Genomic DNA, 59,659 nt, shown 5'->3' with positions numbered 1-59,659 from the left:
CGCATGCTGGAGGCAGTCGGCCAAACCCTCGCCACGCTGTTCTCGGTTCCGTCAGCAGTCCTGCCATGGCGCAGGTGTGGGGAGCTTTTATCAGCAGAGCAGCACCAGATGGAGCGGCTCCAGCGGGCATCTTGACTGTGGATCTAAATGGATGCTTTCGCTCAGAAAACCTTTTAAACGTTGTCGTTGTCTGTTGGTGGTTTCAGAGACTTGGACTGAATGGTACTAAACCAGCTGAGAAACTACTTACATCGTTGGTGTACTGCTTTGTTTCCATCTTCTGGGAAGTCGCCGGATTTTCTGTACCAAGTCACTTATATATTTCTTTTGGTGCGCTTAAGTTTGCTAAAGTTGTCTTTTTTTGGTCTCATTTCAAGTCAAAATGTTGCGCTATTTAGAAAACAAAGAAAAAAAAAACTAGGACTGGAAAAAAATAATTCTCAGATATACATATTTTTCGGTATTTCTGATATATATATTTGATATATAATATAATTACACGGTTGTTGGAAAAAGGTCACTGTGTCAACGCTAAGTTAAAAAATGTTTATTAAGTCAGAAAGTGAGTTTTAAGTTTTGTTTTTTCTAAAGTGGGACCTGCTCAAAACCATGCTGATGCAGTCAACGGGACACAACCCGGCTGCTCAGTCCTTCCACACCAGCTAAAAAACACCTGAAGAGTGCTCAGTTGGCAGAAAAACTGACTCATAAGAGGACAAGAGTTTATTATTTTGAATATGTAGGATAGTTCAATGAATGCTTATTCGTGTTATTACTATGTTATTAAGATGGAAAGTCAAGTTCTGTTGATACACAGTCAAAACAATGTTAACTGACATCATTGGAAAAAAGGCAAAATCACTCACTCATGGCCCCTTTTTTAACAGTTTTACAGCTGTAAAATCAAAATAAACTCTGGTGATTTGCTTATAGTTAAAGTAGCAATAGTGATTAAAATTCAAAATACTTTGTTTTTAAGAACGTTTTCACAATCTCACATCAAATATTGTTGCTCCAACCAAATAACTGCTCTGAAGTTAGTCCCTGAACAACAGAGGAGTCTGTAGGGGTTAGAGCTGCCTTTGGACCAGAGCGGGACACTGTAGAAGACAAAGCCTCACGAAAGGTCAAAGGGGTATTGTTCAACAAACAGGGGGTCACATGACAAAAAAATACCATCTGAGTCTTTTGTGGGGGTGTCAGAGAGAAAGCAAGCAACGAGTGAAGCCTTTGTACGTTTGAAAGTCCTTGTACTTTTTAGTCACAACACCACCCACCGGTGCATGAACACAGACTGATCTCCGGAGTCTGAGTCACCGAGGGGACTCGGATTCTTATCTCCGCTCTCCCACTGCTCTCTTCCCTCCACCACGGACTAGCAGCTCTGTTTGAACAAACCTGGAAGCATCAGGCGTTTCCATCGTGTTTCAACATCTGAGATAGCAGCTGTACCACTGACCCTGACACCGATTACTGAAATTTGCAAAGCAGCACCTGCTCCACATGAAACTCACACCCAGAACCGCAGCCGCTGCCCGGTGACCTCTGACGTCTCCGGGGAGCAAAAGTGAAACGATCAGACAAATAAGCAGTGTCATGCTTTCGCTCGCACATGTGTGAAGGAGCGATGTCTTCAGGTGGAGTCGGGACTGCTGCTCACAACTCAAACTGCAAGAGGCATCACATGAGGTCAACAGTGTTCCGCTCATGCTCCGAAGAGGAGTTCCTGCCATAAACATTCCCAACTCCCTCCAGTCATTACAAATAAATAGTCCTCCGCACAATAGCTAAAGCTCAATGCCATGAGCAGGACACTGTTGTAGTAGTGACGGGCTGGTGAGGCTTCATGAAACAGCACCCTCAGTGTCAGAGCTCAGAAGGTGGCGCTCTCAGTTAAAAAAAAAAAAAAAGAAAACTTTCAAATGAGTTTCAATGAAAAGGTTGTTGGAAGCTAAATATTTTAGATCATGGAGCGCCATCTAGTGGGCTCTGAAAGTGAGGACAGTGTTTCATGAAGCCTCATCAGCCCATCCTTATTTAAAGTTTCAAAAAGTCACTCGCAGAGGGATTGTTTTGTGCGACAAGCACCAGCAAGTCAACCAATCAGGGCCCAGATTTCACGGTGATGTATACAGAGATGGAACATTTCTCATCATTGCAGCTGCTCGCATTCATGACTCACCAAGATGATGGCGCCTCAGAAGGAGCCAATGGGCTCAGTGATCCCTCTATTCCTCTCTGATCCGCCATGTTGACTTTCAACTCACTAGACACCCCTGCAGCCTCCGTCCTCCCGAGCCCCATATACTGACCGCCCTGTTGAATGCAACTGTAGATGCAGTGAATTGTTTTTGTTTTTGGAACCAGAAGCCAACAACCACTAGGTCATACATAGCAAACAAGCGACTAAATCGCCTTTGGTGCGACGTACCTTCAGACATTGGTGATGCTAGCCGTTCTAAAACACATAGCATGCAAAACCAAGTTCAGTAACGCCGCTAGAAACAATGTCAGGACTTCTGTTATCACAGCAAACTATATTAGGTGTTTTTCTTTCTTATTTGTGTTAAATCTAGTGTGTATATAGGTAGATCGCTGTGTGAGAGTGAGATGCTGTCGTACGTGTTGCCAGGCTGCTACGGTGACATTGAAAAAAAAAAAAAAAAAGCATCTGCTGGTCGTGGTCGTAAGTACGGGTGGACGTAAGTCGAGCAGGTCGTACTTGTAATATATATAAACATTCCCAGATTTTTTTTGCTTCGGATTTCAAACGAAAATCCAGAACTCGAACGCCCCCGAAAAAAGCTGGAAAAACCACGTACGCGGACCGATCAGCGGACCCACGACGTGCTTTGTTATTGTGTATAACGCAGCCTCTGTATGCAGACGTGTCCCGTTAGCTACATCTACTGACTGTTTTTTCTTCATATTGAGGTGTAAAACCTTTCCTGTCTCCACACTGGACCGTGGTAGAGTGTCACAGGGGAGCTGCTCGCTCTCCACACCTCCGAGGCTGGAGCTCACTCCAGGGTTTGATGTCCTGTTGTGGGCTGGAGCTGGGACAGGGATGAGGCGAGTCTGGGACAGAGCGTGACTTGGTTTATGACTTTGTCACAGCCAAACTGCACAGAAGCGCACATTCAGAGCTGGACACGCACCGGGCACCTCTTCACTTCTGGAGAGACGTCACTCACTCAGCAACCCCTCCCACATGCAGCGGCCACACACATAGAGGAACAGCGCACCTGCAGCAGACACTCTACATTCACTCCTACAAAAGACTATTTTAATGCTTGGAACGCATTATTTCTTTTTCCATTCATTGTAATGGGAAAAATCGATTCAGATTTTGAACAAATCGCTTCTCGAACAGGCGTCTGGAACGGATTGTGGTCGAGACCACTGTATATATATATATATATATCGCACATGTACTGCATGAAATATCCAGTGCAGTCACAGACGCAGAAGCTGTGTATATATTTGGCTGCATGGCTCATTGCCAGCAGCCTGTGCCTTGGCGTTCAGATTTGGGATCTTTGGAATAGCAGTGGTAGGTCGGCATGTTGCTATAAATGAACCCAGATCCACACTCTGACCCTTGAGTTTGAGTCAGTGTTCCTGCTTAGATCATCACGCGACTTCGGGCCCAGTGCCTCGTGCTCCTGAGGGTTTGTGCTGCAGTATGACGAACAAGTGGCCCTTACAGATCTCTCTTATTCTAAAATTAAAGCTCTGGAACACAAATAGATGCTCATAAAGATTTGTCTGTTTATTACTGAAGCTTGATCGTTTAATCCGTTTGATGGAAATTTGTCGGAGCATACTCTGGCATGGTCTCAAATCTCCAAGCCCTTACATGTGACTGAATTACTGAAAAAAAAGCTCCACTATTCAGCAGCTCACACTCAAGACTGGGGCAGGGTTAGATGTGTCAGGTCAAGGGGAGGTTTGGAGACAGTGACTGCGGTTACATGCGGAGTGTTGCCCGACTAAGGCAGTAGCTCGGTTGAGCTCATGCGTCATGTTCTTCTGGTTTGCACGCAGTGGAAATACAACAAATTACTGAGTAATGCACCTTTGTGACGAGGGGTGGCGCTGTGAGCTCTTCAGTTCTTCCGCTTCCTACGACCATCGAGGAAGAGTAGTGGAAGTTGACCGACTGATGAACTAGTTTCACTTCAGAGGTTTGGGGAATAAACTCTCAGGTTTCTGAATAAATTGACGTATTTTTAAATATAATAATATAAAGTGACTTTGCTCACCGACCTCGGCTAACTTAGCAACCATGCTAACGGTTGCTAACATGGTGGTAATGTCGTCTCCTTAAACCAACAAATCTTATGAAGAAAAATCTGCAGATCATCGTCGTCGCGAGTTCCAAAACACAGCTGACACCGCAGACATCAGCTAAGACCAAGGAACACACGTACGGCATCAGGTTATTCAACGTCATTACAGTGTTATTAGTCTCTCCAGTAGTAGTAGAAGACTAAGCTGTTTACATGCATTTTAAAAGTCTGAACTTAGCCGGACTAATGGTTTTCTGAGCCGTAACGTTAGGGGGGTCACAGGACAAGACACAAGTCCAAATCACCCCAGATTTGGACTTGTGTGGAGGAGAGAGAGGGAACATGTTGGATGAGCAATGTTGGAAAAGAAGTTACATAAGAAAAGAGCCCTTTTATTTAACACCTGTTTTTCTTCATTCTTAAATTTCCAAGAAAAAAGTGACTCTCATTTCAATCAATTCCACCAAAATGTGTCTTGGAACTTGGAACAGTCCCCTCATGTTGTTTAGAGCAGTGATTCTGAACTAAGGGGCCTGAAAATAAAGAAAAAGAATCAGCTTTACACCTGTGGGCCACGAGGGTCACAGAGCACTCAGTTTTATACACCACCCACTATTTTATTTTGCTGGCAGCAGTGTATCATTTGACTGACAAAAGGAGAAAAAGTAGCTTCGAAAACAATTGTAAAATGTCAAACAGGTTCAATATTTCCTGCGTGGGAAGAGCCGACCACTCCCGACTTGAGATGCGCAACGGAATGTAGTTCATCTAGACACCAGCAGAGAGAGAGAAAGAAGGAGGCAGAGGAGGGAGTTTTTACACCTTGATGAATTGATGATAAAAAAAGCTGTTTTTTACTCATCTTACTTCGATGCGTTCCTTCAGTTGTTCAGTTGTAGCAACAGCCAACTTAAGTTCCGTGACCATCTGATGTGTTTAGTCATTTTATAATGATGGTGTGTCTCTTGGAATTGTTCACAACCATTGTGTCCATGCTACGTGTTCTGCTTTCCTCTTGTTGGGATGTTTTTTGTGTTTGTTTTTCTGGCTTGGAGGATGAGCGTCTGGATCGTAGAACTGTGTTGTGTAACCCCACAGAAGTTTGCAAAGATGTCTGTCTTCTGGACTGAAGGTTACAAGTTTGTTCCTCCACATTTGTCGCACAAACATGATTCACTGCAAGCTTCCGCTTCTAACTTTGCTGAGTAAATGAATGTGCCAACACACACACACACACAGGGCCCTGATGCCCCTCATGGCCCGACAGCTGTGTTATGTCGGCCGGCGCTAACAATACAACAATTCTGGAAAAATACTGATAGAAGTGAGGCGGGAGAAGGACAATAGAGGCTTGACAGAGCCGAGCACTCACACATGGGCTTTACAACCATCCACACTTGCACATCAATCTCAACAATACGCCGCTGCCATCCGTGTCTGAATAAGAGGATCACTTTTTTGGCCGGTGAAACCAGTTGTTGTCAGAGATGCCCGCGAAGACGTGCTGAGGAGCTACTTGATCTGGTGCTGTAATAATATGTGATGCATCCATCTGGCCAACACATTGATGGAGGGAGTGGCAGTGAATATTTGCTGCAGTTGAGAAGTCAGAAAAGATGCACTTATAACAGTATTGTTGCATGACAGTTATGACGACTCTTTCATTTCTGAGGAGGAAGTCAATGGAAGTTTGTTTTCACACCTGATTTGTCAGTGCGTGGATCATTTCACTGGCAAAATATTTGGGCTGTTCTCATCCTGTTGGCTTTAACCTTCGGTGCTGTCTCTCTCTCGCTTGCTTGGTTCGCAAGTGCGTTGCATCGATGTCGCCGTCTGCGATGAAACCTACAGTGACAGAGCAAGATCGCATTTCAGATCGAGAGGCCTGATCTCCCCAAGAGATTCGGGAGTCAGGTTTTATGAGCATTTTGAAGAAAGCTGTTTCTAGATGGCGCCAGAGTGAGGAGGCTTTCTTTGGGGCGATGACTGTTGCCTGTTGTTTCCGTCATGCTGTTACTTGTTATCCAGATCCTACGGAAGTGAAGAAGGTGGCAGGCATCTTCCTTTCCAATTTCCTCTTCTGTTAGCTCCTATCAATATCATACAATGATACATCATGAGACAATCCTGTGGTCTGGGGGGGGAATTTGTCCCCATAATCTATTCCAAAAAACATTGGGGGCAACAGACATAAACTTTAGACGTGTTCAAAAATCTTTGTGTGTGGGGAGAGACGATTGCTCCCAACTGTGACATGGAACAGCGACACGACAGAGAAACAAGGAAGCTAATGGGTTTGATTTGATGATGACAAAAACATTTTAAAACCTGGAGCCCATCCGCCGCCATGTTCACCTGGTCTAGACTTTTTTATTCCACAAGCTACAGCTGTCGTTTTTTTTTTAGTTTGTATTGCGATTGCCCCCTAGAGCGCCGCTTAAGGTTTTGTACCTCTGGGCCGCGAGAGGCTCAGTTGTAATACAGTTGCAACATATGGTGGCAGTAGTGAGTCACTGAATTGACTTGACAACTGCAAATCTGTGATAGTTACCAACTATGGAGACGTTCTTGGAAAAAAAAAAAAGAGAAAGAAAGTGATGGCGCCCCCAACAGTAAACACTGTTCACCTGTTGGAGCAGTTACAACATTTTATGGCGATACTTTCGTTTAGACATTACTGGGAAATGTGGGCCCCGAGATGAAAAAGGTGAAGGACCCCATGCCAAAAACATTGTGGGTTCCCAGCAGTTGATTGTGTTCCTGTTCTTCATGGTTAACCATTGCAGTTGAAATGGATTGAGAAACTCATGAGTCGCACAAGTGGGAAAAGCTGTGCTGTGGATGGATCAAAGTTCATGTGTCGTGGCGGTGTGCTTTAGGTTGAGGGGTGTGTGTGTAAGCACCACATGAGCTTTCCTCAGCTCTCAGATAGTTTTCCAGGAATAATGCAGCAGCATTATATATTTCCCGGGCTGCGAGTCTCAGTGGGGCGCTGCAGCACGCCGTCTTGTTCTGAAGGCGATAAATATTTTACAGCTGTTGCCACGGCTTCTTTGCCACCCTATCTTTGGAGGGTTTTTCACTCCCCTTCATGTGTTCACTGCAGCTCAGGCTTTTATGGTTAATTCTGGTTCGAGGCTTCACCGGCGCCCAAGCAATAGATCCATGAGTAATGAGTCGACCGCATCTGTTTCTACTGAGGATGGTTGAACATGCAGCCGGTGGATCAGAACTGCTGTGCCAAGTCTCGATCTGAGCTCCGGGAGATTCATTTGACCCTTAATTCGAACTGCCTTGGTCATGAAAAAGTGAAACCGAAAAATGGTCACAGTTAAACAAGACACTCTGACACCAAACCAGAAAACCCAAACCAGATCTAACCAGGATCAACGTAACGTCGAAGGAAAACATGACACTTTCTAAAGATGTTTGTGCGAGTTTGTTTTTTCCACAAAGCTTACGGATACGGCCCGGATGGAGCAGTACCACCATGGGGGGGTGTTGCTGTTACTACCTGATACGTAGCTCTAATGAGACACGAAGAAGACATAACAATGGAGGAGATTCTCCGACCTCCAGCTGCGATAAAACGTCCTCACTGACCACCGCCTCCTACAACGCTGCCTCTGTTTTCCTCTTTTGAGCGAGAGGTACATATCAATGCTTCTTCCACAGTCGCCATCTTTGTTTTGGAGTTTGTGGTTGTCATACACTTTTGACCCTAGGCTGCTCCCCCTGGTGGCTATAATGGAGAACAGCATTACCAACGTAAATAACTTATGGAAAGTATGTGATCAGCGATGGTAACATGGTTCGAAACGGACGGGTACAATTTCGTACATAACTTAGTAACACGTCTTATATCGCAACCTTTTTCAGTAACAAATGCGTTACTATTTCAAACAAGGTAATCAAATTCAAGTTACTTATCTAAGTCACAGTGCGTTACTATTGTTGCCAGTGTCTGCTTTAGATGACAGTACTGACCCTGCAGGGTCTACCAACCCGCAGAAATCACCGGTTAAAGTGAGCGGAATAACTTTGATTATATTTTTCTTTGGTGCAGGAACAAATTTTCTCTCAACAGTCAGAAATAAAATGATGCTCTGGCGCGACGGAGCGTAAAGGCGAGTCACAGCAGCCACTTAGGTGTAACTACTGCCTCCAAGAGGAGACGTGACGCACTGAGACTTAATAAACTTTTGCCTTGTAGTTAAAACAAGCAAAAAAAGTAAAATTATAATAAATATAATGGGATGGGAATACATTTTATTATATAAATGGCAATATATCACTGTTTTGTTTTTCATACAGTGTGATTTTCACACCAATGGCTTAGAGCGTGTCAAAGCAAAACATTGACTGTACATTCATATGACTGAGACTGTGCTAAAAAAAATGACCCCAAACATTAAAAAACACTGGAGCGTAGCACTCCAACCTCAAAACTGACAAAAACAATGAGAGTTGTAGCCGGCTGCCAAATGTAACTTGACAAGTAACTTGTAATCTAACTTAGTTACTTTGAAATTCAAGTAATCATCAAAGTAACTAAGTTACTTTTTGAGGGAGTACTTTTTCAAAGTAACTGTGGCAACACTGAAAGGGAGCCTGTCTCACAACACTGTGGCTTTTGAACCAAAATATCCAGTGGTGAAACAGGAGACATCAATGTCCTAATGGAATTCAGGTTTTACATAGTTGTGTTAGGCGTATTAGAACGAACACTTTCATGGGTATATTGACTCTCATTTTTGATTTAGTGCGGTGTGTGTGTACGCATGGTGGAGCCCTGGAAACTTCACAGACGTTCTTGTCAGACTGTGTTTTACAACATTTCAAGACTGGAATGATCTTAATGATTTAGTTCAAAACTGTAATTATACTAGTCATATTCAGATGCCAGTGAGCAAGCATGTAAAATCTACTGAACTGCCTCAGAGAAAACACGAATCAAATAATAGTTCCTTTGTTTTCAAGTTACTTCTGGTACTCACCCACTCTCATGTTTAAAGTCGCTCAAATAGTTTATTCCCAACTATTCATATGATTATTGGACACTTTCACGACCACTGTCAATGTGGAAAGTATATTAAGTATGCCAATTGATACTTTAAATATTTGCCTTCAAAATGATGTTGATATTGAAATGGATTCTAATACAAGTACATTCGTTACTTTAATCATCTTCCTGGTATTGAATCATTTTGATACTTGAACACCAGTCATGTCAGGTCAAGGTGTTACGGCAGGGGTAACTGGGCTTGGCTCTTGCCTCCACTGCTGTGACAATATCAGTAGTAGCCCTGTGGGGGGAAGTAGCCCACGAACATGAGGAGAAACCTTGATAGCGATCTTCAATGGGGAGGGTGCTTGTGTGTCACCCTTTTAAAATGACTCAGTCAGTCAGGTACTGTGCATTTTGGGGGGTGTTTTTGCCAGAGCTTTAAAATGCCCATGTTACTCTGCGTGCAAATAGCAGAATGACCAATACCTGACCTGTTTAAAAGATGGTGTTCCTGCTCCTGTTCATGCTTGATTCAGGGGGAGTCACCACTAAAGATGTGCTGGTGAGGCTTCATGAAACAGTGTCCTCATTTTCAGAGCCCATGTCTGTCATGTTAAAACTATTCAGCCTTGAACAACTATTTCAGTGAAAGTTCCCATCATTTTTAAACTCACCTTTTGAGCTCTGAAAATGAGTGTTTCGTGAAGCCTCACGAGCCCATCACTAGTCAAATGCACAGCTAGGTCTCCGCTACGCTATAGACTTGAATCCAGTCTCTAGAGCAGGCGTGTTAAACAGCAGCTGCGGATATCTGAAACCGGAGGCACTGTTTCATGAAGCCTCACCTGCCTATCACTCGTGTATTTGCCGTTTGGTCATTTTGTTGGACTGAATTCACTGAATGAAACATTATCCAGACCCCTTTTCATAAAGACTTCATTACCACTGTGTGTCTCTATGGAGTGATGGCAGCCTGCCAGGTGAATGTTGTAAAGCGTGACACAGGGATAAACAGAAGGTATTATACTGCATTGTTTTGCATCATGTTCAGAGTATCTTAACTTATCTTAGGTGACCTTTGGAGTGTGTGTGAAGGGAGGGAATGAAAAAAAAAACATGAGAAAGTGAACAGCTCATGCAAACTGAGCGCTGGGGAAGTGTGCAAGCTGCACAAACATCAGAGGCCACTTCCCCCAGGACTTTTAAATATAGGAAGGGTCGAACAGGTGATGGTGCTGCACCGACTGATCAACCTGTGGCTGAAACAGAGAAAACCTCAGAATGTTTTGATGTGCTCTGCCACGCACCAGTGAGCTGTTTCCCAGAAAGCCTTGGGGGTGATCCTTGCCGCACGCAAACCAGCTGCTACTGTTCGCGTTGTGTCAGACATCAACTCAAAGATTGGAGAACAAATGTGTGTACGGCAAAGATTTACACACTTCAGTCACTTGAGCTTCCATGGCCAAGTCCAAAATATTCTGCGAAGCCAGAACAGCACGTGTTTGGCCATCGGTGCAGAGGAGCCCCACAAGCTGCCTCGTGGTGTGGAAGCACTTTCTGAGCTTGGCAGCGATACGCACCACTGTCGGGCTTTATTTTCTCCTCAGGTCAGCCATATTTGTTCTGGTGTCTGATCTGCATCCAGAGGAATCAGGTTCACTGGATGTTCTTTTCAAATGAGGAGATTAGAAGATATTGAATTTGTTCATGTGACATCACCACCCACAAAAAAAAAAATCTCAGTGTCACAGATAGTGGGTGGGTGAGTGAATGGACCTGAGTGGATGGACAGGTGGTTCGGTGAATGGATGGATGGACGGACGGACGGGTGGATGGATTGATGGACGGACGGGTGGTTGGATGGATGGGCGGACAGACGGACGGACGGATGGATTGGTGGGTGGGTGAATGGGTAGGTGGGTTTGTGTATGGATGGGTGGATGGATGGATGGATGGGAGGGTGGGTTGATGGATGGCTTGGTGGTTTTTGGCTGGGTGTATGGATGGACGGATGGATGGATGGACACACGGACACACAGATGGACAGACGGATGGATGGATGGACGGACAGGTGGATGGATGGACGGATGGATGGATGGGTAGGTGTATGGATGGGTGGATGGGTAGGTGTATGGATGGGTGGATGGATGGATGGATGGATGGATGGATGGATGGGTGGATGGATGGATGGATGGATAGGTGTATGGATGGGTGGATGGATGGATGGGTGGTGTGTGGATGGGTGGATGGGTAGGTGTATGGATGGGTGGATGGATGGATGGATGGATGGGTGGATGGGTGGATGGATGGGAGGGTGGGTTGATGGATGGCTTGGTGGTTTTTGGCTGGGTGTATGGATGGACGGATGGATGGATGGATGGACACACGGACACACAGATGGACAGACGGATGGATGGATGGACGGACAGGTGGATGGATGGACGGATGGATGGATGGGTAGGTGTATGGATGGGTGGATGGGTAGGTGTATGGATGGATGGATGGATGGATGGATGGATGGATGGGTGGATGGATGGATGGGTGGGTGGATGGATGGATGGATGGATGGATGGATGGATGGATGGATGGGTGGGTGGATGGATGGATGGGTGGGTGGATGGATGGATGGATGGATGGATGGGTGGGTGGATGGGTGGGTGGATGGACGGACGGATGGGCAGGTGGATGGATGGATGGATCAATGGATGGATGGACAGACGGATGATGGATCATGTTTGGGTCACGTTTGACCAGGAATTCCTCCAGAACTGGGAATCAACCTCATCCCAATCTCAAGTGGCTAAAAGCACAACGTCTTCTGGAAAAGGTGTCTGGAAAATGACCCTCTCTTTCTCGTACCTTGTCTCCGCTGCCTCCTTCCTGACCCAGTCCGATGGGTCATGTCCCAATGTTCAGGGCAACAGGTGACAACAGGTCTGAATCCATCAGTGAACCTTGACCTCTGACCTCTGACTCACATCTGTCTGGGTTGCAACAGTAAAGCAAACTGCCCACGAGCAAACAGGCTGCTTGCATCTGTACGTGTTGAGGTTATATTTGCGTTCACAGTTCGCCAGAACTCTTCTGGCGTCTGTTGATCGTGGCTTATGCAAAGATAAAGCATCTACCGACTGCCGTCATGTGACTCAGACCACCATTTTGTTTTGAAATCACAATGTGACACACCCCACTTCTTGCCACCAGGACGCCTCTGGCACACACCAGGGCCGAAGCATTAACATGGCCTCTTCAGTCTTCAGCCCCACCAGATGCTGAAGCAGCCAATATGGAGGGCAGTGGGAGAAACACACGGAGAGTTGCTGCTTCCAAATGAAGAACATGGGAACAGAGAAAAGTTTGTCACCGCTTGACTCATAACTCTGGAGTCAACATTCCCATGGACAGGATTATTTTTAGACCTTTCCTTGTGTTGACATTTCCCTTCTGACCTCACACGTGACCAGGACCTCCAGCTGACATGATGATGTGGTCAGTAGCAGCACAATTGATGATTGATGAAGTATTAAATATAAGCTTTTATTTTGACTCATGTTTGGGATAATTCGAAATCTGGAGTTCTGTAGGAGGTCTGTAAATGTAAATCATTACTCACAAATATGACGAGTTTAAAAATGCATCTAAACAAGAGGTGACAAAAAAACCGACAAGTATTTTCCTAAGGAAAAGTAGATTTTGTTGACCTTGGATCTATGATCTCGGCTGAGATATAGGACACCACATATCGCTTCTGATACGACTAGTGATGGGTAGATGATGTTTCATGAAACAGTATTGCAGGGTTCATGAAACAGTGTCCGGATTTTCAGAGGCCACTAGATGGCGCTGTTGATTTAGAAATGATGTGAGGTTTCATCGACTTAGTATTAAACTGACTGGTGAGGCTTCATGAAACTGTCCTCATTTTCTACTCTAAAACCTTTAGCTACTTCAATGAAGCCTCACATCATTTTCAAACATCATGGGCCCCACATGGAGTCCATGCTGTCCTGTAGTGAAGTATCCACTGCTGTGTTATGCATATGAGTGACAGCTTCAGTGAACCGCATCATGATGGGCTGGTGAGGCTTCATGAAACAGTGTTGCTATCCCAACTCACTAGATGGCACTCTCTGCTCTAAACTATTTGATCTGAAACAGCTATTTCAATGAAACGTCACATCATTTTTAAACAGAGAGCGCCACCTCCTGAGCTGAAAATGAGGACACTGTTTCATGAAGCCTCACCAGCACATCACTAGACAGATACATCACTTAAAACAGTTTATTGTGGCATTACTTGTGTCACATGTTAAGTACAAGTGACACAAGTATTACTGCTTTTGTCTACTATAGTCCAATGAATTGACATCACAGTTGTCTTTCGCCTTTAAAGTGACCGTACTTTTACTGCAGAGCACTTTGGGCTGTGGAGACGTTCTCTCTGTAAATGTAATGATCATGTCATAACCTTCGTGGGTTGTGTCACATAAGTTATCTATTGTTTTGGCTCTAGTTTTCACAGCAGGTTTGGAAAGTCAGGTTCAGCATCTCCTCAAACGAAGTCAGCCTCCACTCTGATGCAGGAAACATGGCAGCAGGGGGCAGAAGTTACCACACACTCCACCAGGGGGTCTCATTACGGCTCCTGCATGCAGTTTATGGACCAGTGGTGATCTTGACTCAACATATGGCTGAAACAAAGAGCAGCATTGTCACACACCTCTGTTGTTGGCGCAACAGAAACGTTTTCTCTGCGCTGACGCTGCGTTTCATAGAGCCACTGCGTCGCCTCCACGTGGATTATTGCACATTTGACAGTGATCTTCATTTCACACTCACATCATGTATCATTCAAACTGAGCCGGTCCAAAGCCTTCAACAGCCATCGACCTCTCTGACCTCGACTTGTGCCTCTGCTAGTGCTCGCCCACACATCGAGCGAGCGCGAGAGAGAGAGAGGGGGGACTATGTTGGGATTGTTGGACCGCAGCCTGATCAGCTCATGTGTCGCTGCAGTATGTGTGGACACTGAAACATTTCTCGGCTTAGCAGAGAGAAAACAGAGAGGAGACCAACTCCTGTCTGTCACGAGTTTCATGGGAGGAATGTTGCCTCCAGATGCATCTTTACACCAGATGTTTGGGTGTTTGATGGAGCGGAGAAGTGGACTTTTGAATTCTCAGTAAAAAGAAGCACCATTTTTATGTCTCAGTGCAGAATAAAAAACTCTGAAGTCGACTTAAATTCAGTTGAAACTCAAGGCCTGGGGGCCAAATCTGGCCGTTCAAGTCATTTTATGTGGCCCTTTATATGAAGCCTAAATTAAATTTAGTACCAATTTAAAGCAGAACTTTGTGAGCCACAGTCAAGGAACGTCAGATGCCTAATGCTAAAATTGACCTAAGAAATTGACTCAATTTGCATGATGTTGAAACTATTTCCAGATAAAGGCACTTAGACTGTAATTAGCATCGTGGCCTCGAGCATGGTTGAGTCACTCTGGAGACTCTGGAGTCACATTTGTATTGTAGCTACCATTTAGCTACAACAAAGTTAAAAAATGATATGGGGTTTCATTGAAATAGCTGGAGCCCTAGTGGGCTCCGACAATGAGGACGCTGTCATGATGCCTCACAAGCACAAATAAACAAGAGGTTCAGACCCCTTTTGTAAAGGTTGCATCAGCAAAGCACCACGTATGACATTAATGTGTATATATTTAAAAAAAAAGAAAAAAAACTGACACCTTTACAGAGACAAAACCAAGATAACAATGACTATTTTCGAATGATATTGACAGAGATCCTTTCTTCAGTATCATATTCTTTCATAACTTTAGAATGTTTGCGGAAAAAGTCGAAGTTCTGACTGAAAAGGCAACAAAAAAATGTGAATAAAAAAGGTGTAAATTAAATTCCATAATAGAAACAAAAACAAAACAGCTAAAAAAAAAGTGAAAAAAACACAAATTAAATTAAATATGCACAACTCAGACAAGAAACCCCTTAAAATAGGTTATCTTTCTGTTCAGCATTTATTCTTCTCTATGCTTTATAAAAGAACATTAATATTTACATGTAAAAACTTCTGCAGTGAAGTGACTCAAACACTGTCATGATGTCGATGTTCCTCCAGAGGCAGGAAAACAGCCACATGTTTGAGTGGCACAGCAGTTATTTGATCACCGTGCAGTGCAGATTAATCATTACCCTGGTCTTCCTGCTCTGTCAGCTCGGAGTCGCAAACATTTCTCTCTGGAACTGACCAGATTTTCAACACTACCAGTTGTTGTTGATCGAATAGCTACGTGAAATACATGTCCGAGCATAGCTCTTCGTGTTAGGGGGTTTACAACAGTTACAATAACTTACAAGTTGGTGAGGCTTCATGAAACATTTGCTCAGAAGGTGGATATGAATTGCTCAGAATAGCTATATCAATAGCTATAGCTAGATCAAATAGTTTAGAGCAGAGAGTGCCATCTAGTGGTCTGTGAAAATGAGGACACTGTTTCATGATGCCTCATAAGCCCATCACAAATGTCGAGTACATCTGTTTAGAACTTATGAACTCATTAACATGCCGTGTACAGAGAGCTGACTTACCTGTACTTTAGGAAATATTGCCATACTATATAGAACTATTTTGTTACATAACAGCTTTCAAATAGTTATGGGCTGGTGAGGCATCATGAAACAGTGTCCTCATTTTCAAAGGCCTCGAGATGACGCTCTCTGTTCATAAATCTTTGGCTTCAAACAACTACTTCAATGAAGCCTCACTTCATTTTTAAATTGAAAGCGCCACTTACTGAGCTCTGAAAACGAGGAGACTGTTTCATGAAGCCTCACCAGCCCACCACTACTTTGGAGGTAAGACACATGCTTCAGGTCACGTAAACTCAGGGTGGAGCGAATGAAGCAGCGACACAGAAGTGTAGAGAATGATTTTAATCATTGTAGAAATAAAAAAAAGGACAAAACCCCAGTACTTTCATCGACGTGTACACTTCCTTTACCATCATGCACGGCTGTACAAATGACATATAGATATTAAAAAAAACATTCTGAGAGTGAATCATAGTGAGACAAAACAAACAGAAGGAAACGGTTCTGGCTCATGTTTCCTGTAGCATCGATTGAGTCATCACATGACGTTGAATCTTAACCAGTGAGTGTGAAGCTTCGCTGACGTGCCTGGAATGTTTCAGTAAAGAAAATACCCCCCCTCAAACTGTGAAGAAATCACCTGACCTATGCTCAAAGTAGCACATGTCTTCCTCAGAAAGTGCAGTTTCTCAGGATTAAAACCAGAATGAGTGTGAAAGAGTGATGTGTGTCCTCTTGGTGTCAGAACGTGAGCACTTTCTTTTGACAGGAGCCACAGGCTTTGACCGGCTGAGGTCTTGGCTCAGTTTGTGACAGAGTGGAAAGTCCAAGTGTTAAAACGAAAAATGGACAGGTGAAGGTGAAGTCCACTGATCAGCTCATTCACTAGCTTAAACGGAACAATCAAGAGAGGCTTTTGATTCGTCACAGCACCGGAGCTTTTTGGAAGTCAAGTGGAAACGCTGCTGTTGGAGCTGAGCTGATGTAAGGCAGATGGCTTCATCCCAAATCCTCCGGCATATGGGACGGATCAGACTTGACAAGACGGAAACATAGGAACGTGATGTTTGGTCTCATCGGTTTTTGTGCTGATTTGTGAACGAGCCGCTGAGCAGTGCTGAGATGGTTCAGGACTCGCTCGCTTCTCGCCGTCGGTGATCAGTTTGTCCTTTTGGCAAAAAAAGCTCAGGTGTTTTTTGGTGTGAAATTAGGTGCAGTGGTCCACACAGGCTCTGGTTCACAGACCGGAGGACTGGGAGGCACGATAGGGTCCGTTCACCTGGGAAACAGGAAGATACTGTTATGCAGCTATGTAATATACAAGTAACATCCGACTTACGACCTGCTCGACTTACAGCCACCTGTACTTACGACCATGGCATGCTGATGCTTATTTTTATTTTTTATTCAATATCTGGCACGTAGCAGCCAGGCAACACGTACAACAGTCACGGCAGCACAGTATCCCAGCATCTCACTCTCACACAGTGATCTACCACTACAGTAGCCCCTATAACCCTGGCCTCGGCCATTTGGAATGGCATTCCACTTATATCCAACCTGACTTACGACCGGTTGGTCGGAACCGATCCCGGTCGTAAGTCGGATGTTACTTGTAGTGAGTTCAAAGTTCATCCTTCATGACAAATCTCTTGTAAGCAAAATGAACATCGGCTCTAATAAAAAAGATTAAATTGTTGCTGTGCATTGTGGGACCTTTTCGTGTTAAAGAGACAAAAAAAAAATCAAATATTCCGAATACATGTAACAAAAAAAAAAAAGCCTTGTGAATACAGATTTGTGCACCTCTCCTATGTCAAATCCATGTGCTTTTCCAGCCCAGTTGATCAGACACAGTATTTGAGATCAGGACTGATGTCTCAACATGAAAACCATTCGCAAGTGAAAGATAATTCTAATAAAGTCGTATCATGAAACAGTACTGCAGGGTTGATGAAATAGTGTCCTAATTTACACAGGTCACTAGATGGCGCTTACAAATGATGTGAGGTTTTACTGAGTTAGTTGTGCAAGTCCAAACATTTCACAGCAGACAGTGCCATCTGGTGGCCTCTGCAAATCAGGACACTGTGTCGTGAGACCTCACCAACCCTTCAGTAGTGTGTCATGAAACCTCGCCATCACCAGACGACACATTCTTCATGCCAACATCCTTCATCGGGTTGATGTAGATCAGGCAGCCAGTGCCGTAACCATGACAACCCCATCCAGTGGTGAGGAAGTGCTGGGAGCCGGGCGGGAGGTTGATAAAACGCAAAGAACAAATGAGTGGCGTTCACGTCTCTGGAGAGCGAATCAAAGAGATCAGGCGAGGCGCTCATTCTTCCCCGCACTTTCATGGAAAACGGTGGTTATTAGAGCGAGAGGCGGCGGCTCATTGTGTCTGCAATCATGTAGAGGCATGTTGGAGAGGCAGTTCCATCGGTTTCATCTTAAATCAGAGACCATCTTTGTTCAATGAACCAGAGAACTGCTGTCATGTGCGAGTCCCAGGAACATCTTCAGAGCAAGGCATCATCATTTCCAGGACACGTGCTGAGATAGTATAACAAATGCTTTCATGTTCAGCGGCGCAGAAGATCATGACAATGATCGTCTCCAGAACTGCCACTTGAGAAGATATAAAGTCTCCACCTCACACTGTCCCAGCGGAGCAGCAGGAGGAATAACTGGGCAGCTGTGGAGTGTGCACTCACCCGGGAATCGTACTCCAGAACGAAGGGGGGGATGTCGATTTGCTCCGGTCTGATGCAGGTGAAGAGCTGTTGGAGGTTGTCCAGGTAGCGCACCTTGTCTTTCATGCCTGACACACTGAAGGTGGTGAAGAACCAAGTGGAGACCTGGGCCGGGTAAATGATGTGTAGCACAATGTGTAGATAAGTTTGTGTGATTTGTGTGACTCTTCAACAATGAAATCCATGACAAACTCTCACCTTGGAGCGAAATGTTGGATGTACATAGTAGAAAGCCTTGATATTGCTCTTAAACCTGTAAGGAAAAGAAGATGTTAATGGTAACAAAAGTCACAGACAGAACTCTGAAAAGTGAGTGGAAGAGAGTCCATCTCTCGTGCTCGACCGTCCGTTGGGCTGAAACCTGCTACGTCTACACAGTGTTTCTCCGGGGGACTGTGCCCGACCAAGCCCCTTGGTTAGACGCCAGGCACAAGCCCCTCACCGTTGCCTAGCTCCAGGTTGGGTCTGAGGTGACCAGATGGGTCTTTGTCTGGCCCCACACCTGGCATGGCCGCCCATACCAAGGTCTGGACACCATGGCGACAAAGCTCCCAGGATCATTGAGAAAAAAGCAGCTACAGTTAATGAGAGCCAGGTAGTCCAGCACAGCCTTCCTCTAGATCTGGGTTCGAGAGCAGCCTCTGAAAATATTCGAATCTTAAATACTATGGCGACTATTGTCTAGATATTCAGGCACAAACTCTCCTGTCATTTGCAGCAACTAGACACGCCGTGGTGAACAATGTGATAGATAGACAGATCTCTCATCGCTTCGAGACCCTGAACACAACCAACATAAATCCAAATGGCACATTTGAATTATGAAATTAGCTCAGGTTTAGGGGCAGTTTTCTTGACTTGACAAGTTTTATTCTCCACTTTTCATGATCGCGCTGCTTCATTTATTAGTGTTAGATATAACACGTGTTCGGCTGGATGCGTGACTTGAGTTCAGCCGTGAAAGTCTCTCAAACTCTTGCTGCCCCTTGAAAAAGGTGCCCACAGGGAAGGTGAGAATTCATGAAACAATGAGCTCTAGGCTAAGAAAAAATGAAGGGAGGTTTCACTGAAGTACCGTAATTTTCGGACTATAAAAGCCACTACTTTTTTCTCGCGGTCTGAAGCATCTGCTGAGACTGGCTGTGGGCGAAAACAGCCCATTTTGAGCGCTTTAACAAGAATAAAAGATGTGAGGAGCTCATGATTCAAGTTTGCTTCATAAGTCAGTCTTGATGCCGAAGCCCATTTTCAAAACTAGTTTTGAAAAGCTCCTTTAAGCCAGATGCACCACTGACCTTTCTAAGGAGCAGATAGCACCACCGCATCCACGGCTTATAGGCCGCTGTGCGGCTTGTGTATGAACAATATCTGTGTTCCTTCTTAAATTTAGTGGGCATGGCTAATATTCCGGTGCACTCTGTAGTCTGGAGATTACAGTAGTTGTATGAACCCAAAGATTTCAGAGCAGAGAGTGCCATCTTGTGAGGACACTGTTTCATGATGCTTCAGTATTGAAAAGGCGAGCGGACAATCTCACCAGTTGAGAAAGGTCAACATTAATGCAGACAAATGCTCGTGTTGAAGAAGACAATGGAGATTTAATGAATTTAAAGAACACTGCAACTATCCCCTTCTGTCTTGAGTCTGTTATTAAAAAAATATTAAAATAAATTAAGCATGAATTAGATTAGATTAGATTAAATTAGACTGAGCCTTTATTAGCCTCCCAGTGGATAATAAGATTTCAATAAGAAATACTGATCATCCACACAAGCAAATAGATTAAAAAAAAAAAAAAAAAGAACCTCTGAACCAATGACAGCTTCATCTGCATAAACACAAAATAACCATAAGAGCCTTGAGGCGAACTTTTGTCACAAATCTATAAAAAAATTGATTAAAAAAAAATGTAAAAATGGCATGTACGCACCAAAACAAGAGGAATTATTAGTTAATAATGACAGGTAATGTGTTTCCTATTCAAAACCTGCCACTCCGACTTGGCAAACAAACAATGGAAGCCCGCTGGGCGATAATACTTTGTATTCTGTGGTATGATCCGTCATAACAGGGGGTCTCAGCGAGGCATCACATCGATTCATTCTCAAGTAATCTGAAGCAGCCAGGAGACGGAGAAGGGAATCAACCAGGGATGCTTGAGGAGCGCTGCAGCCCCACGCTACTCTACAGGGAACAAAATAATGATCCCACAAACTAATCTCCACACCAAAGCTGACGAACGCAGACTTTTTTTTTATGTCCTTGAATACATAGGCAGCATTTCACTTCATTCAAAAGCTACTATACATTGTATGTCAAAGCTTTGACTCACTATATAGACTCGGTGTTTGACATCCACGACACGTGAACTGCACTAAGAGTTGGCATCAAACGACGACGGCAAATATAGATTTATGAGTGATAACCGAAAAGGAATTTAATATTGATTCAGGCTAATGTTTGTGTGGAAAAACAGGCTGCATGCTGCTCTACATGAACCTCCTCAGACTGAGACCATTCATTTCACAGCGAGGGCAGAAATGTACAGACATTAATTCTAAATGTTTTCCTCCTCGCAACACAATGTATTAATGGCACATGACAAAATGGGTTCCCAGCTTATGATATTAGCATCTATTATTGCCATCATCATTTATGTTGAAGCCGACATTAAGAGTAACCTTCCGAAAACACCCAGTTCAGACTGTTCATAGAAATAAAAGCTGTTTTTGGAATGACTATCTGGCATAAATACAAACTACTAAATTTAAGTATTTTAAAAGCACTTTAATTTACAATTTTTACAGAATTCTACTTCATTTAAATGTTCCCATATTTTGGTCATTAATGAGTAAATGCAGACACATCTTACAGTAAGTTACTGATAAGAGTGTCCATAAATCAAATTAAGAACATCGTAAAAGTATTGTTTTTCTCTCGGTTTCCGTGGTTACGGTTGAAATACTTGTGGTTTAGATGACAGAGTGAGCCCTCAGGTGTGGTACAATCCATTTTCATCCCTCGGGAGAAGGTTAGCCTTGACCTCCATGCACCCCCGTGATATAGGACCAACAGAACAAAAAAGTAAAGCAGGAGCATCTGACAGCACAGGTCGATCCATGAGATGTAAAAGTCCTTTTGACATCAGAGACAGGAACTAGGGAGGTAAATCTAGACATTATACAGGCAAATCTAGCCCGGATGGTGATGCTTTGTTGGTCTGGAAAATGTGCCCATTCATCATCTTTCATTGTGCTGTTTGATGTTTTCCCACAAACTTTGGCTTCAAACTGTTTCTCTTAATGTCCTAGACAGTTTTGAATACGTTAAACAGGCAGAGAAAATGAAAGTGTACAAAAGCAGGCGGCATCGGTTCCAGCAATTAGATCTATTGAGTTTAAATTTGACGTCTTCACAAAAATGTGCTTGTTGGCAGCAAAGGTGACTTCACTGTATCACTGATCTGAGTCCAGTTCCGATGAAGAATCTGCTTTCAATACAGTGAACTTTTGGATGAGTGCTGAGCGAAAGCCAAAACATCAACCCGAGGAAACGCTCCAAGTTTGGGTTTCCTGTTGCAAACATGGCCTCCAGATTTAGGGAGACTTGAAAAGGCAAAAAAATATGATTCACCTAAAAATTGTTCTGCTAAACTGGTGTCTACGAGCGGTGACCCTGGTGCGACCAGAGGACGCAGCCAAAGAAGGTCATGCGAAGGTCAAATGACACACTCTTCCCAAATGGTTCCAGAAAGCTGCACAAGATTATGATTTTTTTTTTTCTAATCTCACAATGGGTGATGATGATATAATGACTAACAGAGAAGGAAGATGAGTACCAGGAACAGCTAAAATCTTTTGGAATCTTGGGTCCACTTACAAGATAAAGAGAAAACATCTTCCCTATACTGTATAGCCAGCTCTGGTGGATAGTTAATACCACTGCAAACAGCTGACTCTTAATCGTGCAATATCCGTGTGGCTGGCAATTTGAATCAACTTCAGACAACTTTTGTTGAAGTGGAACATTCAACAAAGACGCGACTTCACTTATTAACCCGCTTTAATCCACAGAAATAAATCCTTCCATTCTCTGAGTATTACTTCATGCCATTTTAAATGAAGATCACAACATGTACAACGAAACAGCACAATAATAAATGACTGCATGTCACTCACTTGGCATCGACGATGTCATACAGGCTTTTCAGAAAGTCGGAGTGCAGGTGGTTGTGGTCCCCAGTCAGCGTGTGGAAGTAAACCATCACATAGTCCTTCGAGGCAATGTGATCCATCACATGGATGAAGTATAACAAAGCCTGTAAACACATGAAAAGCACTAAATACGCTGGAGCGGAAACATAAAGGCACAGTTCTTTGATGTCTTCTCGCTTTTCCCATCCATAGCAAGTCAGGTAGTCAAAGGTACCTCGAGATCAGACTGCCTTTACTGTTACATGGTCGTATTTAGCTAATGTTCCCAAAACTTCTGTCCAATTTCCAATGGCAAGTTCACTCTCTTCTCTTTTCTCTGTTCACACATATCCAAAATGCCACATCAAAACAAATATCTTGACTGTGGATGATGAAAACTACCAGTAGGCATGGACCTATGTACGCTTCATTTTCTACCCTCTTTTCTGATGTGTGACTGTCGTGAGAGAGTAATATACTCAAAAATATAGAGCCTTTTTATGATAATAAATACATACAAAATGGGAAAATAGATCCAATGTTTAAAAGTAAGGATGAACCTAATTTTAAATCCTAAAAAAATGTTGAATGTGTAGATATGACATAAAAGCAGTTAGTGCTCACAAACAAGAAAAAGGACTCAATTAAACCAAGAATTGAAACATGTTACATTTACATCGGAACTAGTGACAAATAGTAAAACAGTAGTTTTTCAGTATGTTCCAGTTGTACGTGCAGCTGGAACTTTCCAAGTTTGGAACCAAAACTTTCAACAGGAACAACTTTCAAGTCAGAAAGTCGGAGAATCCACACCAGCCCCCGAGTAGACAATCCAAGATGGCTTCCCCGAGTGTGAACAAGAAGAATGTCAGGAGCAGAATGACCTGCCAGAAGTTGCCTACATTTAGTCAATACTGTGGCCAAGTCTGCTTGACAGCATGGCTCGCATGCATTCAGAAATTATATAAATGTAAACTTTTATTCATTCTTTTAATAAAAAAGATATCTATGAAAAAGGGAAGTGATGTGTTTGCTATTTGAAATTAGGAATAGCACAGAGATTGTGCATTTTGGGTAACACTAATACATTTACTATAAATAATGTAATTACAGTACGTGTTGAATTATGGTGAATACTCAGTAATTGTGGTGTCTTGATTACTGACTGATAATCTGCAAATACACATGTGAATAAGTAGTTTATTAATGGTAATAAATTTCCCTAATGTAAAGTAAAGTGAGACCCATTTCTGTCATCTAAGACTGAAAAAAAGACAGACAGACAGATATAGATATATAGATATATATTCAATCAGAGGCATTTCTTCAGTTTGTGAACATGTATTAATTTAACATTTTATTATTATTAAAAAAAAGTGCTATATACATAGGTAGTAATCTGTCTGTGAAGTGTCTTTATATTAAAAAAATAAACACTGCCATACTTGGTCATATTTATGTGTTTAAAAGTTTTTCCCCTAGCAGTCAATAAGCCTGTAAAGTGGCTTCTCAGATCACATTCTTGTTCCACACTTGTATGGTTTCGTCATTGTCACCAGCGCTGTGCAATAGCATCGAGTTACCAAAACAATGGGCCACATTTGAGACAGAGAGGTCCGCCAAGAACGCAGTAAACAGCCTGTGTGACAGTCCAGTACCAACACAGACATGAAGTCTATTTTAAATCTAATTCGTTGCAAGATAGTTTTTGTGCCACGTTGGTGTTGTCTAACTTAACGCTCCACATGGCTACATTTTCAAAATACTGCTGCCTTCATGAAAACTGCGATAAAAAAAGTGTTTGACACAATCACATACGTTTGTATGCACTTTAAGCAGCACAAAATGAATGTTAAAAATAAAAAGAATCTAAGGCAACAATGTTGGATTCACTAGCATCTCAGCATTGGTTGAAATGAGTGCAGGTGTGAAGGCTCTCCAGTGCTTTTCTGATAGCTTTAAGAGGAAGTCAGTGATTATTTCTGACTGGAGTCAGACTTTGTAGCTGTGTATATTTTGGTAAGCAAACAACACATGCAAAAATAATGACTTGAAAGACAGATGTGTTGTGCAGCCACCGCAAGTCAATGTTATCATGTTTATTCATCCGCTCGATGGAACCAGACCATACAAATTCTCCACGGCGTGCGGGAAGGGAGGCTGGACGAATATTCCCACGTGAAAATGTCTTACCTTTTCAAGATCAATCACCGTCACCGGGATGTTTCTTCCAACCACAACCACCACTGTTCTGCCACACATGTCCACACCTTTGGGCACAAGAAGGAAGTGTTAAGAAAGCACCTCATGCACGGAGAGTAATGCCAAAGCTGTGGGTTCAAGAAGCGTGTCCTGGAAAGTGTTCAAAGCTCCTGTGAAGGTGTGAGCATTTTAATAAACACAGCTTGTAAACTGGGCTTGAACGGAGGTGGAAGAAGCAGCACACCACGTTATGAACAGCACATGAGTGACAGTTGAAAACTACAGAAATACATTCAATATATGTTTGAAATCAGGGGAAAATCATGTTTGTTTTGACCTCATCCTATATTATTAGGTGAAGATATCATTTCTAAAAATGTTTTAACATCACCCGACATGTTATGTTCTTAAGCACCAGAATAAAGCTAATACATTTTTAATTCCATCTGGACAGAAGCATCAGATGGTGATGCGAAAAACCATCTCCAAGACAACAGACCTGTTCAACCACCTCTACAATATTATGTACATCAGTACAGATACTAGAAAACCTGCAGTGAGCGATAGCTATACTTCATTATTCACCATCTGATCTGGTGATTTTTTTTATTTATAGTAGGATTCAAGCCAACAGACAGTGATGCATCAATTCAAGAAATGTTTCACGAGCACTCTTCCACTCATCTTTTGCATTAAGAATACCTGAAAAACAACTACTTGTAAGACTTCTTAGGCTAGAGGAAATGAATAAAATTGATTGTATTGCCCTCTGCTGGAGCTGTAAGCTTTCCGCACAAGCGATACAGACAACTAGTGATGGACAGATGATGTTTCATGACAGTATTAAAGGGTTGGTGTGGGTTCCTGAAACAGTGTCCTGATTTTCAGAGTCTAATGTAAAATGTTCAGACTTGAACAACTCAGTCAATGAAACCTCACATCATTTCTCAACCAAGAGCGCCATCTAGTGGCCTCAGAAAATGATGACTCTGTTTCATAAACCTTGCAATACTGTGCAATGATACCTCACCCACTCATCGCTACAGAAAAACAAAACATGTTGTTTTTCCTGACATTGTTCCAAGGTTACTGAAGAATGCTTGAATGCATCATGGATGCAAATCTCACTAGACACCAACGGCCTGTGAAGAATTAGCTTTCGATGTAGGGCAATAATATACATGGAGAATCCTGGCTCTGCTCTGATGGGGGAAGCATAACCCACCTGTTTGATATAAAGCTTTGAGAGCAGCAATGTCTGACAGATCTTCGGCTCTTGCTCGACACAACCAGCGACTGTAGCTGTGAAGTAAGAGCAAATACACTTACGACTAGGTTCCTGCGAAGAAAATGCTCCCATAAATCATCACTGTTAAGCATTTACAGTATCAACAAATATGACTCATCATTTATGGGATGATTTCTGAATTTCAGTCGGAGACATACTTCCTCTGGTGTTGCTTCTGCATGGCTGCCTCGGACATCTGGCCCTGCAGGATCAGTTTGCGTTGTTTGTCCACGTCTCCCTCCATCCGGGCAAAAGCATGATTGCCAACCTGACCCAGGTCCGACTCCAGATTTTCCTCTTCTGAGTCATCTACACAAACAGGCAAGCACAAAGCAAGAGGACTGCATGATACGGCTCCAAAATAAGCCCAATTCGCTGAACTCCAGGCTTCAGCCACATGTTTCTCCTCTCTACTTTCCCTGTATTCTTCCGCATATGTTCACGCATGGTTATCGTTGTTCAAACAAGCATGCATGTCTCTTAGTTTGTATAATTCCGTCTGTGGTTACTAGGTTTCACTTGCACACGGCCAGCTTGCTTTGGATCGACACCTCAAAGCCACTTTGAAGCGCCACGGCAGCAGGGATCAGTCTGGAGGGCAACGCTAACCACAAACACGCGCCAACACAAGAGCTGCTTCAAAATATTCCTCAGCCAAACATCAGTGTTTAGACAAAGTGCAATATAAGCGGATGGGAGTAAACTATGGTGCACAGTTAGAGACAAATACTCACTCACAAACTTTAGCTTCAAACACGGCAACTAATTGTGTTCATCTACCTCCATTAAACTTGTTTACTCACAAGGCAACTGCAAAAACAAAAAAAATAAACAGTTCGGTGTAAAATAAACAAAATAAAATAAACAAGTCTGGTGTTAACTTAATTATGAACGCAGTGATTCTTGTCAATCTCTCTGTCACTTCTGAGAAAAAAATCTGACCACATGACTATTCTTGGAGCATATGTAACCACTGCTGAGCAGAAACAAAGGATGCACTTCTTTGGCTTCCTAAACATTAACCTTTGGAATTAAATGGTCACTTTAGGGACTGTCTCCTGTTTGTTAAATATAACGGTCACATTCTGAATACAGTCAACAGCACAATCTAAAAAGACCTCATTCACCATGCAACAAACATTCTGCACTGCTGAATGGAGAAATAAAATGGACACTTTTCGAATAGTGCACAGATGAAGTTGCACCCTTGTTTGTACTTCAGAGGGATCAGCGAATCAAAGTACAGCTGAGGCTAAAGAGAAACATTTTAAACAGAAGAATCCTGAAAGAAACGTACTATCTAAATGTCACACTTCCACGTCGGGAGAGATCTTAGTTTAGTTTAGGCTTATGATGCACCAGCAGGATTTTTCATCCTGATTTGCGATTGCCATTTTGCTCCATATTTGACACCAGTGATCCAGAATACCAAATCAAACCATCCATACCATCATAACATGGAGAGTCAGCACTTCACCAGAGAGTGTGATATGCTGTATTTGAACCCCAATTTTTTCCCCCTTCTGTTTTTGTTTCTCCATTTACTCACATGACTACTTGCACCTCACCACAAGGTTCTTCCAATGGAGGACCATTCCTTCGCGACTTTACGAACACTACATGAGAAGACATCTGTTCTTCATCTGTCAGTGCAGAAGGGCTCTCCATGGTGTTCTCAATGTCCTCAGCATGTTTCGGTGACTAATCACACACCAATCCAGTTTCCTCATCCTTGGCCTGCAACTCTTCCTTATACAGTTTTAGCACTGACCCAGGTCCGACTGTCCTTTCATGATGAAGGCTCCACTAACTGCCCATGACACTGGAGAGTTTAGCAACTGGCTGCCTTTACTACATTTTTGCTGACAGCGCAGCTTGTTGATTGATTTTCAGTCCAATAAAAATGAGTGAGATCAAAAATGCCAAAAGACTGCAACATCTGCTTCCCATCAGTCAAGCTGGAACAAGGATGTGTATCGTTCTGCTTCTAATTCATGTCCTCCTAAAGAGTCCAGTGACTCACTCAATATATGTCAGAGTGGAGGACATGCCATCTAATCTACAATGATATTGGATTGAAAATGAACAGCTGGCTAATGTGGCGGTTTTATTTTTCTTACAAGTTCACACAGGAAGATAGCAGCCTGCCCCCATAATCTACACCCACGATTCTACTGCAATGACAACCACTACAATGGCCTTCCACATTTATGTCGAGCCAACATGCTCACTCCATCTATGGAACCAGCCCTTCACCAAAGGATGGGCAATTACATTCCCAAGGGAAATTGTCAAACGATAGCAGAAAAAGAGTATTATATTTAATTTTCAATGTATTACTAAAATATATTGAAAAAAAAGACAGGAAATAAAACAAAACACATAACATTATATACTTAAAATACTTAGATCTTAGATCTATTTGAGTGGTGAATATTTTGGTAACAAAACTATGTGTGAAAAACATGCAATGGCACTTTATTATAAGGTTTTTTTTTAAACATATCACATTTTATTTGCTGTGAGGGACAAGAAATAATGTTAAAACCATTTATAGAATCTAATATTAAATTAAGACTTCAATGTATTTATTAATAGGTTGTAAGATTGGGATGAAAGAGAGAAAGACATAAAATAGGAGCAAACAGGCACATATAACAAAAAAAAAAGTATAGTGCAACTGTAGGGGGGGGCATCAAGCCAAGGAATATAAATTTAAATAAAGTAAAGCCTTAATATGATAGGAACACTTGGAAAAACACAGCTGTAAGAAAGATGCAATGATGAAAAAAAAAGAGTTCATTTGATACTCTATTTAAGTATTGTAAAAATTCTGTTTATGATCTGTGATTTTTTTTTATGCAAGCAGTGGACAGTTTGGCAAAATAGCTACGGGCAGAATATTGCTTTTAATTATTTCAAGGAACAAGATGTACTTGCCCTGCTAAAAGTGAAAAAAAAACCTGAATAGAACAGTTTGTATAAATGGTAATAGCAGTTGGGTATGACAAACGGGGGAAAAAACTTAAACTTGTGAATAAAACTAAATACATAAATGATGAGAGTTCATTCCATCCTGACTTCACCTCTGCAGCTGCATTTTCACCCATTTTTCAAGCCAGCAACAGATGACAGTTGCCCCCCGGTGGCCACTTTTGAAACTGACCATGTTTCGCCTGTACTTTGTCTGCGTCGACTACAATGAAGCAAATCTCTTTTTTAAACGCTGGAATGCCTTACACCAGGTCCATTCAAAGGGCGGTCACAGGACCAATCTGAGTGGCCCCAAGAGGGGGAGATTTCAAACACACACTGTGCATCATTCAATCCACAATTCAGCACATTGTTTTTGCGGTGCGGCTACCTGACTCCCCAAACTGTAGCCCATGATCCTGGCTGTTCATTGAGCAATCTCCACTGGATTGTAGTTATTATTGTTTTATTTGATCAAAAAATGTGTGTACCAACTAGCTAGCTAGGGCCCTTAGTGACCGCCAATAAATAAACTTTGTTTTCACTAGCGCAATAACAAGCAAACCTTTCTAATATTGACCATACAATGTAAGTTAAAACTGCATGTTTGAGCATGGTACCTTCCAAAGTGCCTGGTTTCTCAGTGATTCGGATTTGCCTCTCAGGAACGACAGGCTCTCCCTCAGCGTTTCCAATATCCGCAGGTAAAAGGCACAGGCTTGCTTTCTCCTCCTCTTCAGAGCGCGGGAAGTAGAGCGCCAGGAGCTTCTTATAAACTGGCTAAAGAAAGAAACACACAGAGCGGGTAAGTGCCAGCGTGATCTCTGACTTGACACATACAGATGTTACAACTCTAGGTTATGGGATATGGACGCAGGATTCATTATAGTTGTAGTAAAGAGACCAATGAGGGTGGAGAGGTCAAGACCGAGACCAAACTGAATACAGAAGCATGAAGTCTATTAGTCACATTTCTTATTGCGAATGTCATTGTTTCAAAATAATTTAAAGAACAGAAATACCGTCATGAAACAAACTAGTGTCTGTATTGAGTGTGGTCTTTCGCTTCCCATCGGTCTTGGTCCCTGTACGCTCTGGTCTCAGCACTTCTCAATTGACATGGACAAACCTCTTCAGTTTCAGACACGGCAAACACCACAGCTTCTAAACTGTTCCCATGATTCTCCAAAAACCTGCGCACAGTTCCTGTCAAGACATGTGAAAGATTAAGGCATTTCATACCAGGGTGTTCATCTTACAAACACAACATGGAATTAAAGGACACGTTGATGGGTTCAGCTTACTGAAAGCAATGTGTGTAGCGTCCTCTAGTGGATATCCTCGTTTGGCGGTCGTCAACACACATATTCCAACAGATGTCATCGACTGTTCCCTGCCAAAAGAAACAACACCACTCAGCGATCACAAATGCCACATGCTCATTTCTACAATGTTATTTTTACGGGCATTATTGTGAAACAACATAACATAATACTTGGCTATTAAGCACTTTAGACTACAAGAAGATGGAAGCACTGCTGATGTGTTTTTAATGTAAAGGCATACAGATGTTTATCTTTTTTCGACTTTCAGACTTGCTTTATCTCATGTAATTCTCGACAGATTCTTACACAGCCAGCTGCAGGATGTTCCTATAGCAGCTGTACAGTGAACTCTCCGCAGCTGTCCTGTACTTCAATTTGAACTTTGGGCCGACTGTGTGGATGATGAACCTTGCTGCAGAGTTGAAGCCTTTTGTCAGCTTCGCATCGCCTGTCCGACAACCTGAACGGTAAAATAAAAATAAAAGAGCGATCCTTGTGGTTCAGACAGAAATAAACAACATTAAAAAATTGCATTTAAAATTGATGGTCTAACAACTTTCTGCGAAAGAAAATGAAATGCGCAAATGAACATATATATAAAAAACAAATATGTACAATTTTAAATACATCTCCTTTCATCTGTGAGTACTTATGATTAGAAGGAAACTACATGTACAAAAAGACGTCGATCTAACATTAGTTTTTGATTCACAACATGGTCTATGTTTAAAACCTTTGTGGGCAAAGTAGCTCCTCTCGAGTCCACTTCCCAGGAAGAGACATCCGTCTCATTTATTTAACTCAGCTGAGCATCATGTGTCTTTTCATGTTCAAAAAGAGAAGTACAGCCCTGTTCTTTGATTACCAGGAAAATGAAGTTTTCAAATTAAGGTTCAGGCAATCATGAGATCAACCAACGGATCGTCTCCCTCAAGTCACCTTTAAGCTTGAGCAGCTCGTCCTTCAGCTCCGGCCCTGCGTGCAGATGGATGCTGTCGGAAATGGGGTTTTTGTCAGTCAAAGACTCGTTGCTTGTGTTGGTGATGGCTGTGCAGTTCAGGAGGGCCACTTCGCCGGCGCTACAGGAAGAAAGAAATGAACACATGAAGTAAAGACACAATTCGACTCCAGTCACCATCTTCTCAGGTTTAAATTGAACAGTGCTCCATAGTCACATGACATTGAGGCCTGCTACAGAGGTGGGATAAGGAGGTGTTCATTTCTTAATTTAAGGAATTTCTTTTATTATAGATGTCATAAGTGAAGAGAGGACACGTGGCAGCAGGGACCGTTTGTAAAGATACTATTGCTACTGTAAATGTTTTCAGTTGGCTGAGAACCTTATGACAGTAATGTGGGTTAATCTTTTAATGGGAATACATTTGGATGAAGCACCGGACTGGGGCATTCTCCTGGAGCCCTGCTCATGCTGGACGGCCAGGAATGTTTGAAAGGGATAGAATGAAAGAACAAAACGGTTCTTATAGAGACGCTTGCAGCTGAGCTGCAGACAGTCATGTGTTGTTCCACAAAGAGGATTTTTGAGGGTCTCAACAGAACTAAATTACAACTTTCCTTTTGATGACTAAATTGCGCTGAAGGGAAACAAATGTAATAGATTTTCCTCATAATATTTCATTTTTTAAGTTTCATTACGTGGCAGAAAAAAAACGTAGCTCTCATGTAACAAGGCAGAAAGGTTGAAAAATAAAACGCTCAAATAACACCACTGCTTCACAAGTCATTCAAAGAGAGACATTAGTTCACACATTCAAATCATGGATCTGAAGTGATCATTTCAACACAGTGGTTAAAAACCTCACAATTCCACATACGTACAAGGACACCCAACATCACATTCTGAACCCTGTCTTAACACTTAGCACTGTGTGGCCCTATACTGTGGTACAATCTGTCATGGATTTCCCATGATTGTTCCAAAGGCTCGAGAGAAACAAACAAAGCATCGTGATGACAAGAAACTCTTAACTGAAATGTTGAGTCACTAACTGTAATATAATCCAAGTAACAGAATTTTTATAAACTGCATGAAATTAATGAAATATCACTTCCTCCAAACATCGAAATAAGAACTTAAAATTCTTAGTTTAAATTTGTGTGTTCTGCTGCACTTTATGACATTTGTTTCGGGACTACAAATTAATGTCTCAATTTGGCAGCACATGGTTTAATTTAATACAGAGAGCATCATAAGATCAGCATTCCCTTCAAAACCGCTTTAAATTTGAAAATTTGAGTTGACTTATCTGACTGATTGAAGATCAATGTTTTACTCTCCTCACAATGTAGCGTCGTACGAGGTTGCTCTACTTCTTTACGACCTCGTAAAGAGTTTGATCATTTAAAAAGAAAACTGGATATATCTAGTCAAGAGCTGCATTTTGTTTCACTGAATTATTATTGCATCACTCAGTAAATATCTACAGTTAAAAGGGTAAATACTGCACCTCAAAAGGCACTATGGATTTACTCTGAAGTCTAAAAAGAACCAGAATGTATTGAAGGCATATAAAAAGGTTTATTGAGAGTCGGTACCAAAAAGTGACTCACAAAAGGATGATTTTGCGGTTGACGTCTGGTCTATAAGGAAATGGTGACGGGAAGGACTGCTGACTCTGACTCTGACTGGCGCTCTGATCTTGGAGAAACTCCTCGCCATCTTCAGCTTGCTGCTGCCAGGTGGGAAGGGACTGGATGTCGACGAACTGGGGGCGAGCACCCAGAGGATCCATGCCCTCTGGCATCACAGGGTCACGCTAGACTTCTGGAAAGTTGTACTAAAGATAGGAGAGGGAGCAAGTTAGCCATTAAACTTGTCTGTCTGCCTTTGTGTCTTCTCAACTTTGATGTCATCATGCTACTTCATGAGAAAGACCAAGAGTGGCATGTAAACATCATCCAACAATATATATCATGTCAAGGCGAGAGTTAAAGAGACAACCGGCATGCAGTTTAAACCAAAATAAAATCATGGCTACCTTGACCACAACCGTCTGAAATGAGGAATGTCAACACGAGAGAAACTAAAATGAGGAAATGGCTCTTCTTCGGCAACGAATACGTTTCGCAGTCGTTCGTTGAAATGCAGTGTTTACAAATACTTCACTGGGAATAACCACATTATGCGGTTGATAGCAAGACAATAAAATACACGAGCTGACGAAGTTCAAAAGCACGAAAAGAAAAATGTGTGTGAGTAATGAAGACGTTTAACTGAACTAGAAATTGAGAACATGGGAAGATAGTGTTGTGACTGTGTCGTGTGCTGGTCATCTGACCATCAAACGAGCAGTTTTACCTACCTTGACACCTGACAGAGATGATGTCCCACTTATAAGTGAAGGAGATACCGCGCCCTGTTAACCTCAAAACGAGTATTATGGCGCACCGCGTGTCAACAAACAAAGTACTCGCGATAAAAAGACGACGTTCAAGTTTATGGGACTGGTTGACATGTCTAGCTGTGCTGCTATAAGCTTGGCACGGTGACAAAGAGAGTTGAAGCAGCGAGATCCGGTGTGACATTTCAGTGTAAAAAAAGACCCAAAAACCTATAACATTTGGAGCGTCTCTTGTCAGTTCTGTTGGCAGGATCGTTCATATTATAGGCAAATAGTATTTGCACTCTGACTCACTAAAATGATTAGGATAGGAGTAAGGATGTAAACGATTTATAGTAACACTTGATTACAATTTAGGTTCAAATGTATAAATTATGTACTAAATGCATATGTAGTTGTTTAATACAAATTAATCTGTGTTTATTGTTGAATGATTCCAGCGTTCAAGGCAAGCTCGGACTTTTATTTTTATATCGTTTCCGCTATTGACAATCTTGATTTGTCTAGTTTGATGACTCGTGTCAGCTGACACCTCAGTGAAAGGCTGGAAAGTCGTGTCTGTATTACAATAAATTGTACGGCTGGCGTTGAGTGCATCACATATGATTAAATCGACACAATTAAACCACAAGAACGATTTTTGATGGCATAAATAAATATTTAAAACGTTGGAAGGAGAGGGGCCCCATTTACTTCCGCTGTAGCGGCAGACAAAAGCAACAGAGCATATCCCGGATGTAAATGCGAGCACGTCAAATTCTGTCATCCTGTAATGTAGCACGTATCAACAACGTCAAACATTTGAGGTATTTACATAGATAAAGATTTAACGGGGTTGTGGTCAAATCAAAATGTGTTGAAGTTTTCATGCGTGATCGGTTGGCGATTACTTTTGACTGAAATACTGCACACAGCCAACAGCCTCAACTCAGTAACGAGTGCATTTCCAAGGTAAGACTGGATTCTTTGCACGTATTAAACGTCCTAGATATGAGTACACGCAGCGTAGATGTTTGTTTAACGTTCAAAAAATCATTAATATATATTACATGCGATTACATGCGCGAATCAGCCTCCAAATACCACCACGTGTGTATAGCAAAGCGGCAGTGATGTTGCGGAGCGTTTGATTTAGTTAACAGGGCGTCCAGGGCGAGTGGAGCCGCGCGCTTGTTGTTTTGTAAGCATGGTCTCACAGGTCTAAGCTCCGCAACACTGTTGATTCTGCGAACCAAAACGAACGATCCTCCCGTCACACCATTGGAGTAATTTCCTTTACTTAAGATATTCTAAAACAACAGGCAATATAGTTCGATTAGTTTATGAACATTATGTTGCCGATCGCTGCAGATTATTGTTGTCAACATTTGGAAGCGATTTGAAGCATTCAACGTTGTAATTAATCTTTAAACGGGTTCTCTTGATGTTAATAAAAGAGTATTAATAAGTCATAAAATGTTGTTTTGTGAGAGGAAGTTTCAGTTTGCTTGCGTTTCTCCAAACTTAGTGTAAACACTGTCAACCCAGCCACTGTTACACGGCATAAATTCATCAGAGAAAAGTCACGTTTTGTTTTCAGCTAATAGTTTTTGAAATTGTAAATGTAGTCTGACAACTGGTCATTTTTTGTACAGGTCAAATTTCGACCTCCGTGAGCTGGTCATGGGTTTGACCAAGCAGTACCTGCGCTATGCACCCAGTGCAGTGTTTGGAGTGATAGGCAGCCAGAAGGCCAACATCTGCTACGTGACCCTGAGAGGAGGAGAGAAGGGACGCTATGTTGCAGTGGCAGCATGTGAGCAAGTCTTCATCTGGGATGTGCGGAAAGGAGAGAAGGTTTGGATCATCTGCCATGTTGCACTTAACGCTCTCATTGATCAACTCTTATTTTTCCCCGTTCAGGTCTTGATCCTTCAGGGTCAAAAACACGAGGTCTCATTCCTCTGCCCCTCACCTGATGGGGTGCATATCGCTGTGGGTTATGAAGATGGAGCCGTGCGAATATTCAGCCTGATGAATGGAGAGAGCAATGTGTCTTTCAACGGCCATAAGTCCGCCGTCACCGTGATGCACTACGACGCACTGGGAGCAAGACTTGTCACTGGCTCAAGGGTAAATTCTTTCACCGATCCCTCCGTATGACGTGGTGAATGATATTGTTTTGTGTGTTCTAACCACCTGTAACTGAGACACGTTCTCCTGCAGGACACAGATGTGATCGTGTGGGACATCATCAATGAGTGTGGACTGTACAGACTTAAGGGACATAAAGATGTTATTACACAGGCCTTGTTTCTCAAAGACAAAAACCTTCTTGTCACAAGGTACGCTTCAACAGCGCTCATCTTCAACACACGTCTCGCGGTTGATTTAATTTTGTGCACATTGTCATACGTAGTTCGAAGGACAGCTTTGTCAAGTGGTGGGACTTGGACACACAGCATTGTTTCAAAACCATGGTTGGCCATCGAAGTGAGGTGAGTGTCAAGAAAGACTGTGTTGCTCTGTCCAAACCATTTTATTCAATCCAAATCTTCTGTTCTAACATACAGAGTGTCAGTAACTAACATATGCAAAGGGGTTTGCCTTGTAAAAATGTAATTTAGGCGTGCCGCCATTGACGTCGAGCCTTTTGTTTCTTGAATGCATCACATTCGTGACTCTGAACTGAAGGTGAATGATGATATGTGTTCATTCCTTCAACACAGTACTACGAACTACCATAAACTCATTTGCTATTACTCTACCTGAGCTCATATTTTATTTCAGCCATTAGTAGTGAATGTTGCAGACGTTAAATATGTAGTAACTGAACTGAACAAGTTGCTTTGATAAAAACATTTCAGCTTTTTACCCCGTTGTAATATTACAAAATGAATGACTGGTTAAATGTTATTCTAGATGGTGTTGTTGCTGCTGGACACGATTCAAACATAACCCTAGTTATTTCATCTAGCTCCCATGGAAGGTCCAATGACTTTTTTCATACCACGTGTCATACATATATTGCTTCCTCCTGTAATTAATATGTCGTAATGTATGAAAAGACGGGTCACACTTTAGCCTAGGGAACATTTATTACCCTAAATAAACTGCATATTCATATAGACCAGCATTGTTCAACCAGGCCGTGAGAGAGTGTCAGATGTGCTGTGGGAAAATGATCCAATTTCACCTCATTTGTCCAGAGCTAGAGGGCGATATGACATTAAATCATTACAACATGTTGCAAAAGAGAAGTGATAAAATCCAAACAAAATAAATAAATCATAGATTTTGCCCCTTTCTGGACACATTTGAAACAAACACATTTTCGGTAAATAGCCTGGCAAAATAACAACCGAGTGTCAGTAGCTACCGCTTTTCACAAATGAATAGGGATGTTCTATAGGACTTTAAGGACAAGTGCTCTTTGGCCGAGGTTCCTTTGGTGGTGAAGCCCCTGGATTTTTTCAACAAACCAAGGGTGCCGTGGCTTGAAAAAGGTTGAAAACCACTGCTATAGACTGACTAGATTTGGAATAGTCATATTTCACTGTAACAACACTATAATTACCAAGTATTACAGTATGTAGTGCAGTAAATCCACAAGTAATTATTATTAGTAGTTCATAGGTGTTCCCCAAATGTGAAGTGCTACAGGAAGAAGATATTTATAATTTCATTTGACTTTTTTAATGAGCCGCTGAACACCTCGAATCACGAACAAGCTCTCTACTTTTACTTGATGACTGCTCAAACACTGGGGCACCATTCCATGTCCTTATCAACAGCTGCAATGAACGTAACAGCTGCAACCACTAAAGGACCATCGCTGGTGTCGTGTTTACAAAATGTTGCTATATCTCTTTCTTATAGATCCTGAGGTTCAAGTGTGTTGAACTTAATTTTGCAAAAGAGTGTCGCAACATGTGGAACCTGCTGGTGCAGTATGTGCCATGCACTTTTGGAGAATGACGTGTGTGTTGATGTCTTTTAACTTGTTTATCTGAGTATGACGTAGTTTAATGATACAGTCAGTTCTACAGCTTGTGTTTCGAGGTTTATTCCCCTCCGTGTTTCAGGTGTGGGGGATGGTGCTGTTGAATGAGGAGAACAGACTTCTGACAGGCTCGGCCGACAGTGAGCTCAGAGCTTGGAACATCAAGTATCTTGATGAGGTGAGTAGAGTCTGCTCCGCTTCTTGAGTTCACTCGAATTACAACTGGATGGACAGTTTTGGGATTGAGAAAACCTTATGTGGCTTGCTCAGGAAAGGGCAGAGGGTGAGCCCCAGGTGAAGAAACCACTGATGGATGGGGATGATGGTGATGATGCAGAGGAAATGGATGAGAGTCCTGAAGAGGTTTGCTTGTTGAAGTCAGTGAAGTTTGAGCTTGGAACCCTGAGCATCTCTTTCTGTCGACTGGCAGCGGATTCTGGCTTGTTCCAAGGCTGGCTCCATCCTCAGAGAGGCCAGAGATCGAGTTGTTTCCCTCACCACGGACAAAAAAGCCCAAATCATTGCCTGCCATGTGAGTGTTCACTCCTGCTGAGTATGGTGTTTGAATGACTTTTTTTTGTGCCACTAATGTGTTTCCCAACTTTCCAGGGAAACGATTCCATCTTGGAGCTCTTCACTGTCCTGTCAGAGGAAGAGGTGCGAAAGAAAATGACCAAGAAGCTGAAGAAAGCAAAAAAGAAGGCAGCAAAGTAGGAAGCACATTTTTATACTCCATATTTTTTTCCTCTTCATCGGATGAATCTTTATATATACACTTGTGAAGCAAAATTCTGTGGATAGGACTCACATTTTCAGCTACTTAAAAAAATAAAATAAATGCATAATAATCTCATCTGGAGCAACATAAGGCTCTTACCTCAGATGGCTGCCGACACAAAGTATGTTATGCTTGAGGTGTGTGCAGAAACTAACAATGGCGATTCATTGCTTCCTCTTTGCTTCCCTGACCTGCACTCTACCGCCATCTACTGTAGAGCTGCGAGTGATGGAGACTCTCAGGAGGCACAGCCAGTGGTGGAGAGGACATTAACAGATGAAATTGTCAGACTGAGCAACATCAAAGCTTCAGCTAAGATCAGGTCGGTGTGGCGTTGAAGTTAATGCTCTAGTTTAAAGGTGACATCACTAATATAGATATTCCCTTTCAGATGGGTCGATTGCATGTCATGTGCTGGTGGTGAGCTGAAGGTGGCGATGCTGCTGCAGAACAATACGATCGAGACGTACAGCCTGAAGACTTCAGATGCCACGGCTGCAGCCAACAAGACTTCTCGTCTCACTCTGGGAGGCCACCGCACTGACGCTCGCACCGTGGCCTTCAGCTCAGACAACCTGGCGCTTCTGTCTGCGTCCGGAGACACTGTCAAAGTTTGGAACAGGTGCTTGCTTTTTCACCGTGGCAAAGAGAATGAAGCGCGCAGTAGAATACAAAATAAACTCACTTTTTATTTCAGGTCCGACACATGAAAAAAAATGTGCAGCAGGTCGCTTTTATGAAAATCTATGAAAATTATATTTGAATTGAATAGTTGAAGTATTCCAAAGATTTATATAAGTCTACTAAACTTTCCCCCACAAAATCTTTCAGGATTTTTTATTACCATTTTCTTATACATATATATAGAATGCTAAAAAAAACAACAAAATAAAGATGAATAAATACAAATGGTATGGTCATGTGTTTATGTAAAAAAAAAAGATTTTTATTTATCTCTGTATTTTGTTCTTCCCCGCTCCAGAGCCACCCTGCAGGTGGTCCGCACCATGGCCTGCGAATACGCCCTCTGCTCGCTCTTTGTACCTGGTGATCGGCAGATCATTCTGGGAACCAAGGTACTGACCTGTTCTCCTTTGAAGACATGTTCTGTTTTTGACCCGTCTTAGCTCAATAACGTCTGCTTTTCTCAGAGCGGTAAACTGCAGATCTTTGAGTTGGCGTCGGGAAGCCTGCTGGAGACGGTGGATGCTCATGCTGGAGCGCTGTGGTCTCTCTGTTTAGCTCCAGACCAGGTGCACCATCATCTCTGTCTGCTCTGTGTAAATAGCTAAGTGAGTTCTACATAATGATACGGGTCTATGTTGTGTCCGTCAGAGAGGGATCGTGACGGGGGGTGCAGACAAGACCGTAAAGTTCTGGGAGTTTGAGCTGATCAAGGATCAAGAGAGTGGACAGAAGTAAGTTCCAACAGACTCACAATTTAAGTCACTCTTTGACAACTTTCTCACAGAGCGTCTCCTCCAGTCTGAAGTTTGTTCTTGTGATTCAGGAGGCTCACCGTGAAACACACACGCACACTGCAGCTGGAGGAGGACGTCCTGTGCGTGAAGTTGTCTCCAGACCACCGACTGCTGGCTGTTTCCTTGTTGGACTGCACCGTCAAAATCTTCTACACAGACACACTCAAGGTGAACTGAGAGCAAATACCAACATCAATTCATGAGTTTCACAAGACTAAACCCCTTCCCCCTTTTCTACGTTTCAGTTTTTCCTGTCCCTGTATGGTCACAAGCTGCCGGTGCTCAGCCTGGACATTTCACATGTGAGTAACCATGGTGAATCCTCTGAGTTAGCTTATTTAAAGGGGCCCAATTGTTCAATGCATCTTGTACGGTAGTGAAATCCAACATGCTAATAGAGTCGCATCAAAGTAAAATTTAAAATGTTCTTTTTGTTGTACTTGATAGTTATATCAAGTAAAAGTTGGCCGACTGACTACAAAACACATTGCAACAAGGACAACAAAAAAATCACTCAGCGCAGCTCTGTCAGTGGCTCTGTTTACTGTGTGGCACGTCATCAATGCCATGATCCTTTGTGGGATGCATATAGTAGCTCTCACCTGTTGACAAAAGGAATCAGCGAAACCAAGTGATTTGTGCAGGTTTAAAAGTAATTTCCTTAGAAATGAATTGACATTGCTATTTCACACTTCAGAATGTGTTTACCCAGGATGCACTGAACATTAACGGAGCACAAAATGCAACATTTGGCTTTGGTGGTGAAGAGTCACCGAAGCCGAATAGTGGCATGTGGTGCGGTCGATTTGAAGTTTTTCAAATATGTGCCACGGAGGTGAAATGAGCTCTGCCAGACCACTGATGAAATTCTGGCAACCCACTCCATCATTCTCAGATGAAGCATTATAGGAATCTGGCAACACAATCCTCCACTTCAGCTGTGACGGCACCGGCTCACTGCCTGGTTGGCTGGTGAGGAGTGGTTCAACACAAGTGGAAATTATTTTGACTTGTGTATTACACATTTCCTCTTTATTTGATCATTTCTTTGTCGTCCATGGTGTCAAGTACTTAGCACAAACGGTTCCGACCGTCGTCATGTGTGTTCAGTGCTAAGTCCAACCAGCAGCAGAACCACATGCAAGTCATATTCATCAAATTTACTAGAGAAGTTTTTTTTTTTTAAATACACTTGCAAACTTCTGAGAAAATTGTACATCATGAATACAATTCAGAATAAAGTTAATATAATAATATAATATATTTTCTTAAAATGTTCGAATTAATTTTAAAAAGGAGGTTGCGTCACATTCTTTATCATTTTTTGGCTACTGCCACCATATGTGGCAAATGTATAAAGTTGCGACCCTCATGGCCCAAAGGTGTAAAACAGAAAACATTTAGCGGCCCTGTTAGGAGGTGCTCACGGCCCAACCATAGGCCTTGGCCCTATTTATGGTTGAGAATCACTGTAGACTATTTATCCATAGAAAAAGTATATATAGTTAAAAAATGTAACCATATTGGATATTTGGTATTACTCGGTATTCGGCTGAGCATTTAAAATTTTATTCAATTTTGGCTATAAATTTTCATTTCGGTGTGTGTAATGTTACAGGACACAGTGTAGAAAAGGCATAGAAGGGCTCCTTTAAGTTGGTCACTTGTGCATGTTGGTGCTGCTGTCTTCACCCCAAAAATGGCACATACTGTAGGACTGTAGGCAAAATGGCCTTCTGTTCAGTTGTGTCTCTGATATTAAACATGTGTACTTGTGCCATTTACACGCTTCACAAGTCTCATCTCCTTTTCACTTTCGCTGACATCATATTTCATTAAAATAACTTATATTGAAGCCTTCACAGCACAGATAACTCCAGTCAGTGTGATGCTAATCTCTCCTGCTCCTCCTTGTTCATGTCAGGACAGCACTCTGATTGCTACGGGGTCGGCTGATAGGAACGTGAAGATTTGGGGCTTGGACTTCGGCGACTGCCACCGCTCTATGTTTGCTCATGATGACAGGTCTGGACTGAAGTCATCTCTGTCTGTTGTCACGTGTTCTGAATCTGAATTGACTGACTACATTATATTTGTGTCCTGTTTAGAAAAAAAACAACTTTATATTGTATTAGGTTTATGACTCATAAGTGTCTAACACAGTAGCAAGAATGTCCATGATGAAGAAGAATAAATACACATTTAAGTTTAAAGAAAACTGTTTCATACACTGATTTTTAAGTTCACATGCACAGATTCATCTTAAAATTTAATAATTTTGTTGTCAAATTTTAAAATGTGTTTAGTCATGATTCATTAATCTAAAACATTGAATTTTTTTTTTATTATTTGTTTAATTATATTGTTATTGATATTTACATTTTATTACCCAATAAAATGAAAGATCTGATCTAGAGTCTCATCACCCCAATTCACTTGTTCTGCAGTGTCATGTTCCTCCAGTTTGTCCCCAAGACTCATCTGTTTTTCACGGCGGGGAAGGACAAGAAGATCAAACAGTGGGATGCGGACAAGTTCGAGCTCATCCAGACGTTAGAGGTGATCCTCCAGTGTTGAAGTAAAAGTCTGAAGCTTGGTCTTACACCGGGCCTGTCTTCTTCTCCTGACCAGGGCCACCACCGGGAGGTCTGGTGCCTGTGCATCAGTCCCAACGGTGACCACATCGTGTCGTCTTCTCACGACAAGTCGCTGCGACTGTGGGAGAGAACGAGGGAGCCTATTATCCTGGAGGAGGAGAGAGAGATGGTGGGAGGAAGCTCCGCATGTTTTTGTCGACCTGAGATGGATTTATTTTGAGGATGGATTTGCTGTTACCAGGAGCGGGAGGCGGAGTTTGAGGAGGGCCTGGCCAAGGGGGACATGCCTGTGGTGAGAACTGCTTAGGACTTTGGCAAATATGGGCAGAAATGGAGGCTTTCGTTGAGTGGTTTGATGTTCATAAACAAGATGGTGGTGTGATGTTCTCCAGGTGCCCGGAGAGACGCAAGGAGAAACCGCACCAGCAGCGAAGAAAACCGTGGAAACAGTCAAAGCTGTGAGTCCTGAGTGAACCTTTTTGTTGTCTGGCCTTTACTCAACCTCAGGGTCGACCTGTCAGTAGTTTTACCTGTGGCTAGTATCTTAGCATCTTGGTACCTTTGTATTCAAGGACTGATAATTCTTAAAGGTTACTCCTGAATGTTTTGTTTTTGCTGTTGATGAGCGACATCGTGATGGAGGTTCTCCTCTGATTCTCTTCAGGCCGAGCGGATCATGGAAGCCCTGGAGCTCTACAGGGAAGAGGGGAGGAAGATGGAGGAGCACAAGTATGCGTGTGAGAGAGCAGGCAAAGAGGTGATCTGAGGTCTTCTCCACTTGTACTGCCACTTATTGGGTTTTTTTTTAAACTGTCAACTAGGGATGGGCGATAACTTATCGTGCACGATATAGCGCCAAACACAACGTCCACGATGACACGTCTGCGATAAACACCCAGCTCACGCGCTGCATTGGACTTGTACACATGAACATGATGAGAGCGTGACGGCGTGCCGTGGTCTCCAGCTCCGCGAAACACCGCGGTGAAAATAGTTGGATATTGGACGGAGCTCTGCTCCGGTATTGGCGACGGCGTCCTCTTCTGCGACTCACTCTCTCAGACAGCACTAATGCTATAAAGTGGCGTCAGTTAGGGACCATCAACAAATTCTAAAGCAGTCAACGTATTAGTGAAATCTTCAATAAGGCAATGGAAAACAACCATTGTAGGAGAGAGAATTGTGAAAAGGTTTTTCATCACACAAGACAAAGGACTGACAGTTTGTATAATGATTCTGAGAATAGAATATGACTAAATGATCATTTGTTCACATTATTTCTAATATTTCTTCAATAGCATCTAGGAAATGTGTCCAGACTGGTCCATAGTTCAAGTCAACTGTTCAGAGACATGAGATACAGCAGACAGACGGCTCAATTTAACCCCTATATAAATCTGGCAGAGCAGTCTGTCAGACACCAGCATCTTCTACCAGAGACTTGAAACATTGAATTTCTCAGCTCTACACTTAGCTGTTATATTTAGACATAAACAAATAATGATGTTGGAGACAAATTCCACTATTAAGTTTCATCCCAAAACAGTTTCAATCGAGACTGTAACACTTGGAATAGAATGAAAATGGATTTATCTTGATATTACAACACTTATCGTGATAACTTTTTGTGTCCATATTGCCCATCCCTTCTGTTAACATTCAGGGTTGCATTATAGTTAACCTGCAGCAGAAATTGCTTTTATTTTGCAGTTTAGGATCTGTTGCCAATTCTGTCGGCTGCATTGTTAAAAAGAAAAGTTGCGATAGCTCAATCACACCGTGGAGAAAAGGCAGTTCCATAGTTGAGACCATTTAAAGTTAAGTTAATGTTGAACGTTATTCTGGTCTGCAATGAACTTTTAGTTGTGTTTTCCGATAAAACCAATCGTGAACCCTGTAAAACAGCTTGCACATACTCATAGAACTGGAGTTACATCCAGGCACCTCCCACTCTCGTGACATTAGCAGCCACATCTGCTGCTGTCACAACCAGTGCTGAGCAAAGCTTTGTTACAAGTGCTTCATGCAACACAAGTCATGTCGTGTGAATGAAAAGAATTCAACGTATTCATTGAATAGTTTCGGCCCTAACTCATATGAACTGTTGGCTCTGCACATAAATCCGCCAAAAATGTAAAATCTACCATCATTATTATGTTGTCAAAATCTGTCCTTCATTCTTGTAACTCTTCAATTCTATTTCTCAGCTGCCTCCACCAAAGCCGAACCCCATTCTTGTGGCCTTCGGGAATATTTCAGTAAGTACAGCATCAGTACAGAATTCAGCCTCAACCAAAGATCCAGTCACACACACGGACTCTCCTCCTGCAGCCGACCCGCTACGTCTTGGACGTCATCAAGAAGGTCCGGTCAAGGTAAAGCATGGTCGGCGACACGAAGATGTCTCTTGGGAATCTCCTGCCTTCTTATCGGTTTCTTACTCTTCAGTGAGCTGGAGGTGTCTCTGCTGGTGCTGCCCTTCCCGTATGTCTCCGACCTGCTGACGCTGTTCAACAGCTACATTCAAGACGGCCTGGAGGTGGAGCTGGTGTGCCGCTGCATGTTCTTCCTGCTCAAGTAGGTGCACTGGGAAGAGTGAGCTCAGACTGCACTACAGCTTTATTACACCCCGAGCACTCCGATTTCCTCCCACTGCCAAGAACATACTGAGGTTCATTGGTGACTCTGAGTTAGTTGCCAGTGTAAGTGTATGATTGTGTTTGGATATAAGCAGCGGAGAAGGAATGAACCGATCTGCTCACGATTAGCTAAGCTTGAGTCTGCAGCTCAAGGTCAAGACGTGAAGAATGAGCTGCTGTCAAGCGACTCTGCTTTCATATTAACACTTTCTCTCACTGCAGGATCCACTTCGGCCAAATCTCCAGCAACCAGATGCTGCTGTCTGTCATAGATAAGCTGCGTACAAATACTCTTTCCAAAGTCCAGGAAATCAGGGTGAGTTTGGCTACGGTTGAAAGAGTTTGAATCCCGAAGAACGTATACATCATGTGACTCTGCTGCGTCCATCGCCAGGACGTGATGGGCTTCAACAGCGCCGCCCTCCAGTTCCTGCAGCGGGAGATCGAGAGTAAGGAGGAAGTGATGTTCTTTGCTGATGCGACGGGCCAACTGAAGGAGAAGAAGAGGAGGAGGAGGAAGAGGGAGCGCGTGATTCTCACCATCGCTTGAGCAACCGTGGACTGAGCTTGTTTTTGTAAACCGATGAATAAACAGTTATTCTTAGAACATGTCTGCACCTTTTTAAAGCAGCAAACATTTTACCCAGAAGGCAAAAACACTGTGAACAGGCTCCGTTTACCACTTCATGGACTGTTTATATGCTGTTCACGGGTCGCTTCATCTGACTGCAAGTCTGCTCATGCGCCAAACATTGCTCATCCACCTCAGTTACCAAGCTGGTGAAAACAGCAGCGCGTGTTGTTATGACTTGTTCGCAAAGTGTCACCTATAAAGACTGAAAAAGACCAGGCGCTCATGATGGAAATGAGTGTTGGCACCCAACAGCTGTAAAATGTGACCGCAGGCTCATGAGAGAAGTCGTTTCAAGTAGCCATCGCTAGAGGGCAGTCTTGTTATTCCGATCAATTTCTGCTGTTTTTTTTCTAGTCACCTGCTGCAGACACACGTTCTACAGCGTTATTTTTCAACAGCGTATCTTTAAAGATTTAACATTTTCACTAGTAAAACGTTTTATTTCGTTCTCAATCTTGACATGATTTTTCCACATTTTCCCCACAGGAAAATTCTTGCTTTATAAGTGATTTTCTTGCCGAAAGTCCCTTATAAACTAAATAAATACAAACAGCTATGACATCACCTTTTAAATGAGAGTGCAGATAGGTATTTCTGCAACCTGATGAACAAGGATCGTCCTATGTTGCTGCAATACTGCAATTATTTTCTGTTTTTGTCATATTGGTAAATAGCAATTTATGTATTTATTAGATGCGTTTGCGGTCAAAGTTATCAAAAACGATATGTGCAAGTTAGAACTTGTGTATATATTTAAAATATGCTTTGAAAAAACTTTGAGTGCTTCTCTTATTATATAAACAAAGGGCATCCATTCATGTGAGAGAAGAATGACTCGCGCAGAATCAGCCAGTTGTTGTGTCCCAAAATGTCTCTCTCACAGCAGTAAAAGGCCGTTTTACAGCCAGTATTTGTGATCCAGCCTGACGGACAGCAGATCGTGTTGCTTTATGCGCCGGCCTCGGCTGTAATCTGTCATCATTTGGTCAGCAGGACATTATATACTGCGGGATATTATCAGCTCCGAGCTGCTGATTTGACTTGGTGGTGTCTGTGGCTGCTGCATCTGACAGCAGCTATAAATGAGCGAGTGACCTACAGGAGGGAGACATGTGGAGCAGACGCAGGCCGAGTTCACTGCGGCAGGTTCAGGCGTCCGGTGGGTGGAGAAGGGCAGGGACTTCACACGTCCAGGCGCTTTCACCATGGACACCTCGCTTTTAATATTGCTCACGTAAATATAGCTCGGCGTGCAACAAATAAGGGGAAACATATGTGTAACATTTGAACTAAAATCATATTCCATCTCATTGCAGCGAATGAAACAATTCTGCCACTGTGAAATTCAAATTTTGCATTAAATTATTTCTAAAACACTGTGTACAGAAGAAGCCATATTAATGGCTTAATGGTTACATAAAAAATATACATCTTTTTAAAAGAATTATGTATATGAAACATATCTTTCCTCTCGCTACAATATAAGGTAGTTATTGTACATAGATGAAATTAGTTGCACCATTTGCACTGCAGTTGTCATTTCCAGAAACAGAGCACAGAATTTTTTATTTTTTATTAATTCATTTCATGAAGTCTGAACATACGTTAGAAAATCTGAAAAGCAGTGAAAAGAAAATGCTTCTGAGTGTTAATACGCTGGCATATGTAAACTGTCAGAAGAGGTCCACATTTTGCAGTTCAGTCCCACCTTGCCATTTTGTAGGCACATTTTTTTTTCCCACATGACCAAATGTGCAATATTCTCTACTTGGGGCAGGAGCCGTTACAGCACATATTTACAGAGTAGTGTCTGAAACAATATTGTTAATGTTGAAAATGTGCTGAGAGCGAACCAAAAGTACTATCAAATAGATTTCATTTTAAATATACTAAATGTACCTCACTGCTGGTTGACCTTACGAAATAGACTTCTAACACCTCTAGGCACCGAAATATTGTCATAATAATAATAATAATAATAATAATAATAATAATAATAATAATAATAATAATAATAATAATAATAATAATAATGAAGAAAAACTATTATTTCTATGTGATATTCAGAAAGGACCGATAAATCGAAATGGTTTGCCGCAAGCTCCTGTCCTTGTTCATGCTATTTATGTAATATACGTGAAGGCAAGTGTCTTCCAGCACAACACTGCCATCTACTGTCCCAAAGAGCTCCCTGCTTCCAACGATGCTTCCAATACAAAAAAGGCCATCAAATTCCATAGATATAATTAAAAAAAAAAAATAATAATAATATGAATAGAATATGAAGGTCGTGTCAGATATTTTTTCCTATGCACAAAAGCATTTTTTTAAGTGGCAATAAAACAAGTACATGGTGCTTTTGTTATTTTCTTATATTCTCAAATCCTTTCACGAATTAAAACTGATCCTTGTTATTAACGCACTCTGCCTTCATTGTAAAGCTTGAAAAGCTGTGGAGCAGGTGAACTAGCGTGATATATTCATAAAATATTAACGCCTGATAATGTTGATATTTCTTGCTTTCATGTGCTGCATCTTGAATATCCAAGTTTTCAATGGCAGAATAGGTCTCGTGCATTATTTGTCTGCATGTTTTGGCTGGCTACAGTAACAAGTGAAGAATAAAAACAATCTGAAAGAGTTCTCTTCTAAAACTATAAAACAAGCAGGATGAACTACAAAGCTGCTGCGCTCCTGTAGTGCGGGTGAATATTCCCCCGGCAGCACATTCATGTTTGTCCGCACGGATCTCAGCGCGGTGTCAGTCCCTCCATCAGGCTCACCCATCATCCTCTGACAGACCCGGTGTGAAATCTGTGTCCAGCACTCGTGACTGAGTCTGCGCTGCCTCTGAGAGATGAGGTGGCGCCCCGTCCTGACTGAGGCAGCAGCAGGGCGGGATGGGAGGTGACTGACTGATGAGGTGATGGAGTGGCGAGGGGCAGCCAAAAGCTACACTGCATCACTGCTCTTAGTCCTAAATAGTTTCCAGTTTTGATGGATAAAACGATACAATGCTACTCTTGAAGTCCCTTCCCTTCCACGTCTGCTCTGGTTCATGGTTTTGGATGGGTCCTCGCAGCGCACCTCTCATCTCAGCGGAAGAAGGAAACAGGTTTTAATCGCCAGAGAGTGCAGAGATCAGGGGGAGCAAACCTGTTTCCTCCCTGTTCCGAGGTCAAAGCTCTGCGGGCTGTAAAACAGCCACGACCTCTGGAGAACACACGTCAGACGCAGACAGGGCTGCCACTGTAAAATGCACTTTAATGATGCCAACGCTGGGCACATGAAGATCTGACATTCCTCAGGCCCGAAGAGCTCGATAGCCACACACACACACACGCACACACACACACAGATAGCCTGTTTAGCAGCTCCCCCCGGAACTCTGGCTGGCTGATGTAATTAGTGATTTTAAAAGTCGGCACTTCATATTACAAGTCATAAACAGACATTCAATACGGGGCTTTGAGCGAGCTGTTTATTCTGGGCTTTTATAGTCCGGCAGGAGCCCTCTGTGTTTATTCTCCCAGAACAATAATGCCACTATGCCTCCGCGCCGGAATGCGGCTCATTTGTCCAGGTAAAGGCAAAAAAAAAATAGAGATGAAATTGAGCAAACTTGTCGGCACTAAAAACACTTTGACTCGATTTTCTGTTCAGGAGTTTACAGGGGAGTCTGAGTCTAATCTGGGTTAGAGGGGAACATGGCAACTAACAAAGCGGTAAACAATGAGCGACCAGTTGTACTGGAGCGTCTTATATTTAACAGAGGGGGTGATCAATGCAGTTAGAGTTCAGCATTTTACTGGAAATTCCATGTAAATCAAAAGCAAACGCATTAGCAACCACAGAGTCACGGCTACAGCGCTGATTTATGAGCAGCTCCCGACCCACAATCCTCCTGACAGACTTGCAATTTCCTGTGTGAGAAAACACTAACTTAATCCATTCCACCCCCCCGACAAGAAAAAAAAATGGCACAGACAGAAAGTACTTGTGTGCGTGAAGAATGGTGCGAACGCCGGTACAGAACAGCAGACCAGACAGTCGTCTGTCACTGAGCTTCATATTTTCCTCTAGTTACTTTTACAGTGTTTCCTTCAGCAGTCCATAAACACAGGCAGCATAAACAGGTCGGCGGGGTTGACTTGGTTTATATAATTCCACAAATCCAGGGGCACACGTCGTAAATATTAGACAGAGACATCAAAACACATGTTCGCTTTTGTGTCACGTTTCATCCGCAATCATAAATTTTAAATTATGTGCCTGGTTCCTGACTGAGTCAGTGGAAATGGGGGCATTTTTTGGGTCAACATTAGCGTTTTACAAAGCAGTGTTTGTCTTGCTAACTAGCTTTTTTTTTTTTTTTTAAGTCTGCACTCGGTCAATTTCCTCAATGAAATACCAAGTCTACATTTGCACAGAGGTGTCTGAGCGGCTCCTCCATTGTTTGTACAGAACAGATATCGTATTGTATTGCTAATCCACAGCAGTCAGATCCCTTCGCTCTTCCCACAGCGTTGCATTGAAGTAGGTTTTGTTGCCTTGTATTTCAGATTAATGGGCTGGTGAGGGTTCATGAAACATTGTCCTCATTTTCAGAGTCCACTAGATGGCACTCTCTGCTATAAAATCTTTGGTTTCGAATAACAATTTCACTGATACCTCACACCATTTTAAAGCAAGATCGCCATTCAAAAACAGTGATGTTGCGATGAAGACTCGAGCAGTGATTCTTAACTGTAAGGCTGGGGCCCATGGTTGAGCCGTCTTTATAGTTTATTTTTGAAAAAGAAAATATTTTATGATATTTAGACGTTTTATTATATTTATTTTACTCCGAATTTTAGTCATGACGTATGATTTTTACAATTTTCTCAACAGTTTGCATCATTTTCTTCTTCAGTGAATTTGATGAACATGACTTGCACCTGGTTCTGCTGCAGGTTGGACTTTTCCATGACAAATATCTTTGCGCAGGTCACATGGTTTCATGTCACTTCACTGGGTTTTGGATTGTTTACGTGTCCGACACAAATGAAACCAGTAATTCTGAAATCAGAATAGAATGAATCAGCTCTACTCTGTGGACTCATTTGTTCTGGAAAAGGTGGGCCCCAAGATCAAACAGGTTAAGAACCCCTGAACTACATGATGAACCAAGCGCTGAAGAAAAGAAAAAAACCCATATCTTTTAATTCCACTCAAACTTCAGGGTGTACATTCCCTCATTAGACGTTTGTGTTGTGTTACTGAAACCACCTGTCTGCTAACATCCTTATTGCTATGCTCCCCATGCAAAGTCCTCACCAACTGTTCAACATTTTCAGCACAGAACCCAAAACAGTGGGCCAATTACCCCGTCAGCCAGGAGGTCTGCTCGCGCCGCCGACCCAAACATCCTGAGGCGCGTCCGCACACATGCTCAGGGAGTCCCCCCCTGCAGCTCCTCCTCTGTGTTTGGTCTCGCATTGGATCAAGGTGTAAGAACCTCTGTGATGGGAGGGGGAGGACTTGATCTGATAGCCAGAAATAACCTGGACAATGTGTGTGAAGTCAGGCAGGAGGTGAAATCCAACATCTGGACGCTGGTTGATGCAGAGCAAGAGGTCAGTTGCAAGCCTGTTCATGTCCAAGGCGATGGACACACATGCACATGCAACACTTGAAGAAGCAGCTATGTCTGTCCATCCATTTACCATTCATCTATCTGTCTGTCTGTCTGTGTATTCATCCATCGATCCACCTATCTATTCACCCGTCCATCTATTCATCCATCCATCCATCCATCCATCCATCCATCCATCCATCCATCCATCCATCCATCCATCCATCTATCTACCTATTCATCCATCCATCCACCTATCTATTCACCCATCCATCTATAATCCATCTATCCATCCATCTATATCTATCATCCATCTATCTGCCTAGCCATCCATCCATCTATCTACCTATCCATCCATCTATCTACCTATCCATCATCCATCCATCCACCATCCATCCATCCATCCATCCATCATCTACCAATCATCCATCCATCCATCCATCCATCCATCCATCCATCCATCCATCCATCATCTACCAATCCATCCATCCATCCATCTATCTACCTATCCATCATCCATCCATCCACCATCCATCCATCCATCCATCCATCATCTACCAATCATCCATCCATCCATCCATCCATCCATCCATCATCTACCAATCCATCCATCCATCCATCCATCCATCCATCCATCCACCTATCCATCCATCCATCCATCCATCCATCCATCATCCATCCATCATCTACCTATCAATCCATCTATCTACCTATCCATCCATCCATCCTCCACCCATCCATCCATCAACCTATCCATCCATCCATCATCTACCAATCCATCCATCCATCCATCTATCTACCTATCCATCCATCCATCCATCCATCCATCCACCCATCCATCCATCCATCATCTACCTATCCACCCACCCATCCATCTATCCATCCATCCATCCATCCATCCATCCACCCATTCATCCATCCATCATCTACCTATCCACCCATCCATCCATCTATCCATCAATCATCCATACATCCATCCATCTATCTACCTATCTATCCATCCGTCTATCTACCTATTCATCCATCCATCCACCTATCTATTCACCCATCCATCTATCATCCATCTATATCTATCCATCCATCTATCTACCTAGCCATCCATCTATCTATCTACCTATACATCCATCTATCTACCTATCCATTCATCCATCCACCTATCCATCCATCCATCATCTACCTATCTATCCATCCATCCATCTACTTAGCTATCTATCCATCTATCTATCCACTTGGTGACTTGTGAAAGTGAGAATACCATTCACACTCTCAAGAAAGACACACACAGATGGGATAGCTTTCCAAAATATTTTAACATCCCGCGCCAGGGTTTTCAATCTTTTAAGAGTGCCTTGGTGTCCTGTATAAAACCGTGCTTGAAACACACACGTCAGAACCAAGCAGAAATAAGTCTGCATCTGGAGACCGTCAGTTCCTTTTAAAGTTGGGTTGAAAAATGATATTGAAAAATAGCTGAGAGCGTAACATAGAAGCCCGTCGCTCCCCTTGCACCTACCACCAGCACCATGGACCACCCAGACAGGAATGGTGAGCTGTCAATCATTTTATTGGATAAACACAGCAGAGTTTTGAGGTATCACTTCGCTGTTCTTGTCCATGCTCTGGTTTGAGGGATTATTAATGTGAGGGAAGCGGTGATTTATGCATGTTGGCTATACAAAAATCTAAGATGGAGGCGAATCTGGAGACAAATTGACCTTGGTGTGTCTTTAAAACAAACACTCTATTGCTGAATTGGAGCCTAGTCCTCACTTGAATAAACAAACACCTTTAGGGTCAGGCCAGGGGACGGCAGGAGCGTGTCTCCTGAGTGCGTTGACTCTCCGGGGCCAGTTGTCTGTCAGCACAGAGGCATGAACCCAGGACTCACTGTAATCCTTCCGCCAGTGACCGGACCTCCTGGCCACACACACAACCCCTCACAACTGACCACACCGATCTTCTAACTTCACTCCAAACATGACCTCTCTCAGGACCACGACACAGCCACACAGGCATCTGGCTAATCTGGAGAGATTTGGGAGAGGTTCGTGCAAATGACATTCCTTTCATGTAATTGCAGACAAAGTGATATACCATTACATCTGTACACACACATACACACACGCCATTATGTTGTGAGAGGGTGAACTTGTCAGGAGGAAAAGCTGTGAATGAGAGAAGGAATAAACACAGTGACACCCTCTTAATTGACTCACTTTTATATCTGCTATTTCAAATTGATTTGGGCAGCATGAGGTTGTAAAGACAGGAGGGAACGGGTGTGTGTTTCATGTGGACTCGAACGTGAATCGACAAATGTCTGCTTCAGGTGTGAGAACACACTTGTCTCCAAAGCTACCATTTAGTTATGATGAAATGTAAAATAAAATAAGATTATTTCAATGAATTATTATTATTATTATTATTATTGTTGTTGTTGTTGTTGTTGTTGTTGTTGTCAAAAACAATAAAATCTAAATTAGTGGGAAAAAATAATTTTAATTATATATGATAATTGTTATTTTTGTAATATATATAATTATTGTAATTATATATATAATTATTTTTCAGATTTTTGAGATATTGTTTTTGACAATGAACATAATAATGATAACAATAATAATAAAAATATAATAATAATTAATTCATTGAAATAATCTCATTATATATATATATATATATATATATATATATATATATATATAAATGTCACTGTAAAAGCACAGTAACTGTTTTGTGTGTATATATATATATATATATATATATATATATATGAATGACATTTGTAACATACAAATATGCTCTTTAATTCAAAACGCCACAGTATGAAAAGGGAACCTCAAAGAGAGAATCCAGACTGTATGTCTGTCACACAATAGAAGAATCTGTAAGTCCAAAGGGAAACAAAAAATAAATCAATAAAACAGCGCTGGTTTGTTATTGGAACAAGCTCACTTGTTTCATTGAATTTTGCTTACACTGTAATGTGAGTTTTGGAGGCGCTGTAGAATATTTTATAAAATACCTCATGTGTTTACACCTCATGAGTTCAAGGAGGACCTTCACAGTTCTGCTGGAGGAACATCAAAGACACACACACACATGCAAGCACGTGCTTGACAAATTAAATCAAATGAACCCAAAAGAAAACACACGCTCCAGTGCAGAGACACGTGCACTAATCTCTCTGTCCTCATCGACTAGCACCTTTGACTTTTGCAGTATCACACACTCAGAGGGGGTCCAAGCGCTCGAGTATCTCAATCAAAGACTTTACCTCCAGCCAAACACACACACGCACAAAGACACACAAACCTGCGACACGTCGTGTGGGAGAGGCAGCGGCTGCTGCAAAAATAAAAGGAGCAGCGACTGCTTCTTATTAGGCTTTAATGAAGTTACCTCTCCCCACCTCTTTTGCCAATAACTCAATTGAAGTGGTCTCTTCTGTTCCAGCTGGGAGCCCACGTCCCCGCGCTGGTGTTGTGTAGCCCGTGAAAGGACGACTGTGACGGCCGCCTCAGGACTTCACTAATCTCTCTCTCTCTTAAATTAGATAAAGCCATTACGCAGACTTCCATCTAGCCACAAACCTCCTCTCACTTTGTCTTCGCTGCCTCACTCTTTCTTTTATTTTATTTTAACTCATCCACCTCTGACAGTGGAACCTTTGCATTCTGGGGTTCAGGTTTTCGCCTCCAGCAAAAGGGTCAGGAGCAGCCAAGACAAGCAGGCGGTCCACTGTTATCACAAGACCGAACAGCAGCAGCCAAGAATCGAGATTTTAATTTCAAATGTAATCTTGATGACTTGCTGAATTTTGACTGACAGAAGATAAACATTCAATATTGCTGCCTAATTGCATCACTGTGCTAAGCCTCCAGGTCACATTTGACTCAATAATCTCGATCCCTCCCTTCACTTCATAATTCTGCCCTTCTACTTCTTCTTTATTCCTCTTTTCCTCACCTTACCTGGATCTTCAAAGTTCCACCGTAGACTCCTCACTTCCTGATTCATTTTCCTGCAGCTTTTCCTGGTGTGTTCTTTCATCTCCCAGGTTCAGCCCACACCAGAACATCACCTCAGAGCCCCAGAGTCACCCACTGCCACAGCTTCTCTCTTGCATGCTTGGTACCTGCCTAACACAACTTCCTTTGCTGGCTATTTATTTTGCACCCTGTGATGTTTGTAATCTCAAAGGTTTGTCGGGGGGCTTCTTTCACCTGAATTATAATATTTTTGTAAACCTTTGGAAGTATTCTTGTCTCCACTGTTTCTCCAAACTTTGTACCGCATGTTACTTGACAAATCTTTTCTTATTTTCATTTTTAAAAATTTGATGAATTGTCGACTGTTGACTCTCTCTGCCCTGTCAAAGAAAGAGCTGAGCCAAAAGGCAAAGCTCTTGATTTAGAGGGGAATATATGTCCTCAACCTCAACAATGTCCACAAACCTTTCACAGTCAAAAACCTCGATGAGTTACTCGACACCAAACCAACAGGAAGGAGCCTCCAGAATGCATTCAATGTTGCCCTGACTTGTTATTCTCTGAGAAGGAAGCTAGTGGAGAGACGTCCCTCATCCCAGTCAGTCAAGTCTGCTGAGGCTTCATGAAGCAGTCGTGGTATTTTCAGAGCTCAGTAGGTGGCGCTCTTGGTCTAAAAATGATGTGAGGTTTCAATGAAAAAGTTGTTAAAGGCAAAAGATTTTAGAGTGGGCAGTGCCATCTGGTGGGCTCTGAAAGTGAGGACACTGTTTCATGAAGCTTCACCAGCCTATCACTGATCAAGTCAAATGTGTAGCATCCTGAACGACATCCACGACATAACATCGTGAGGTTAGGACCCTTGCGTCCCATGCTGATGCTGAAGGCAGCCTTCAGTGTTGTATGTTGATGCATTAGATTTTCAATTGAAGCATGTTCTGCCTTCCTGACGCCGAGGGCAGCGTGTCATATAAAAAAAAAAGACTCACTATCCTTTCATTCTGTCTGTTAACATGTGACTTTTAAATTTTTTTCATTTAAACCCCATCAAACAGCAGTGCGTTTCAGTGACGGTGAGGAGGATGATCCACTTAAGGGCTTAGAAGTAACAACTGACATCCACCGACATCACTGAGAGCTTCCGAACTTTCCTATCCGTCTTGCACGACCAACGAATTATAACGTATTTCACCCCATTGACACGCCTATACGTCAACATGCAACAAAGAAGGCTGCATTTGTTGGACGCAGAAGTCCACTTTCCCAACGCCATTATATTACGCCAAGAGAGCGAGGATGGGTTGGACGGAGTGAATTCCCTTTTGTACTGTAAAACATTTCTCATGACACTGGAGAATGCTTGAGCACACGTTGCATGTCTGGTAAACAGCACTGTGTCCCTCAACTTCCACGGCCTGCAATGTCACCCAGTGAACACTTTAGAGGGGCAGGGGTTCTTAACCTTTTTTTTTTTTTATCTTGGGGCCACCTTTTCCAGAACAAGTGGGACCGGGGCCCATTCAAGTAAACCATATTTAATCTACTTAGACGTAAACAAACCAAAACCTTGTGAAATGACATGAAACTATGTGATAATTGAAAAGATTTATTTGTCATGGAAAAGTCCAACCAGCAGCAGAACCTGGTGCTAGTCATATTCATGAAATCTGCTAGAGGAAACAATAAAATAAAACTGTTGAGAAAAATGAGAAAATTCTACATCATGAATAAAATTCTGAATGAAATTAATATAATAAAACAATGCCAAGATATAAAATAAAACAATGTGTTTTATTTTCAAAATAAACTGTAAAGAAGATATAAATAAAGTGTAAATGAAAGTATCGCCATAAAATTTCATGAACAATTTTTACTCTTGTGGAGGTTGCATAACTTTCTTCATCATTTTTTATTTTCAAAACTTCTCCATACTTGGTGACGCTCACAGATTTGCAGCTGTCAAGTCAATATAATGACACCTACTGCCACCATATGTGGCAAATGTATTAAAGCTGAGTGTCTCACGGCCCAGAGGTGTAAAACAAAAAAACTTTTAGTGGCCCTCAAGGAGGTGCTCGCGGCCCAACCATGGGCCCAGGCCCTATGGTTGAGAATCACTGCTTTAGAGTGCCTCGGCCAACACTTGTCAGATCGCCTCACTCTGTCTGCTTTTTCTTAACTCTCCCTCCCCCAACTATATCTCATTAAACCTTCTCAACAACAACAACAACTGATGTTCAAACTTCCCATAACTTAAAAAAAAAGAGCGTGGTGAGATCCCGATCCCCCGGGACCTGGCCGTGGTCCTGATCTGGTGTCAGGGAGGGAAAGAAAAACATAGGAAATCTCTTTGAAAGATCTCCCTCTCTCTTCTGCTCCATGCTTGTTTTGTCAGAGAGGAGGTGGCTTTTCAGCTGCTGTGCAGATAAGATAAGCAGCATGTGTGAACGATGGCTCCTTTTCTGTCATTGTATCCCCATTTATCTGTTACAGGCCGATCTCCTTCCCAGTTATCCTCACTGCTGTGTTGGATTTCAAACAAACTTCAGCGTGACAGGGCTTTAAACTTCACTGCAGTAAGATTGGATCTGGCTACATGCTGCTGTGAGGAGCGATAAATCTCTCTGCGAGCTCTCTCCGACTCCACCGTCTCCATTACACCAATCTGGCAGCACCTTTTATTTCATACTCCCAAATTACTTTGTCAAATATGGAAAGAGATGTTACGGATATATACTGACATAAATCCTTCACTCGACATCTTCACTTGAAGTTAAGTGACAGATAAATCTAGCGCTCTGCATTTCACTCTTTTGGGGTGGGTTTAATGTCACTTCAGGGTTGTTCTTTGACATTTGTTCTGGCCTGGATCCAAAACTGAGGCTCGGCAACATTCACTCACATGTTTTTAGGACCAGGACTGTGTTTCCAAAATGATCCAACAAACAAAAATGCATTTCTTACTGGCAGTATACAATAACATTGTCACTATTTTGTGTTGTGAAGCTTTTACAAGCCGTGCTTTAATCTGTTCGTCTCCTAGGCTAAATGTACGATTGCGCTCCAGTTAGAAATGGGAATTTTGGGTCATTTTTTTATTCTGTTTTCATAGAGAGCCTATATGCTCTTTCGAATATTTATAAAATAGTTAAGTGGAGGAAAACCATTAGATTTGTCCCTGTTTTTTAGGTTATTTTCGACACTCAAGGGAAAAAAGGCGATAAGTTGGACAGCCGTAGGAACAGACCAGGTGCAGACCGTGGAATTTGGGAGTTAGATTTGGAAGATCTGTTGCCAAAAAATTAATGAACCACTTCCCCTGTCAATCACTTCTTCACTGACTACATTCCATTCAACGTCCTTGTGTTCAAGCCTGGAGCGATCGGCTTTCCACACATGGTTTGATTGTGATCATAAATCTTGAATTGACATGTTTGAAATTCACAAGGCAAGGTGCAAAATTGAGACTAAAAAAGCTGGTTATCGATGTGTGTTTATGTTGCGCTGCTAACACGCGAACACGCTAACGCACTCAGCTTAAACCAGTGCTTATTGAACTAGTCACATGAGCCCCACTGTTTAATGAGTTAAGAAGAAGCTCTGAGACGAATGTCTCCTGCCATTCGCAATCATTCATGTATCACTTGGATCACTTGGATGCTTCCATTCTTTGGTGACACTGCTCTGCTCTGGTCCCTGGAGGAGGCGCTGTTGTACCAGACTGGATGATGGCCGTGTAGAACTCCACCAGCAACTTCGTCGGCAGTCGTAGTTTTCGTAGCTGCCTCAAGAAGAACATTCTCTGCTGGGCCTTCCTGATGAGGGACCTGATGGTTGGCTCCCATTTGAGGTCCTCAGTGATGGTGGTTCCTAGGAAGCAGAAGGAGTCCACAATAGGAATAGGTAAACCAGCCAACATGAGAGGGGACAGAGAAATT

General features: G+C 42.4%; 2 protein-coding genes across 2 annotated transcripts; one reads left to right on the top strand and one right to left on the bottom strand.

Annotated features, from left to right (window-relative positions):
* Positions 1 to 16,229: 16,229 nt before the first annotated feature.
* gdap2 (ganglioside induced differentiation associated protein 2) lies at positions 16,230 to 34,155 on the bottom strand. Its single transcript, XM_053877846.1, has 14 exons — positions 33,969 to 34,155; positions 33,217 to 33,443; positions 31,585 to 31,724; positions 30,952 to 31,105; positions 30,625 to 30,713; positions 30,450 to 30,526; positions 29,941 to 30,100; positions 26,506 to 26,656; positions 26,285 to 26,361; positions 25,051 to 25,127; positions 22,843 to 22,982; positions 18,863 to 18,917; positions 18,626 to 18,769; positions 16,230 to 17,187 (listed from the first exon to the last, which is right to left on the bottom strand). The coding sequence occupies exons 2-14, from the start codon at positions 33,408 to 33,410 to the stop codon at positions 17,146 to 17,148; spliced, it is 1,500 nt and encodes a 499-aa protein (XP_053733821.1). The 5' UTR covers positions 33,411 to 33,443; positions 33,969 to 34,155; the 3' UTR covers positions 16,230 to 17,145.
* A 650-nt stretch (positions 34,156 to 34,805) lies between these two features.
* On the top strand, positions 34,806 to 46,071 carry wdr3 (WD repeat domain 3). The gene is made up of 27 exons (XM_053877139.1): positions 34,806 to 34,958; positions 35,642 to 35,843; positions 35,910 to 36,119; positions 36,213 to 36,331; positions 36,406 to 36,484; positions 38,072 to 38,167; positions 38,260 to 38,352; positions 38,420 to 38,521; positions 38,599 to 38,699; positions 38,985 to 39,089; positions 39,159 to 39,389; positions 39,750 to 39,843; positions 39,919 to 40,020; positions 40,103 to 40,185; positions 40,278 to 40,416; positions 40,494 to 40,550; positions 42,173 to 42,273; positions 42,696 to 42,807; positions 42,880 to 43,014; positions 43,087 to 43,137; positions 43,238 to 43,303; positions 43,510 to 43,602; positions 45,053 to 45,103; positions 45,177 to 45,220; positions 45,294 to 45,422; positions 45,707 to 45,800; positions 45,879 to 46,071. Exons 2-27 carry the CDS (start codon positions 35,670 to 35,672, stop codon positions 46,032 to 46,034), a joined length of 2,817 nt encoding a protein of 938 aa, XP_053733114.1. The 5' UTR covers positions 34,806 to 34,958; positions 35,642 to 35,669; the 3' UTR covers positions 46,035 to 46,071.
* Positions 46,072 to 59,659: the final 13,588 nt, after the last annotated feature.

Source organism: Synchiropus splendidus, chromosome 10 (genome assembly GCF_027744825.2).
Source record: "Synchiropus splendidus isolate RoL2022-P1 chromosome 10, RoL_Sspl_1.0, whole genome shotgun sequence".
NCBI classification, from domain to species: domain Eukaryota; kingdom Metazoa; phylum Chordata; class Actinopteri; order Syngnathiformes; family Callionymidae; genus Synchiropus; species Synchiropus splendidus.
Note: the sequence above shows the minus strand (reverse complement) of the source record. Positions and strands in the feature narration are given on the sequence as shown.

Excerpts from the sequence above, each read along its gene's own strand:
- gdap2 (XM_053877846.1), bottom strand. The coding sequence starts at position 33,410 with ATGCCAGAGGGCATGGATCCTCTGGGTGCTCGCCCCCAGTTCGTCGAC. Across the intron at positions 30,101-30,449 it reads CCGTGTCTGAAACTGAAGAG|CCAGTTTATAAGAAGCTCCT; the intron begins GTTTGTCCATGT and ends TTCTTTCTTTAG. Across the intron at positions 22,983-25,050 it reads CGGTGATTGATCTTGAAAAG|GCTTTGTTATACTTCATCCA; the intron begins GTAAGACATTTT and ends ATGTGTTTACAG.
- wdr3 (XM_053877139.1), top strand. The coding sequence starts at position 35,670 with ATGGGTTTGACCAAGCAGTACCTGCGCTATGCACCCAGTGCAGTGTTT. Across the intron at positions 35,844-35,909 it reads ATGTGCGGAAAGGAGAGAAG|GTCTTGATCCTTCAGGGTCA; the intron begins GTTTGGATCATC and ends TTCCCCGTTCAG. Across the intron at positions 38,700-38,984 it reads GCAAAAAAGAAGGCAGCAAA|AGCTGCGAGTGATGGAGACT; the intron begins GTAGGAAGCACA and ends CATCTACTGTAG.